The sequence below is a fragment of the Lygodium microphyllum genome, chromosome 27 (assembly GCF_053477565.2).
Source record: "Lygodium microphyllum isolate KBCC chromosome 27, Lygodium_microphyllum_v1.1.10, whole genome shotgun sequence".
Classification (NCBI taxonomy): domain Eukaryota; kingdom Viridiplantae; phylum Streptophyta; class Polypodiopsida; order Schizaeales; family Lygodiaceae; genus Lygodium; species Lygodium microphyllum.
This window is the reverse complement of record NC_141161.1, coordinates 84847714-84919802: the sequence shown is the minus strand read 5'-3', so window position 1 is coordinate 84919802 and position 72089 is coordinate 84847714. Positions and strand designations below refer to the sequence as shown.

At 38.8% G+C, this 72089-nt stretch overlaps 1 protein-coding gene across 1 annotated transcript; it reads left to right on the top strand.

Moving 5' to 3' along the window:
• The first annotated feature begins 44672 nt into the window (after nt 1-44672).
• LOC148012550 (root phototropism protein 3-like) lies at nt 44673-48041 on the top strand. The gene is made up of 4 exons (XM_087669637.1): nt 44673-45323; nt 45446-45515; nt 45742-46989; nt 47103-48041. Exons 1-4 carry the CDS (start codon nt 45205-45207, stop codon nt 47673-47675), a joined length of 2010 nt encoding a protein of 669 aa, XP_087525763.1. The 5' UTR covers nt 44673-45204; the 3' UTR covers nt 47676-48041.
• Nucleotides 48042-72089: the final 24048 nt, after the last annotated feature.

Genomic DNA, 72089 nt, shown 5'->3' with positions numbered 1-72089 from the left:
AATGCAATGACACCATGCTCCTATACCAAAACTGCTCCCAAACCTCTACCACTGGCATATGCATAAATGGTAAAAGTCTTGGAGAAGTCAGGGCAAACTAGTATGGGTGCTGAAACAAGCAATTGCTTCAGCTCATTAAAGCTCTTGTCAGCTATCTCATCCCAAAAGAAGGCCTCCTTTTTCAGCCGATCGGTAAGAGGAGCTGCAACATGAGCATAGTTCTTCATAAACCGTCGGTAAAAGGATGACAAACCAAGGAAACCTCTTAATGAAGTGGCATTGGTTGGTGTAGGCCATTCTTTGACGCACTGAACCTTCTTAGAGATCCACTTTGATTCCATCTTCTCCCACTATATGACCCAAGTACTCAACTTCCTTTGTCATAAAAGAGCATTTAGTGGCCTTGGCAAACAGTTTGTGTATCCTCAATATGTCAAAGACCTCTTTTACATGCTGCAAATGGTCTTCTTTATTCTTGCTATAGATCAAAATGTCATCAAAGAATACCAAAACTGTTTTAAAGAGCAATGGCTGAAGTATCTTATTCATGAGAGACTGGAATGTGGCTGGAGCATTTGATAACCCAAAAGGCATAACCATAAACTGATAAAGACCCCTCTCCGTCCTGAAGGCTGTTTTGAATTCATCCCCTTCCTTCATGCGTATTTGATGATATCCCGATCTCAAGTCAATTTTGGAGAACACCTTGGCATCTTTCAATTCATCTAAGAGATCATCTATTCTAGGTATTGGATACCTATTCTTGATAGTGACCTTGTTGAGATCGCGGTAATCAATGCACATTCGAAAGGAGCCATCTTTCTTCTTCACAAGAAGGACTGGAGAAGCAAAAGGTGATTGGCTTGCCTTAATGAGACCCATTTCCAAAAGCTCTTTGACTTGGCGTTCTACCTCTTCTCTTTCCACTTTAGAGAGGCGATATGGTGGTTTGTTGATGGGCTTTGTATTGGGCAGCAAGTCAATGGGATGATCCACTTCTCTTTTGGGAGGAAGAGAGGTAGGTGGTTGAAAAATATCATCATATTCTTTCAGCAATTTACAAAGACATGGGTCCATATTGTTGGTAGGAGAAGAGGGCTGATCCTCTTCAATCTTGGAAAGAAGAATGGTGAACATACATGCCTTTGCATTTATCTCTTTCTTAACCTTCTTGGGGCTGATCATCTCCATTCTTTTCTTTTCAGCTCCATGTAGTGTTACTTGTTGTCCACACCATTTAAACTCCATTTCCATGTTGTTGAGATCCATGGTAAATCTGCCCAAAGATTTCAGCCAGTTGCAGCCAAGTATTATATCAATGGGACCCATTTCTAATGCAATTAGGCTCACCGATGTAGTGCACAATGGTACATTTGGACAGCATTGATTGCTCTTCTCAAAATTTCCATTTGCCACTTGGATTTTGAGTGATGTAGGCATTTCATGCGTATTCAATTTCAGCCCATTGAGTGACTTAGCATTAATGAAGCTATGTGTACTTCCCATATCTATGAGTATATGAGCGGTCCTTCCCTTGATTTGTCCTTAAAGGCGTAGGGTATTATCCCCTCTTGAACCACTCCATGCATCACTTGATATGGCACATAGCGATGGATGTAAATCAGTCCATGAATCATCCAAATAATGACCGCCCGGGTCGAAAGGAAACCCATCCATCGGATCATAGAACTCATCATGGACATTCTCTTCATTTTCATGCACCTCTTCTTGAGTTGTTGTGACATCAAGCTGAGCCAAGCTTCCTTCAATAGATTCAACATCGGAATCATCCTTGATGATCATGCTAATCTTCATATTTTTGGCCTTGCATTTGGACTTATGATCGGGTGACCATTTCTCTCCACATTTGTAGCATAGTCCTTTAGCATACATATCTTTGAGCTTGTCATTCGATACATGTTTGCCTTGAGTTGGGGCTGAAGTTTTGGCACTTATATCAGTTCTCTTTCCATCAAATCTATTTTCAGCATTAGGTCTGAAATTAGTGCTTTGTCTTGACCCAAAAACAGTAGGAAAAGTGGGTATCTTGCTGTAGGTATTGCTAAAAGTATTTGATGGCTTCCCAATATGCTGAAAATCAGTTTTAGCATGCCCATAATGGCCTGATGTCCTTGGGAACTACGTAGGCTGAAAAGAATGCCCTGTTTTTGGCTGAAAACCCTTGTATTTCTGTCCATAACGTTCAGCCAATTGAATGGCAGCTTGTAGGGATGTAGGATTCATGGCTCCAACTTCAAAAGAAAGAATAGGTTCCAAACCAAATATGTATTTATTCAACTTGGCACTATCGGAGACCCCATGAACATACATCGAGAGGTTCAAAAACTGATTTGAGTACTCTCTAACCGAGAGACCACGTTGCTCAAGTGCATACCACTTTTTCTCTAACCGCTCTTTTTCAATAGGGGAAACAAAGACTTCAATCATAGCATTTTTCAATGCATCCCAAGACAATAAGTCATGTCCCATCCTTGCCATATATCTCCACCAAGTGTGAGCATAGCCTTCTAGATGAAGGGCTGCAAATTTTACTTTGGCATTCTCGGGCCTTGGGTAAAGGGAAAAATACATCTCTAACTTGTCAAACCACTCCTCCAACTCCGTGGGTGAAGGGTTCTCTCCCTTGAAGTTTGAGATAATTATTTTCTCCTTGTACTCTCTCTCGTATTGAGGAGGTTGTCCATTAGGGTGCTGCTGCCCACTATGGTGTTGTGGCCCAAAAGAATTGCCAAAAGGTCCTTGCCTAGGATATTCATTATTTCCATGCCCTTGTGCATAAGGAGTTTGCTGTCCATAATGCATACCATGACTTTGTGGCTAGAAACAATGTCCTTGAGGCTGAAAGTATGTGTTGCTCACATTGGGAGGTTGTCCATGCATAGGTGAGTTGAAAGGTGGTTGCTGCCCATTATTTTGCTGATTCCAACCATGATTTAACATGGGACTTGGCCTATTGGGCTGCACTTGAGTAGAGAAATTATGTTGTGGCTGTCCAAAAGCATTTGGGGCTGAATTCACATGTCCATGTGGCTGCCCATAAGAGTTTGGGGCTGAATTAACATGCCCTTGCTCATAGCCACCAACATTTGCTTGAGGGTGAAATTGCTTGTAGAAAGAGTTGCACCCATGGATGTCTTCATCATGCTTTGAGTTTGTTTGCACTCTTTCTTGAAGATCCTGCCCATGTGGCTGAAAGTGACCCTTTTGTTGATGGAATTGTGGCTGAAGTGAAGTGGGATGAACAAAATCCTTAGCTTTAGATGACTCTCCAACTTCAAATTGACCTACCACCTTAGGAGTAGGTGGTTTAGGTGGTTCTTCAGCCCTATGAGGATGTGGGACATTAAAACCAGCTGTAGGCAACATTTTCTCACCAAGAAGAGCTACAAGCTTGTCAATACCCAACCTCATACCCTCGAAACCTGATTTCATATCCTTTATGTCATTTGACAATTGTTGAAAACTGTTTGAATTCATTGAGATATGAGATGTCTCTATGGGTTGATTGGTAGGGGAGTCGGTGGAACTTGCATCGACCTCTTCGTTCTCATAATGCATTCGGTAAATGGCATCTTGAGAAGTGTCATGTTCACCCCTTTCCTGTTGATGTTCATCCCTTTCCTGTTGATATTCCTTCAATTCTTCATTGATAGTATCCAAAACAGGGTCTCTCTTCTTATTCCTAGCCATGGGTTGATTTCTGTCCTGAATTTCCTGCAATAGAAAAACTTGATTATCTTCACTTCTAGAGCTCCAAATTACGAGGTCTTTGGCTCTGTTCAAAGCTTGAAGAGCCCTCTATCCAACGATCTATCAAGTGCAGAAAATGGATGAGTACAGAAATTTCTGTAAGGGATTTTCTATTGCTGTCTGAAAATTCCCGCAGGCAGTGAATACCCTGTTCTAGTCAATTAATGGCTTGTACCATCAATACCAAGCATGTACCAACTTCATATCCCTGTAGGAGAGTCTCATACGTCTGCCCATACTGAAAATGACCTCTGTAACCAGTAAAATGGCTGTCTAACTCAATGTAGACTGCAATCTTTAATGAGGGTATGTATACATACTCTGTCCCAAACTTTAATGCTGAACCATAGTGTCTTTACCATAGGATGCATACATTTTACTGTAGCCCTATGCCTTTATGCATTTGCCATACATTCATGAGTACCATACATTTGCCAATATCTCAAGAACTCACTGCCCATAAACTCATGATGTAGGCTGATTTCAAGTACCTTTGAGATTTGTACCTGCACCTAAATTTGAAAATGCGTGGGATCCGAGACCCGAGGGGTTTGCAAAGTTCCCTCTCGAGCCGGGTTGTGCTCCCCTTCAGGGTCCTCGTCGGTAGGGGAGGGTCACCTCTCTTTTGTCCTACCGACTTGCTCGGCATCCACTTTTCCTCGTGGGCATGTACATGGCAAGTGAATTCTAGCTCTAAAAATCAGTATGATACGCATGGAATAGGAAAGAAATGCAATTACCTTTCATTTGCCCTTTCATGGTATGCAAGATTGGAATTGAAAAGGCTGAAATGTAAATGAGAAATGGAGAGGTATTTACCTCAGCAGTGACTCACTGCTTACAAAGCTTTTCTCACTTACCAATTGGGTAATGATTTTCTTATGATCAAGAGGCAAAATAGGCAATCAATTTCATGTCAGGGTTAGGCAATAAAGATTGAGTAATGAAGCTCAAGAAATTACTGATTTCAGTGAATGAAAGTAGATGGGTAATGCTCATTCATTATGGAAGAGTTTGAGACATTTAGAGATGGCCATTTCAGTAAATTGAAGAGGTTTAGTAAAGACAATGCCTGACATAACCTATAGGCTTCATGTAATGCATTAGGCTATGAATGAAAGCTTCATTAATCCTCTTATTTCTCTTCAACAATTGGAAATGAGATCAGCAATTGGATGTAAAGAGAAATTAAGAGTGATTAGAGTACCTCATTTGATTGATTGGAGAAGAGCATTGATGATGGAATGACCTTCAATCCATAATGCTTGACATAGGTGAGTTGAGCTTGATAATCCTACTAAAATCAGTCCAAGAGATCTTCAATCTTCAAGAATAATCCCTTCCTTGAAAAGCTTCAGCTTCATTAATCCCATGAAAGCTCCATGACTCCATGAATGCTCCAAATGAGGGTTGATGAAGACCGATTACCTTCTCTACTTGAAGTAAGTTGCAATAGGTAATAGAGAGGGCTTCAATGTGTCCAAGAGATCCCGAAATTTGAGAGGGAATGCCAAAATTTAATGGCATAAAAGCTTCATGCTGTCCATTGAATACCTAGACCTCCATTGGCTTCAATCTCCTTCAATGTCGGTCCAATGTTGATGGATTCTTGAGGGGAAATGGTTGAGGAAGCTTCAGAGATGCTTTGCCCACAAAAGCCCCATGATTTGCTTTAAAAATTTTAGGAATCTTTGATGCTGTCCCAAACTGTTATGCATAGGGTTTGCAATCTCCATATCCATGCTCCATCAAAGCTTCAAGCTTCAAGATCAATCAATGTTGGTACTAGGATGTATGTAGAAGCCTCAGGGGGTATAATAGAGCAAAAACCCTTTGATCTTGATGAAGAAATTTGAGAAATTTTAGTGCTGTCCAAAACTGTCATAAAGCTCCATACCTAGGGTTTGAGAAAGCTCCCATCTTTCAAAAGAGTGAAAGATCAAGTAGAAGATGATGTATACTCCATAGTTGCACTCCATTTGATCATCCCATGAAGAGTATAACCTCTGATTGCCTCACGTTTTGTTGATCAAGAGGGGGGGGGCTGTAAAAACAGCGCAAACTACTGCAGGACGTCTTCTTACAGCACGTGATGAAAACGTGGTGGCTATGAAGCATATGGGTATTCAATGAGTAGCTCAAGACTCATACAACATTCTTACATAAGCCATTTGAGCACTAGAGGTCATGGGAAGAAGATCTGAGAAGAAATGTCCATGGCAGTTTGTAGGGAAGCTTGAAGGAATGAGGAAAGAGAAGAAGAAACCTTTCCTTCTCAAAAGTAACCACAGTTAAAGTGTCCTGTAACCATTAGTTTGTCCACTTACCCCAATTTTTGGCTCAAATCTTGATCACGTCCTACTATTTTGGCTGGAGCCCTCCATTTCTTCCATTATTAATGCCAAGAATCACCATCTTCATCCCTGTTTGTAGCAGACTTTCACATGTAACTCCAGTTTGAAGCCTTCATGTCCTGTCAAGTCCTGTCACTCAAATTCCTAACTATGGTTTGCTCTCTCTAGCCTAGGAAACTGAATCTAGTACTTGAAAATGACTTCTGCAAGGATCTAAGCTACAGCTCTGATACCAATGTAAGAAAGCAATCAACCATGGAATGAAATCTAACTGAAATTGAAAATTAACTAAGCTACAACAAAGAATTAACAAATCTATTGCACCAAGACATCCTCATCATGTATTAATGGTTGGGAGTTCAAGAATACATGACGGCCATGGCTGAGTGCTTCAAAGGCTAAGAAGAAGCTAACTCCAAGAAATGGTAAAGCCAAGATTATTGAATGATCCAGAGATGTCTTGCCTTTGGCCTCTAGTCCCTTTTTATTCTAACCCTCTTCCAAACTTAAGGGTTGTTCACACATGTACACATAGGCTAGGGCTAAATTTACAAAGGTTGGAATTAATCCAAGGTGCAAATATTAATGTTTTATTTTTCCTTCATGACAATTGTAGTCTGCAGACTATCACTCACTGTCTCTCTCACACAAGCTCTCTCTCTCTCTCAATCTCCCTGAGTGCAAATGAGCTCTCTCTCCCCCTTATTCCACCTTTTGTGTTCTCTCTTTCTCCCCTTACCTCTGTTTTTTTTCTTTCTTGATATGCAAAATCTAATTCCTTTCTTCCTCCATTTCCCTAATTTCTAGTTATCCAAAGAGTTATCTTTTCCTCATTTTTCCTTATTTCCCAAACCTAGTGTCTCAAATCTATTGGGGGTAAAGGTGCCTCTGCCTAGCCGCCCATGTATTACTACACTGATAGTCACTGCCACTGCACACTGCAGGTGGCGGGCGCCCATCACCGTCACTTTATTCTTTATTCTTTTAGTGTTAGTTTGAATAAAGGAAGGCCCGGTCACACATTGTGACTGTTGGAGTTCCCATTTCTAGTCTCTCCCTTTCTTGCTCTTGCTCTCCTGCCATAGCTCTTGAGTCCACCCATCGATCCGTCGCTCCCTTTCAACTGGTATCAGAGCTTTGCTTTCTGACTCTTGATCTTGGTTCATGGCATTCTCAGCATCCCATCGACTCCCTTCTTGCATTGGGTCTCCTTTCTGGTAGCCATATCCGACTCCTTCGAGCTCCTGTCACTCCTCGGCTTCCCAAGCACCTTCTCGGCATTGTTGGACACCTTTAGGGCATTACATGAGAGGTATTTGATCATTTTCTTCAGGGTTTACTTTAGTTCTTAGGTCTCACATGCTGTAAACAAGTTGTAGGCAGCCATAGCTCACACCTCTTGGAGCTTTCTTCACCTGGATCTTGCTTCCAGCCTTGGTGAGGCTTGCTGAGGCTTGGTCTAGGCCTTCTTTGGCCCTCATTTGTGTCCCCTTTGGGCCCCATTGTTGACACATGGGATAGTAGACCCCCCAGCCAGCTCATGTTTTTTTTTTTGCGCCTGTTTCAAAATCTGGCCCAAAAATCGCTCTTTTTGTCATATCTCGGGCATTCGGAACCCGATTCAGGCAAGGTAAGAGTCTAAGTTGGGGTTTTGGCATTGCTCCGGACGCGATGGTGATGTCAGATTTGCCAAATTCTAATGACAGAATCTTCTGCAACAGATTTCAGGTCTGAGACAGCATGTATTTGTACGCCTATGCTTGTTTGGGCATGACTACATAACCGGTTTGATGCCTATTGCATCCCAATTGATTGGGGGATTGAAGCTACATGTAATGCTATGATTTTTGCCTGATTTTGGGGCTGGAAATACACAATTTATAACAATAAATGCATGCTGAATACTCTTGGGCTGAAGCTATCTTTCATGCTTTGACATATGCCTATTGGTTCCGGATGTATGTCTTGGGTTATGCTATGATGTATTGATCATCGAGGGATGACTTTGAGCTTGTCATTGAATCCAGATGCTTTTGGAAACTTGAGCTTATTTCAGCCCGCACTTATTGACATTGGTATATGCTTTGACAGTGATGCTTCTTGGGTTTATGCATACCCATTGCCTACGGCTTGATGCTCATGTCAAGATTGATTACCCTATGCATATGTTGAGCTTGAGTGCTCATTGAAGCTCCACCTTGGATGCATTTTGGATTCTCTAGAGTAGTCTTGGATGTTACTTGGCTTGTCAGAGTTTGGACTAAGATGTATTTGATGTCTTACATGCTTACGGATGCTACATACGATTGCTCTACCACCTACATGTTCGAGATATGCTATTGATATATTGTCTTGGACTTATGTCATTGGCACTGTGTCTTGCCTTGGCTTGAGCTCTTGAGCTCGTACATACAACTTTTGTGCCAATGGGAGCATTCTTGAATGCTTATCAGACATTGAGCAGGCGGTACTTTTATGCATTGAGCCGTTACATGCTATTGAGCAGTTACAGACACTTGAGACTTTGGGACTTCTTACCTTTTGGGATGATATATCATATGTCTTGGTTCACTGTATGCTTATGAGCTAAGTCTCAGTTTTGGATCCGTATCTTTGTGAACTGACACCTACTTGTATCAAGTTTTGGTAGTGGCAAGAACACTTTGCTCCGTTGACTGGGGATGTGCCTACTCACTGGCAGATGTTTGTATGACATACTTGGGTGTTGGATTCATGCTTATCGACCGTCATATGCTTATGCTATGCCTGCATGATGCCGGCTTTGGTCTTGGCAATATCTGATTGCCTTGGGATTCGATTTTGGCACTGTTAGCTCTCTTTTACTGAAATCTGAAATTTATTATAGCAAGCATATATGTATGGACTAACATGGATTTTTCATACTGAAACACTCTAAAATCATGTACTTTCACTAGTACTTGGTGGGCAGCAACTTTGGTTCCACTTTCCTTGCCATTTTCCCTCAATTTTGGTGATTTTTTAGTCATTTTCTACAGTAAACAGCAAGCAGTTTTGAACTGTCTACAGTCTTCCAGCCTGCATTATGGCGAGTTCATCCACTGATCATGCTATTTTCAACATCACTAAGCTTGATGGTACAAATTACTCTTATTAGAAGAGCCAGATTTGGCAGGTGTTGGTGCAGAAATCGCAGATCAAACCTTTGAGGTTAAGCGGGCATCCGCCTGCAACTATGCCAAATGAGGAATGGCTTGAGCTTGATGAGTTATGCAAGTCCACTATTGTATTGTCTCTCACAGAACAGGTTCACTACAATGTATTTGAGGAAGAATAGAGTGCATGGCAGTTGTGGGATAAAATCAAGAATCTCTATGACAAGAAAAGTCCAGCGAGTCAAATGTATTGGCTGAAGCAGCTTATGGATCTGCGCATGAAGGAGAATGTGACTATGTCTGCTCACTTGAGCCAATTCCATGCTATACTCAAGAACTTGACCTCGCAGGACATTACTTTTGCAGAGGATGTCACTCCTCTTTTCTTGATTAGTACTCTTAATAAGCCATGGGATGTATTCCGCACTGCATTATATGCCTCTACTGCTACCTCAAAATTATCTGATGTTGAGAGTGCTCTTCTGCAAGAAGAGGTTAATCGTAAGAATTTGGATGCCTCTCGTGTGTCGCATGCTATGACAGTTAGAGGCAGGAATGATGGCTATGGCTTAAGCATGGCAGTGGCAGTGGCAGTGGCCGTGGACGGGATTCTCAAAAATCTCGGTTCAAGTCTCGTGGGAAGTCACGTAGAAAATCTCGTGGCAGGAATGCAGATGTTACTTATCACCATTGTGAGAAAAAGAGCCATATTAGGCCACAATGACATGAATTGCGCAATGAAAGGCGCAAAGATAAGGGGAAAGACAAAGTGCAGGATAAGTCTTCTGATCGCAGCATAGTACCTGCAAAGTCCAATGTTAAAATTGAAGAGATCAATGTTATGCAGCCTGAGAATGTTGATGATGATGATTATATCCTAGCAGCTTCTTCTAGTGCTTTGCAGATGACAGAGATACACTCTATGTATGCACAGTGTTGGCTCTTGGACTCAGGTGCGTCCTTTCATGTAACACCTTGCCGAGAGTGGTTTCATTCATACTGTACTGTTTCAGGTTCTGTGTGCTTGGGTGATGACAGCTCTCGTGATATTGTGGGCATTGGTGATGTTAGGCTGCAATTTCCTTCTGGCAGGCAGTTTTGTTATGCAAGATGTACATCATGTACCTGCTTTGACACACAGTCTTATGTCAGCTAGATAGCTTGATGATGCAGGTTATCATGTATCTTTTGGAGACTCTGCATGGAAGATCACTCGTGGCAAACTTGTGATTGCCAGAGGTGCCAAGGCTGGCAGTCTCTACCCCTTGATTGTATCAGCTTCTTCCCTTGATCATGTTTTGTCTGTGGATTCTATCCCACATGTATCTCTTTGGCATGCCCATTTGGGCCATATGTCTTTGAAGAGAATGAAAATGCTTTCTGGTTTGCAGTACTTACCGCCCCTTGATTATGCATGTTTTGATTCATGTGAGCATTGTCTTTATGGCAGGCAGACTAGGTCTATGCATAAGAAGTCTGGTAGGCCACGCATGAGTGAGCCCTTGGCATTAGTACATTCGGATGTCTGTGGGCCCATGCCTTGTCAGTCTATGGGTGGTGCAAAGTATTTTGTTACGTTCATAGATGATTTTTCACGAAAAGTTTAGGCTTATCCCATTAAGCTAAAATCCGATGTCTTGGCTGTGTTTCAGAGATGGCTTGCATTGGTTGAGAACCAATCTGGGTATAGGCTAAAATGCCTAAGGACAAATAATGGGGGTGAGTATGTCTCATGTGCTTTTGAGTAGTTATGTGATGAGAGGGGTATTAAGCATCAGTTGACCACCCCCTACACCCCCTAGAATGGTTTGGCTGAGCAGATGAATAGAACCATCCAGGAGCGTGTACGCAATATGCTTAGTCATGCAGGCCTACCACAGAGCTTTTGGGCTGAGGCAGTTAGTACAGATGTGCATGTCATAAACAGATCACCTTCTAGTGGTTTGGATTTCTAGGTTGCAGAGGAGGTATGGACTGGAAAACCCCCCTCTTATGCGCATCTCCATGTCTTTGGATGTGAGGCATTTTGCCATGTGCCCAGGGACAAGAGAAGTAAGCTGGATCCCAAGAGTATCAAATGCATTTTCCTTCGTTATGGGGATGCAGGCGAGATGGGTTACCGTCTCTGGGATCCGCACGCGCGGAAAGTCATCCGCAGTCATGATGTAGTCTTCCATGAAGACTAGATGCATAGGCAGCCTGAGAGAGTTGTTGAGATCCGCACGGTCATATTTCAAGAGGATTCGAGAGCTCCCGCATAGCCAGTTGGACATCCTACAACTGCAGTAGATGCTCATGGTCAGGGCATTGGACAGGCAGCTAGGCAGGCAGCAGAGCCTGCCATGAGATGGTCTACTAGAGACAGACATCCACCAGATAGATTTCAACCCCCGATGTATTATGTATTGGTTACAAATGCAGAAGAGCCTTTCACTTATGATGAGGCTATGCGCAGGGGTGATAGTCACTCCTGGGAGAGGGCTATGCAGTCTGAGATAGATTCCCTGCATAAGAATGAAACTTGGGATTTGGTTTCCTTGCCTACGGGCAAGAAGGTTTTGCCATGCAAGTGGTTATACAAGCTAAAAAGTACCCCTAGACACCCCAAGCCGGCATACAAGGCTAGATTGGTAACAAAGGGTTTTAAGCATGAGCATGGTGTGGACTTTGATGAGGTCTTTTCTCCTGTGGTTAAGATGACCACCCTGCGCTTAGTCTTGGCTTTGGTTGCTCAGCTTGACTTGGATTTATACCAGATGGATGTCAAGACGGCTTTCTTACATGGGGACTTGCATGATGAGATTTATATGGAGCAGCCTAAGGGCTTTGCAGAACCTAGCAGGCAGCACCTAGTGTGCAAATTGAAGAAAAGTCTTTATGGCTTGAAACAGGCACCTAGGGAGTGGTATCATAAGTTTGATGCCTTTATACAGTCACACGGCTATAGTAGGAGTGCTATGGATCCGTGTCTTTACACAAAGAAAGCCCGTGATGGTTCTTTATTGATTTTGGTACTCTATGTGGATGATATGCTGATAGCAGGGAAAGCTCATGATGAGCTAGATGCTCTTAAGGCTCAGCTCAAGAAGAGCTTTGAGATGAAAGATCTAGGACATACCGCTCACATACTTGGTATGCGCATTAGACGCAACAGGCATCAGGGACTCCTCTACTTGTCACAAAGGGAGTACATTCATAAAGTCCTTGAGCGCTTCCACATGCAGGACGTAAGCCTATTGGCTGTCCATTTCCTTCTTATGTAAAGGTATCATAGGCTGATTGTCTACAGATAGAAGAGCAGAAGGCCGAGATGGCAAAGATTCCATATGCATGTCTTATATATGCCATGATAGCCACTCGTCTAGATATTGCCTTTGCAGTTGGTGTTGTGGCACGCTATATGGCTACACCTGGCAAGAAGCATTGGGATGCTGTGACGGGTATCATGAGGTACCCGAAGGGCACTGCATATATGTGCATATGCTATGGCAGCCACGATACAGGAGTCGTGGGGTACACTGACTCTGATTATGCATGACATGCAGATAGTAGGAAGTCCACTTCTGGCTACGTATTCACCTATGCTGGAGGTGCTGTTTCTTGGATGTCCAGGGTGCAGAAATGCACGGCCCTTTCTACTACAGAGGTCGAGTATGTTGCAGCCACTGAGGCTTGCAAGGAGGCCATTTGGTTGGGTCGTTTAGTTGCTGACCTTGGTATTGATGCTATCCCTACACTGCATTCGGATTCTTTGAGTGCTATTTAGTTAGCCAAGAATCCGACCAAGAATCCAGTCTTCCATGCGAAGACGAAACACATTGAGGTGAGGTATCACTTCATACGTGGGGTCATTGAGGACAAGTCTATTGATCTTGTCAAGATCTCGATTGATGAGAATCCTACAAATCTGCTCACGAAAAGCCTCTCTACAGAGCAGCTTTGCCTTCCTCAGGAGGTTGATGGGCGTGGGATGAGATGACGTCTTTCCTCATCCTATCGTACATGTGTACATGTTGTACTATCTTTTTTTTTTCTTCTTTTCACTCCTCACTGGGGCAGATTCGCCTTTAAGTGGGAGGTTGTTGGGGGTAAAGGTGCCTCTACCTAGCCGCTCGTGTATTACTACACTGACAGTCACCGCCACTGCACACTGCAGGTGGCGAGCGCCCATCATCGTCACTTTATTCTTTATTCTTTTAGTGACAGTTTGAATAAATGAAGGCCTGGTCACACATTGTGACTGTTGGAGTTCCCATTTCTAGTCTCCCCCTTTCTTGCTCTTGCTCTCCCGCCATAGCTCTCGAGTCCAACCTTCGATCCGTCGCTCCCTTTCAAAATCTGATACAGAATACACAACTCCTATTCTAACCAATGTACATAAAGCTTCCTACACCTAAACTAATCCGCAAAAGAGATCTAATAGTCTCTGACTTCCTTGCTTCCTACCTAAAACCAAGTGTCATTTCAGAGTTGAACTCCTACCTTGTAGCTTGATTGGAAGCATGCAAGCACTCAAAGCTTAAATTCATTGGTCTCACCAATGAAACCAAAATGTGGGAGTCTCTCGCTTGACTACCAAGTCCCACCGATTGCTTATTGTTTTAAGCATTTCAAGCCAAGTGCAATGGCTACCTCTCACATACTCATGTGCGCTCTCACACCTACGAGTGTAGTGAGCTTGCCTCCATGCTCAATTGAGTTGCCTCCTCCCTCTAGCACTTCGGTAGCTCCATGATCCAAGTGCAAAGCTCAAGCAAGCTTGGTCCTCAAGATCCAAGCTCTATGCTCCATTGCCGTGTGTGGGACAAGAGAAGAGAAGAGAATATAATAAGAGAAGAACAGAGGAGAAGATAGAGAGCTTCTCCACCATAGTTCCTCACCCACACACACTCACTCTCTCAAGCACAAGCTCAAGCAAGCAAGAATAAGAAGAAGAAGAGAAGAGAAAGTTTTGGCCACACATAAGAATGATATTCTCCATTCCCTTTTTGCCTTTTTATACATACCCTCCTCGTCTTTGGATATCCATCCCTTTTTACATGACTGTCTGTTTTAGCCAAGGACTTGTTTTCTTATTTCTTCTCTCTTTTCACGTTCCTTCGCTCGTGCCCATCTATATTTACAAATTGCATAGGAGGGATCTTGGCACTCTTTTACAAAATGAATTACAATGCACCCAACACTTTTTTTGCTAGAATATTCAGTGCCTTTTGCATTAAGGCTTTTCCTACATTTTTCTGAGCTTGCCTTTCTTTTCCTCTTTTCTCGCCTTGGGTTGTCTTCCATTTCTGACTTTTTGGGGCCTTTCTATCTTGGGCTTTCTTTTGGGCTCTAGCATTCCTTGGGCTTGCTTCCTTTTGGGTTGTAACAGCTGCCACACACTAGTTTAAACTTGTGTAGACCCTACAATCTACTACCTCAGAAATGCACGGGAGTAGATGGTTAAAAAAGCATTTGCAAAATGAAAGGGAGAGTGAGAGATGGCTATAGAGTTGCCGCATGGTAGAACTTACCAAAGTTGAGCTAGTAGCTCTATATTTAGTGATGCTAGCTTTGCTTGGTGGAGTCACGTTTTTCCAAGAGCACAAGTCAAGCACCTTAGCCACACACCTTGTAACTAGACTCCAAGGACATGTACAAGTCAAATGGACCTAGGTGTGGCCTAGGCCTAAGGCAAGTTTCACATTTGTTTGAATAACTTTGGTATACAATATCATATGTTGAGGTGTCGCAGAGGGAGTTATGGAAAAAGCTATTTGAGAGACACTACAAGGGAATGGGGCAATAGCGACGCCGATTAGCGACGGCGGATATCGGCGTCGCTATATGCGTCGCAATTGGCGTCGCTATATGCGTCGCTATTTGTGTCGCATTTGCGACGCAAATAGCGACGCATATAACGACGCCAATTGCGACGCCGCAGGGAAAAAAAGCGCGGCCGAAACCAGAGCGCCGTTTTCATTTTGTTTTCTTCGCCTTTTGAGAGCGAGAGCGAGGGAGAGAGCCAAGGCTTTGTGAGAGAAGAGGAAGAAGAGACTTGCCGCCGCCGCCGCCGCCGCCACCGTCGTTGTTCGTGAAGGAGAGGAGGAGCCCTCGTCGCAAAGAGAAGCCGCCCACGCTCGCCATATCTCATTGGTGAGTCTCCCTCTCTCTTTCTTTTACTTGTTGAAGGTTTAAATCGTTCTCTTTTGTTTGTTTAGGAGAGGAAATGAAAGAGAAGGAGAGGGAGAGGGAGAGAGAGGGAGAGAAAGAGAGGGAGAGTGCATTCTCTCTCTCTCTCCCTTTTGCTTGTTTAATGTTTAAATTGCTTTCTTCTTTGCTTGTTTAGGAGAGAAAACGAGAGAGTAAGAGAGAAAGAGAGGGAGAGGGAGAGGGAGAGGGAGAGGGAAAGAAAGAGAAAGAGAAATAGAGGGAGAGGGAGAGGGAGGGGGAGGAAATAGGAGAGGGAGAGAAAGAGAAAGAGAGGGAGAAGGAGGGAGAGTGCATTCTCTCTCTCCCTCCCTCTCCCTTTTGCTTGTTTAATGTTTGAATCACTTTATTTTTTGCTTGTTTAGGAGAGGAAATGAGAGAGAAAGAGAGTGAGAGGGAGAGGAAGGGAAAGGAAATGAGAGAGGGATAGAAAGAGAAAGAGAGGGAGAGTGCATTGTATCTCTCCCTCTCCCTTTTGCTTGGAGGATGTTTAAATCACTTTATTTTTTGCTTGTTTAGGAAATGAGAGAGAAAGAGAGATAGAGAGGGAGAGGGAGAAAAAGAGAAAGAGAGGGAGAGGGAGAGGAAGAGGGAGAGGGAGGGGGAGGGGAAGGAAATGAGAGAGGGAGAGAAAGAGGGAGGGGGAGGGAGAGGGAGAGGGAGAAAGAGGGAGGGAGAGGGAGAGGGAGGGGGAGGGAGGAAATGAGAGAGGGAGAGAAAGAGAACGAGAGGGAGAGGGAGAGGGTGAGAGAAAGAGAGGAAGAGAGGGAGAGAGAGAGAAAGAGAGGGAGAGGGAAGGAAAGGAAATTTAAGATAATATACGTATTGATAATGGTATGTAATGTGCTTTGCATACGGCCACGTACTTCATCAAAATGAACCCAAAATTATTGTTATAGAAGAAGAAACCCTTAAATTGAGTATAGGATAATTTCTCTCAGGTCTTATGACTATGAGTAGAATTGATTGAAATAAATTTTATTACTATAGTTATAAAATTTCATAGATGGCGCGCATTAATTTTAAAATGGATTACTTATACTCAAAGCCGAGATATAACAAAAAATTATCTACCAGGACAAACAAATCGTTGAGCATGATACAAGGCCGAGATATAACATCGGAAAATCTCTCGACTACTATATACAATGCAAGGTTTATGGTCAACTTGCAACTTGACGTACATCTCCATAAAGCTATCCATTTAAGCCTTGTTTGATGTAATGTAGATAAGATGGCAAACGAAGAAGGTCCTATTGTTCAAGACCGCGAGTCGTATCTTAATCAGCGTGTCCCATGTCCTTGCTCTCAATGCAAGTTGGCAATTAGACGAAAACGCCGATTGTCTATAGAACACGTACGACGATTTGGCGAGTTTCAATCTGAGATCATTGATCAGGCGATTGCAGACTTTCAGCAAACGGTAATTTGAAGTTAGCATTTTTCATGCATTGTACTCTCAAGCTAATTGAAAACCATACACAATAAGATTGGGTCTTGTTGGTAAATTTTGTATCCAGGGGGGTGATGTCTCGACCCAAGGGGGACTGCACCCTTTGCGGCCAATTAGAAGAGTTCATGGACGTGCGATGGATGGATTGCAGGAGCCAATCGACCACTCGCAAGGCCCATCTATACCGTCAATGCGACGGATGGAGTGCAACGAATATCAGCAAATTCGCGCGCATGGAGCCACATTGACTCTACCTTCCCAGGCTTTGCGCGAGAGCCAAGAAATCTTCGGCTCGATCTCGCCAAGGATGGTGTGAACCCATTCGGTCTGCGCTCGACTTCTTACAGTGTGTGGCCTATAGTGCTTGTCAACTACAACATTCCTCCATGGCTTTCTACAAAGAAAGGACATCTCATCCTTAGCTTGCTCGTCCCGGGCCGCTACAAAGTAAAAAATATGGACGTGTATCTTCGTCCATTAGTCGATGAGCTTAAGATTTTGTGGGAGGAGGGGGTCACGGTGCAAGATATGAGCAGGCGCGATGGTCGGCGGTCAGCCAACATTCGAGCCATTCTCATGTGGACGATGCATGACTTTCCGGGATTGGGAGAGTGCTCAGGTGAGCAGACCTTTGTTCTCGCCGGTAATATCTATATTTTATTTCATTCAATCAAGTATTCACTAGGTCGTGGATCGCCTTACAGGTCTCGTTACCTCAGGTTATCATGCATGTCCATTGTGTGGGCCACAGTTAGACTCCCGAAGGTCACGAACCATGAAGAAGATGGTATATCAAGGACACGCCGCTTTCTTGCCGGAGGATCATGAACTCAGGGAAGGTTTTCTTGGACGACCTCCAGCACGTATGAACGCTGCAAGCTGGTATGAGCTGAAAATGGTAAACCCGGATTCACATCCAAATGGAATGCGGCGATTCTCAGTTTTCTACGAGTTGCCATATTGGACCCACTTACAGGTCAACCACTTGTTGGATCCCATGCATATTTTCAAAAATGTGGGCAGCTTGCTATGGGACCACATCACAGGAAAGAGAGACACTATAGGGTCACGAATGGATTTAAAGGAGGTAGGTAAGATGGAGGCGCTTTGGCCGCAGTCGAGTGTTGAAGGGGGAGTACAGCTTCCTCGCGCTCCCTGGGTTTTGTCTACCAAAGAAGAGCGCATTGTGAAGCAAGTAATCAAGTCTATCCGCACTCCGACGGGTATGATGCGTTCTCTCAGGTCTGCATTTTCTAAAGATGACCAGATTTCTGGGCTAAAATCCCATGATTGGCATAAGATATGTCAGGTTTGTGAACAGAATGGATTTTAATTAGCGTGGACATTTTGAAATTTGAAAAGTGACCATTATTCTTAATGCTTTCTCATTTGTGGCAGTTTGTCCTACCGATCGCGATCGCGGGATGCCTAACTCCAGAAATTCGCCAGGCCATTTACAAGCTGTCGACTTTGGTGCAATGGATCTCACAGAAAGAGATTAAGATGTCCTCTATTGAATCCGCAAGGCGGGGAGCAGTTGAGACGGTCTGTCTCTTTGAGAAATACCTGCCCACTAGCATGCTCACGATACAAGTTCACCTTCTTGTGCATCTTTGGATGAAGTGGAGATTGATGGACCTGTCCATACGCGATGGATGTTCTTCCTGGAGCGCTTCATGAAAACCCTGAAAGGCTTTGTGCAACAACGAGATCGTCCGGAAGGTAGCATGGCGGAAGGTTGGTTGGTGTCAGAGGCGTTAGTGCATATCTCACAATGGCTACCAACGGTGGAACCAGACAATGAAATGCTATGAACGCTGAAGGACGATGACAGGCTGACTGGAGATGTGGTGGTTGGAAATGGGGTAGAAAAAAGAATGGATGCCTCAATGGAAGAGAAGGTGAATCGCTTTTGTATGTTGCACCATGCCTCCATGGAGACGTGGCTCGCCAAGTACCAGATTGCAAGGCAAGATCGAGAGGAAGCACGAGCTGAATTCCGACGCAGTACGCGTCACCGACCGATTCGATATCCCGAAGGCATGGAGGAGATGCCGCGGTTTATGTCAACATGATGGTTGCATGGAGCCTTGACCGCAGCATCCAGCGAAGGAACAGAGGTCTCAATGGAGGAGTGGGAGTTCTCGAGGGGATGTAGTCCAAAGGTAATGAGGGGTTTAGAATGTGTCGTATCTAAATTTGCTTGCTACATCTAATTTGAGTGTTTCAATGTGCAGTACAAAATATATAGTGCAGCGTGGTCGTGCAGACGGCATTTTCGGGTGGAGCGTATTGACAAAATGCGCTCCACAATGGACTGTGGTGTCATGGCAAGGTTTGAGCAAGAGAGCCGGCGACGAGCAACGGATCCGAACACGGTTGTGGATGAGATGGAGTATTTTGGGAATTTGCAAAGTATTATTACGGTGGATTACCGTAGCTTCTCCATGATAATATTCGACGTGCAGTGGTTCAAAGTGGTACTTGGAGAAGCTGGCGCAACAGTTCGATGAGGTCCATCTGGATTTCTCGAAATAGATTCCGAAAAAAAATGGATGGATTTGCACGACACCTTTGTGTTGCTGGCCCATTGTGAACAAGTGCAACTAGGCATTTGCTTGCTAATTATAATACGACATGGTTTATGTCACAATGGTTTGAAGACGATTTGTAAGTGTTTGTGAACAGGTAATCTTCTATCCAAATCCCCGACAACCTCGATGGTGGTATGTTATACATTCAACTCCTCGAGGTGCGAGAGTATACGATCAAAGCGATGTTCCAGGCATTGATGAAGAAAATATGCAAATAGAGGGATCGAAATTACAAGGGGTGGAGGCCACCGCAAGCTTGGAGCCTGCATCGGCTAACAATGATGGAAATACAGAAGTCATAGAATTTTTTGAGAACGAGACAGACTCGTTGTTTTGTGGTGACATGTCTATCGACCTTCCAGTGTATGCAGAGTTGTGTCAGGAGATTAACATGGGACCATAGAATACTTCATTCTTGGAGAATTGTATTACTCAATTCGTTGTTTAGATCTTCCATAAAGGTAGATAAGATATGCATTTTAAGAGGGATTTTTCAAAAATGATTTTATTGATGTGCTTTGTATAGTTTAAATTGATTATTCTAACATTATTTTTTATCTGTGCAGGTATCGACATTTTCAGGATGAGTCGAGGGATGAGCGATGAGGAGTTTCAGGAGATGATGGCACGTATGTCTCCAGATCAGCTCGCGAGATTCAGAGAGATAGCAGATCAGGAGCTGTCTTGTTCTTCGTCAGGGCGCTCTGCTAGATCAGCTTCGGCGCGATCAGATGCTTCAGCTTCGAGTAGACGATCTCGACGCTCGCGACTTGGGCCAGAGGGAGGGACTGCGACTGCAGGAGGATCAGGGGGGTGCTGCTGTGGAGACACGGACGCGGTGTCTCCGTCTCGTCGTTCAGCTGGAGCTCGGTCACCTCCAGGATTTGTCACACCTGTGGGGACGTCCACTCCAGTTACTCCGGCTTTTGCACAGCCGTCGGCAGATGTCATGCCTTTTGGTGGCACCCCCTCTGGTGGCACTCCTTTTGGTGGCACACCCTCTGGCGGCACCCCTTTGTGTGGCACTCCGGGAGAGGGTACCCCCGTCGGTACACCGGATGTTCAGGGGTCTCCTGGATATGCCCAGGAGCGTGGACGGAGATGGGAGAGGGCCCATACAAGGCACACTCCTAGGGATTATGGATACCTAGTGGATGGCAGGTCAGGAGCCATCATCATGAATGATGAGGGGAGGAGGGTGATGGCTCGCATGAGGGAGTTGTGCCAACAAGTTTTTCGGCACAACGTCCTGGATCATTGGAGGAACATACCGGAGGGGAGCAAGGAGTACATAGTAGCATCCTTGCACGAGGAGTTCCCGGTGCCAGCCGCAGTGGATAGATTCTCTACGGGCTGGATGATGGATTGCATGCGTGCATACATGTCACATAGACGATCCGATGCACGCAAGGCAATCAAGAGTGGGGCTCCAAAGCCCGAGTGGTTAGATGCAGACGACTGGCACCGACTGAGGGAGGAGGCTACAAATTCGCCAGGACGTTGGAGTCAGCAGCGGGAGGCGGCGAGGGCATGAATCGAGGCCGGATCGGTACATCATCTTGGGAGTGGCGGCCACAGGACATATTTGGAGGACTTTGTAAGATTCTCTTTTGTTTTGCTTATTTATTTTTTTGAGATATTCTTTGTACTGACAATCATGTTTCTAACAGTTAGCATTTTGTTTTCTTTGCAGCACTCCATTACAAATCGCGATCCGCAAGGCCTTGAGACTCGATATGCGGAGAGGCACGGTCTCAGATCATTGATCGACCGATTGTATAGACACGACGGCCCAGTAAGTCACTCATCTTTCTTGTCCGTAGTTACCATGAGATATTTGAATGCATTATTGTATGGTGGATTGATATGTTGTTTCTTTTTCTGCAGAATTCGTTTGATGCTCCTTTACAGCGGGAAGAGCTTTCGGGGGACGACGATTTGTAGCTCGCCCTTGGATCCTTAGAGCTCACATACCTTTAGTTTTTAGTCGCCCGATCTATGTAGACATTTTCTATGTATTAGTGATATTGTTTTATGATTGTACCAATCGCATTTTATGCGATATCATGTATTTATTTCATCCATCAGTTTTATGATTTTAGTATACATTCTTTTTGTTTGCAAACGCTTTGTATGAAGCAGTGCAGAAACTATTTTGTATGGCTCTCATACAGCACACAGTGCTATATGTGGCAGGGCAGCTTGCTGCCCTGCCACAAAAAAAAAAATTTCTCTGTTACCGTCGCTATTTGCGTCGCAAATTTACTGCACGCGTCGCTATTGCCGTCGCTATCAGCGTCGCAAATTCTCTGTGACCGTCGCTATATGCGACGCATATAGCGACGGTTATAGCGACGATTCTATGGCGTCGTCAATAACGACGCTTTTTGCGACGACGGGGGCAAATTTTGTTGTTTGTATTTTCGTCGCTTTAAACGTCGCTATAAGGTCTATATCTTGTAGTGAGAGAGGCAACATGATTTGTGTGTCCATGCCACCTAAGCTAAAATATGAGCTAATTCCTCGTTGATGAGTATGAACCTTGTGTACAATGTGACACGTCTGTTTCACTTCTATATCATTGTCCAATGTTTGATGCCAAATGTATAAATTCCATTCTGTTTATTCGGCCTATGTGAAAGAACAAGCTCCCGTTTGTCGAAAGCGCACCTAGTTAGTCTAGACTAGTGTGCATTGGGCCTAAAATGCAACTACTTAGAGCACCTCTCTTGTAGCCCCTTTTTCCAACAGTATGACGCATCGTGGGATCATATTCCCACCCAACAAACGATTGAAATCTGAAACGAGGAGAAAGAGTTAGGTAACTTTTACAGAACGCATGACATCTATATCTATTTATCATTTTGGCTGGAGGTTCGGTATCTCCTGAACCTCCATTTCTTTCCCCGAGCCTATTTTTGAATCCCAAGCCTATTTTTGAATCCCAAACCTGTTTTGAATTTTTGAATTGCATGCATGCAGGGTTGAGGGAGGTTAATGTGGCTTTAATACCCCATGACCTCTTTCTCTCATGATTAGTGAGAGACATCTATATCTATTTTTTTATCTCTCTTTTTGATTGCTTGGTTGTGCAGGGTGGAATTGCTTGGAGTAGAGGAGCATGCTTGGAGCAAGGGAGCACTCAACAGGGGAGCACGCTTGGAATCCCTTGGAATTTCTTGGAGCAGGGGAGCCAGCTCGCTCAGGTGCAAGTCTCCCTCCCTCTCTCTCTCTCTCTCTCTCTCTCTCTCCCTCGGATTCGCATGTGTCTTCTTGCCTCCCCTCCACTGTGATGGCATCTCTCTCTCTCTCTCTCTCTCTCTCTCTCTCTCTCTCTCTCTCTCTCTCTCTCTCTCTCTCTCTCTCTCTCTCTCTCTCTCTCTCTCTCTCTCTCTCTCTCTCTCTCTCTCTCTCTCTCTCTCTCTCTCTCTCTCTCTCTAATAGTTATTGTTAATTGTTAATGTTAATGTTAATGTTATAGTTAAAGTTAATAGTTAATAAACTTTAACATCAACTATTGTTAGTTAAAGTTAATAGTTAAAGTTAAAGTTAATGTTATAGTTATAGTTTATTGTTATAGTTAATGTTATAGTTAAGGTTAATGTTTATTGTTATTAGTTTATAGTTTATTATGGTATTTTTTTATTTTATTTAGATTAAGATAAGACTTAGATTTTGATATTATTTTATATTATTATTGTTGTCGTATTGTTTATTATTTATTATTATTATTATGTTATTATATTATTTTATTATTATTATTGTTATATAATTATATAGTTTTGTTAATGGTTGTTTATTATTATTATATTATATTATATTATATGTATTGTTAGTTTGTTATTTGTTATTTGTTGTTATTATTTTTTATTGTTATGTTAATAGTTATTAATGTTATAGTGAATAGTTAATAATTATAGTTTATTAGTAATTATGATATGATTATGATGTTATTTTATTTAGATATTGTTAGTTGTATTATTTTATTATTATGTGTTTTTTATTTAGATATTATTAGTTTATTATTGTTTAGATATTATTAATTTATATCCATCTAAATAATAATATCTAATTGGTTTATATAATAATGATGATGATGATGATGATTGCTGTTGATATTATTAGTTTATTAGTTTATTAGTTTATTGTTAGTTTATAGTTTATTTTATTGTGGTATTATTTTATTTAGATTTAGATATTATTTTAGTTATTATATTTTATTATTATGTTAATAGTTAACAGTTAATAGTTAATAGTTATAGTTTATTAGTAATTATGATATGATTATGATGTTATTTTATTTAGATATTATTAGTTTATTATTATAGTTTATTAGTAATTATGATATGATTATGATGTTATTTTATTTAGATATTGTTAGTTGTATTATTTTATTATTATGTGTTTTTTATTTAGATATTATTAGTTTATTATTATTTAGATATTTTTAGTTTATATCTATCTAAATAATAATATCTATATAATAATATCTAATTAGTTTATATAATGATGATGATGATGATGATGATGATGATGATTGCTGTTGATATTATTCGTTTATTAGTTTATTGTTAGTTTATAGTGGTTGTGGTATTATTTTATTTAGATTTAGATATTGTTTTAGTTATTATATTTTATTGTTATATTAATAGTTAATAGTTATAGTTTATTAGTAATTATGATATGATTATAATGTTATTTTATTTAGATATTATTAGTTTATTGTTATAGTTTATTAGTAATTATGATATGATTATGATGTTATTTTATTTAGATATTATTAGTTTATTGCGATATTATTCTATTTAGATATTGTTACTTGTATTATTTTATTATTATATGTTTTTTATTTAGATATTATTAGTTTATTATTGTTTAGATATTATTAGTTTATATCTATCTAAATAATAATATATATCTAATTAGTTTATATAATAATGATGATGATGCTAATGATTGCTGTTGATATTACTAGTTTATTAGTTTATTGTTAGTTCATAGTTTATTTTGTTGTGTTATTATTTTATTTAGATTTAGATATTATTATAGTTATTATATTTTATTGTTATGTTAATAGTTAATGTTATAGTTAATAGTTAATAGTGATAGTTTATTAGTAATTATGATATCATTATGATGTTATTTTATTTAGATATTATTAGTTTATTGTTATAATTTATTAGTAATTATGATATGATTATGTGTTTTTTATTTAGATATTATTAGTTTATATCTATCTAAATAATAATATCTAATTAGTTTATATAATAATGATAATGATGATAATGATGATGGTGATTGATGTTGATATCATTAGTTGTTTAGCTTATTAATAGTTCATTGTTTATTTTTTTTGTGGTATTATTTTATTTAGATTTAGATATTGTTTTAGTTATTATATTTTATTGTTATGTTAATAGTTAATAGTTATAGTTTATTAGTAATTATGATATGATTATAATGTTATTTTATTTAGATATTATTAGTTTATTGCGGTATTATTTTATTTAGATATTGTTTGTTGTATTATTTTATTATTATGTGTTTTTTATTTAGATATTATTAGTTTATATCTATCTAAATAATAATATCTAATTAGTTTATATAATGATGATCATGATCATGATCATGATTGCTGTTGATATTATTAGTTTATTAGTTTATTGTTAGTTCATAGTTTATTTTGTTATGGTATTATTTTATTTAGATTTAGATATTGTTTTAGTTATTATATTTTATTGTTATGTTAATAGTTAATGTTACAGTTAATAGTTAATAGTTATAGTTTATTAGTAATTATGATATGATTATGATGTTATTTTATTTAGATATTATTAGTTTATTGTAGTATTATTTTATTTAGATATTGTTAGTTGTATTATTTTATTATTATGTGTTTTTTATTTAGATATTATTAGTTTATTATTGTTTAGATATTTTTAGTTTATATCTATCTAAATAATAATATCTATATAATAATATCTAATTAGTTTATATAATGATGATGATGATGATTGCTGTTGATATTATTAGTTTATTTGTTTATTGTCAGTTCATAGTTTATTTTGTTGTGGTATTATTTTATTTAGATTTAGATATTGTTTTAGTTATTATATTTTATTGTTATGTTAATAGTTAATAGTTAATAGTTAATAGTGATAGTTTATTAGTAATTATGATATGATTATGATGTTATTTTATTTAGATATTATTAGTTTATTGCGATATTATTTTATTTATTATCTGTTTTTATTTAGATATTATTAGTGTATTATTGTTTAGATATTATTAGTTTTTATCCATCTAAATAATAATATCTAATTAGTTTATATAATAATGATGATGATGATGATGATGATGATGATGATTGCTGTTGTATTGCTTATTAGTTTATTGTTAGTTTATAGTTTATTGTGGTATTATTTTATTTAGATTAAGATAAGATTTAGATATTATTTTATATTATTATTGTTGTCATATTATTATTATTATTATTATTATTATTATTATATTTTTACATTCTTATTCTTATTGTATTATTTTATTATTATTATAATTTTATTAATGGTTAATATTTTAACTTTATTATTGTTTTATTATGATTATTTTTTATTTCAGTTATATAGTTTTTTTAATGGTTGTTATTTTAGCTTTGTTATTGTTAGTTATTATTATTATATTATATTATATGTATTGTTAGTTTATAGTTTATTTATTTTATTGTGGTATTATTTTATTTAGATTTAGATATTGTTTTAGTTGCTATTATTATTATAGTTGTTGTATTGTTTTATATTATTATTATTATTATTCTTATTCTTATTACTTTATTTTTGTTAGTTATTATATTATATTATTATTATTATATTGTTATGCTTACAAAGTATGGACTATTATATATATATATATAATATTTATGTATAGTAGACTAATTATAAATACAAATACAGATACAGATATTGATAATTGATCTTGATATTATAGTTACAAGTAGATGCAGATATTGATGGATATAGAGTAATAAATATAGATAATAATAATAATAATAATAGTATAATTCATAATATAGATATAGATAATAGATATAGATGTAGATATAGATATAGATAAAGATATAGTTAATAATAATATAGATATGTTTTATATTATTATTATTATTACTTTGTTATTGTTAATTATTATATTATATTATATGTATTATTAGTTTGTTAGTTCTTTGTTATTTGTTTTTGTTATTTTTATTTAGATATTTGTTAGTTGTATTTTTTTTAATTGTTGTTGTTTTTGTTATTATTGGTGTTTTTTATTTAGATATTATTAGTTTATATCTATCTAAATAATAATATCTAATTAGTTTATGTAATAATGATGATGATGATTGTTGCTGTTGTATTGTTTATTAGTTTATTGTTAGTTTGTAGTTTATTGTGGTATTATTTTATTTAGATTAAGATAAGATTTAGAGATTATTTTATATTATTATTGTTGTCGTATTGTTTTTGTTTATTATTATTATTATTATTATATTTTTATTATGTTATTACATTCTTATTCTTATTATATTATTTAATTATTATTATAGTTTTATTAATGGTTGTTATTTTAACTTTATTTTATTATTATTATTATTAATTTTAGTTATATAGTTTTGTTAATGGTTGTTATTTTAGCTTTGTTATTATTATTGTTATTAGTTTAGTTGTTATTCAATTTATTGTTATTAATATTGTTTTGTTATTTTAATTAGTTCCTTTAGTTGTTATTATTATTATTATTATTATTTTATTAGTATGTATATATATATATATATATATGATAGATATAGATATTAGTTTATTGTTATTATCTTATTTTATTATTGTTATTATCTTACTAATAAACGTTTTAGGATATGTGTTTTAAGACATGGAGTGGATAGAACTATCCTTTGTCTCACCGATTGCGATTCATGGGGCATTATTAAACTTAGAAAGTTACTTAGTGTGTGAGCTATATTTTTATTGGCATCATACAAACTTAGGTCTAATACACGTGTATTTTATGGAGTGGAAGGTTTTGTAGTAACTTTATAAGATATATATATATGTATTATATTATATCATATTACTATTTACTTATTCGTGGTCGTGACTTGCATTATTGAGAGATACAACTATCCTTCAGAACTCATTGCGATTTGTGGGGTTGGCATGGATATAATAACCCTTCATGGCATTAAAAATCAGTTATTGACATTTTTAAACTTCCGAACCTCCATTTCTTTCCCCAAGCCTATTTTGAATTTTTGAATTGCATGCAACATTAGGAGATTGTTTAGTGTGTGAAGTATAGTTTTATTGGTAGGGGTGGGGAATGTTGCATTGTCCTGGGGCATGATTTTCTAAGAAAGGATATTGTGTGGTGTGCACCATGCAACGTTAGGTACACCACTTAAAATACCAACTCACTGGTCATTGTGGCGTTGGCTTTGATCCTTGACTTTTCTCATTATGCAAGGGGGGTTTTGCATCATGAAATGGATACATCCATTGTGACAAAAAGCCTAATCTCTCAACTGGGGAGCCATGAGAATTTGCTTGAAATAATCCAAATGCATCTTGAAGACACACTTGAGTCCTATGTGTGGGATAAACAAATTGAAACCTCACTCTAGATGCTACTTACTATAGCAAATTCTATTGTAGTCAATCATATGGTCTAATGCACGTATGTTTAAATTTAATGCATTGGAAGTTAATCTAATGTCATTTAGGATTTTCCATTGTTTCTAATTTTTAAGATAAGATAAGAATAGTTGATATGCACCTTGATGTTGATGCATGTATTTTGCGCAGCATGGAGGACAAAAATGTGTCTGTAGCAAATGTTGTGCAGTGCGCTCCCAGTGTGCAAATGAATGTGTGCAAAGGAAAAGAGGTTATAAGGAAGAAGGCAGTTCGTCGTGCACTCAGGCATGTTGGAGGATATGAAAGTTCTGTTAGTTTTTTTAGAGTCATTCATCACTTGGATGGGCTTGAGAAGCAAGTAAAGACACTATTTCGATGTGAAAGGGCTTTGGTTTCTCTTGGTGAGAGCATTGATAGCCGTCTACAAAGGATTGAGAGAATTTTGGAGGAGAAATATGAAGGAAACCTTTGTGATGGGGTGAGGATACAGGATGAGTTGGAAGAAATCAAGGGTTACATAGGGGAGATATATGACCATGTCCGAAAGTATTGGCCACATATTGGATCCTTGGATGATCATGATGAGAAGATGAAAGATCTTATTGACAATGCTAGTCGTATAGAGGATAGCGTATGTGAGTTAATTGCTCACAAGAATGAAAATGTTTCCCTTGATGTGCAACTTTACTTCTTTGAAAGCTTCTCTTAATAGGTTTTCGGCAATGTTAACCCAGATGAATCACCGTGTGGGGTCATTCCCTTTCACTCGAGAGCATTGCCCTTGATGTGCAATTTGCTTCTTTCAAAGTTTATCTAGATAGGTTTTTGGCAATGTTAACTTGGATGAGTCGCCGCTGCATAAGCACATCCTTGAAAATCTCCATTTTGAAAAACATTGTCTATCTCTTCCAAATTGAAAATCGCCACATACTTGATATATATAATCTTTGCAAGACTTTTTACATGAGTTGTGTTTTATTCGATTGATGAAAATCTCCATTTTAAAAAACATTGTCTATCTCTTCCAAAGATTTTTTTATCTCATTTTAATAGTTTATATTTCCATATTTTCACCTTGGTATTCATTCATCTTTGAGTGTCGAACATCTTTGGATCTTTAACACATTCGAGCCTTTGGCAAGACCTATGTATGGATCTAGACAAATGAACATCCATTAGTAGGGCTTACACACACACACACACACACACACAGAGAGAGAGAGAGAGAGAGAGAGAGAGAGAGCGTCGGAGGAGGAGAGGAGGTGAGGCATGGCTATATATGCATTTGGTTATGCGTGTTGGGCTTAATACATGTGTATTTTTTCACTTTCAAGTCTAGGATATCATCGAGACTAACATGTCTTCAAGTTTGAGTGATGCTTGCTGGGCCTTTGGTGAGAGTCGTGTGCACATGTGGATGAATGGACATCCATTGGAGAGGGGAATCATTAATTGGCTTTTGGCGAGCACTGTGTATGTATGTGCTCATGCATGATTGTTTACACATGTGTTCGTGCATGACTATTCTTTTGTCTTTGAGTCCGAGACACTTTCGATTTAGGGTTTTCAGTTGGAAATGTGTTTGTCTTCAATGGCTTTGAGATTTCTCTATTGGGACTCTTATACTCTATTAAAAGTTTCGTGTAGTCATCATGGAACAAAGCAAAGCTATGGATGATGTTCCAGACATAGTGCATTCGACTCCATTGAATGCAATTGATTTGGTTGAATCAAAGAAAATAGCCACAACATCATCTCTTCAACGCTTGCCTGCTTGGAGCCATTCGCATGGGTATGGGAGATAGTTATTCTAATAATTGTATTTTCGCCAAGGTATTGTGTTCTTTTTGGGGAGATAGTCATTTGTGTATTTTGTTGTAGCCAAAATGTGGAGTTTAATAGAGTGAATAAAGTTAATGTGCGAAAGATGAAAGAAGTGGCAAGGCAACAGGGAGGGCATGTTAGTAAATCCACAAGGACATCAACAATCCGAAGAAACACAAAGGCTGCTTCAAGTTCTTTGGAGTTGATGGAATTGCAGACGAGTTTATCCACACGTGTCGATCATGCACTTGCTATTTACTCTGAAGAGTTGCATGAACAAGCTAAAGGTTTGTATGGTGTTGTGTGCGAGACAAAGCACACCCAGAGTGTTCTTCAATAAGTCTCGAGTGGTTTGTGTGGTGAAGTGAGGGAACTTTCAGCAATTGTCTCTGAGACAAGTAGGTTGATGAATTTGTTGTTGAATGATATGTGGGTATCATTTTGGGGGCTTAGAGATGACCACGAGCTTGTGATTTGCCAGAGGGGTTGTCGACTACCGTTTTTGCAGTTCCAAATGAATGTTAATAGGTTTAATGCCTTGCTGCAACAATTGAGTCGTCAAATGAACGGTCCCAATTGAGGAGGATTTGCTTGGTTGGGGCTTATGATCTATTATCGTCTCGCTTATATCTTACTTGAAAGTGCTTGGACAAATGTTTTTTTGACAATGATGTGTGCTTCCTTTTTATGAAGCTTATATTGGTTTTAATGCAACACTGTGATACTTTTTTCTTGAGGTTTGATCTGTATAAAGAATTATCATGTCTTGCAATGTGGATACAACTTTTTTTATTTTTGTAGTATAGTGCACGCGAGAGTAATATTCTCTAATTCTATGGTCTAATTATAATTGTAATGTTTGAATATTCACCTCTCTCTCTCTCTCTCTCTCTCTCTCTCTCTCTCTCTCTCTCTCTCTCTCTCTCTCTCTCTCTCTCTCTCTCTCTCTCTCTCTCTCGCTTCAACATTTGGATGAAGGTTATGATCTATTGTTATCTCGCTTATGAAGATATTGAAATGCTTGGGCCACTGCTTTTTTTGTGATAATGTGTGCTTTCTTTTTTTGTAATGAGACTAAATTGAGTAAACTGTATTGGGTATGTGCAGTGTGGTGTGATGTCTCTTTCTTAACGCTTGATATCATGTCAAACAATGTGGATATATAACTTTATTCATTTTTGTGGTGTAATGCATATGAGTATTATTCTCTAATTGTATGGTCTAATTGTAATATTCTCTCTCTCTCTCTCTCTCCCTCTCTCTCTCTCTCTCTCTCTCTCTCTCTCTCTCTCTCTCTCCAGTGTTTGGTTCAAGTTATTGGGGGTGATGCATTCTTCTCTCTTTTAAAGAGTTTGTAAACATTGATCGCATTTATAATTCTATGTATGTGTCCATTGTCTCTTTGTTGAGGTTTGATCTATAGTTTATTTATAGATATAATTATTATATCTTGCAATCTAGAGAGAAAACTTCATTGATTTTTGCAATGTAGTACGTATCAAAGAGTAATATTCTCTGTAAAATACTTGGATATGGACATATCTCTCTCTCTCTCTCTCTCTCTCTCTCTCTCTCTCTCTCTCTCTCTCTCTCTCTCTCTCTCTCTCTCTCTCTCTCTCTCTCTCTCTCTCTCTCTCTCTCTCTCTCTCTCTCTCTCAATATTAGTTTCAATGTCTAGGAACTTGCTATGGATTGGAATAAGATTCTGTATTCTTTCTCTTTTCAAGAGTTTGTAAATATTAAATACATTTTTTTAAAAGTATATTGCCTCTTTCTTGAGGTTTGATCTATAGAAATACTTATTATGTCTTGCAATCTACAGAGAAGAGTTCATTGATTTAAGAATCCTAATGTTTTATAGTTTATTGTGCATTCATGTTGAAGAGTGATGTTTGGGTTTGAGTTATAGGCTTTGGGGGATCACGCGCCGGTTAGATATAGTTTTTTTTCATTTGTCTTTGGGTTAGATATCTAATTGTATAGAATATATAAAAATATATGATGATTCTAATTTTGACTACTATTGTTCCTTGCACGTAGGAGGATTGTGCTAATTTAAATTGTCGTAGTATTTTGGATTATGTGATTCTAGATTGATTCTACTTTTAAGTCTTTTTGAAAATACTAATCCCAATCAAGTCTCTCCTTGAAAGAATTCATGTTTTCTCTTGATGTGCATGCTTTGTGAGAATCCAAACAATATGGGATTAAATAATCAGAGAACTAGCAGGGATTAAGTCTACACGATATAGACAACGACATATTGCTAGGCTTAGGGCTCAAATGGCAAGACATGACCGGAGGGGGTATAAAGAGATGTGTTCTACTATAGTTGAGTGTCGGAACGTTTTGCAAGGAGGGGCTCTAAATCATGATAGCTTGATTCGTGAGGGACTTCACAGTTTGATTGAGCAGCAATTTGCTAATGATTATAATTGTGATGCTGAAAATCACCAAAACCTAGGAAATGCTGTGATTAATGTGTCACGTGTCAATAATGCTCCAACCTTTAGTGCTCAAAATGGAGATTTTTGCTCCATTTTACATGCTTTGCCTGCAATGGATATTCATCCTGCAACTACAATATTGCTATTTCAAGACCCGATTGTGCATTCCATGGGGAGTCTTTCTGAGATGTGTGAGTGATGTTTGGCTAAATTGTGGAGATATGAGGCTCAAGTGCAGGGATCAGTTTTGTTTGGTAAACATTGTTGTCGAAATGGAAAAGTAATGTTGCCACAGTTGCAATATCCACCACAACTATTGCATGATTTTTTGCATGGTATGCATCCTCAAAGCAGAGTATTTAAAAATAATATACGAGCATATAATAGTGCTCTTGCATTTGTGTCACTTGGTGCCAATGTTGATAAGCTTTTGTCTGTTGTGGAAAATTCTTATACCTTTAGAGTGCATGGCTCCATTTATCATCGTATAGGCCCTTTGATTCCTAATGTGCAACGACAAGAAAGGCCAAGATTTGCACAACTTTATGTTTATGATACTGAGCATGAGTTATCTAATTGATTGGATGTTATGCCTAATTTATTGCCAAACTTGTTTGGGGAGCTTCAGTCTATGATGCATCAACACAATGCATATGCAAAAGCTTTTAGATCCGTGGGTATGCAATTGCAAAACAATCCCTTGCATGATTTTGCAGCTATCATGCCAGGACAAGGCGATGTGAATACTCTTGATTGTCGAGACATACATGTTTATAGTTGGGATGGACGATGTATTGCTATTTCAAACTTGCATAGGGCATATATGCCAATACTATACGTTCTTCTTTTTCCTATAGGTGATGATAGTTGGCATGTAAAGGTACCTTATAGTGGTGTTAATGTTCCAATTAATATACATGGATTGTCTAATAAGGATTGTGTTACTCAGATGCAATTTTATGCATTTCGACTACAAGTGCGTGAGGACACTGAGGTGTGCATGTTGCGGGGTGGCCGATTGTTGCAACAATTTATTGTTGATGCTTATTGTAGTGTAGAGCAATGTAGGTTAGCTTGGTGTTGTCAAAATCAATCAGTTTTACGCTCGAAAGTTTATAAGGGCTTAGCAGATATGGTGGGAGTGATGGATGATGGGCCGGTGGGGATTATTGGTGCCTCTATTGGTAAAAGGGTGGTTTTGCCGTCTTCTTTTACTGCTGGGCCAAGACACATGTATTAGTTGTATCAGGATGCCATGGCTATAGTACGAAGTAAGGGAAAACCTAATCTGTTTATAACGATGACATGTAATCCAAAGTGGTTAGAGATAACTAATGCTTTGTTGCCTGGACAGACCGCTTATGATCACCCTGATTTGACTGCTCGAGTATTCCATAAAAAACATGCTGATATGATGCATACATTGTTGAAAAGGAATCTGTTTGGGAATGTTGCAGGCTATGTTAGTGTGATTGAGTTTCAAAAGCGAGGGCTACCGCATTCTCATACTTTGCACTACAAGGAAATAAAGGAATAGCAACGGCGGGTAGTGACACAGAAATAGCGGCTTCGCTATTTGCATCGCAAATGCGACACTAATAGCGATGCCCCACAGAGAAAAAAAAGCAGGCCGAAACCCGAGCGCGTTTCATTTCGCGCATTCGTGAAACTGTTCGAGAGAGAGAGCGACCATTTTGCATAGAGGGTGAGAGAGGAAGAGGAAGAAGGGCTGCCGCCATCGCCGCTATTCGCGAAGGACAGGAGGAGCCGCCGTTGCGAAGAGGAGCCGCCAAACCCTCCTGCAAATCTTTAGGTGAGTCCATTCTCTCTCTCTTTTACTTGTTTAGGGTTTAATTTGTGTATATTGAGAGAGGGAGAGGAAATGAGAAAGAAAGAGAGGGAGAGGGAGAGGGAGGGAGAGGGAGGGGGAGGAAAGGTAGAGGGAGAGGGAGGGAGAGAAAGAGAAAGAGAGGGGGAGAGAAAGAGAAAGAGAGGGAGGGGGAGGGGGAGGGGGAGGGGGAGGGGGAGAAAATGAGAGAGGGAGAGGGAGGGAGAGAAAGAGAAAGAGAGGGAGAGGGAGAGGGAGAGGGAGGGGGAGGGGGAGGGGGAGGGGGAGGGGGAGGAAATGAGAGAGGGAGAGGGAGGGAGAGTGCATTCTCTCTCTGAGGGGGAGGGGGATGAAATGAGAGAACGAGAGGGAGAGAGTGTGTATTCTCTCTCTTTTTTTTTGTATAATTTGTGTATATTGAGAGAGGGAGAGGAAATGAGAGAGAAGGAGAGGGAGAGGGAGAGGGAGAGGAAGGAAATGAAAGAGGCAGAGGGAGGGAGAGAGAGAGAAAGAGAGGAAAAGAGAGGGAGAGGGAGGAAATGGAAGAGGGAGGGAGAGAGAAAGAGAGGGGGAGGGAGAGGAAATGAGAGAGGGAGAGGGAGACATTAAACATAATAGGAAAATGAGAGAGGGAGAGGGAGAGGGAGAGGGGGGGAGACAAAAACATAATAGGGAAATGAGAGAGGGAGAGGGAGGGAGAAGGAATGAGAGAGGGAGAGGAAGAGAGCAAAAGGAAATGAGAGGGATAGGAGAGAGAAAAATGAGAGAATGAGAGGAGAGAGAAAAAGAGAGAAGATGTTAAACATAATAGGAAAAGAGAGAAAGAGAGGGTGTGGGTGAGGGTGAGGGCGAGGGAGGGAGAGGAAATGAGAGGGAGAGGAAGAGAGAAAAGGAAATGAGAGAGGGAGAGGAGAGAGAAAAATAAATGAGAGAGAGAGGGAGGAGAGAGGAGAGAGAAAAATCATTAAACCTAATAGGGAAAGAGAGAAAGAGAGGGTCAGGGTGAGGGAGGGAGAGGAAATGAGAGAGGGAGAGAAAGAGAGAAAGGGAAATGAGAGAGAGAGAGAGAGAGAGGAGAGAGAAAAAGAAATGAGAGAGAGAGAGAGGAGAGAGAAAAATCAGTAAACCTAATAGGGAAAGAGAGAAAGAGAGGGTCAGGGTAAGGGAGGGAGAGGAAATGAGAGAGGGAAAGAAAGAGAGAAAAGGAAATAAGAGAGGGAGAGGAGAGAGAAAAACTCGGCCAGAAGGTAGCATGGCTGAAGGTCGATTAGTATCTGAGGCGCTAGTGCATATTTCACAATGGCTACCAACAGTGGATCCAGACAACGAAATGCTATGGTCGCTGAAGGACAATGATAGACAAACTGGAGATGTGGTAGTTGGAAATGGGGTAGAAAAAATAATGGATCCCTCAATGGAGGAGAAGGTGAATCGCTTTTGTATGTTGTACCATGCCTCTATGGAGACGTGGCTCGCCAAGTACTAGATCGCTAGGCAAGATCAAGAGGAAGCGCGAGCTGAATTCTGACGTAGTACACATCATCGACCGATTCGATATCTCGAGAGCATGGAGGAGATGCCGTGGTTCATGTCAACGCGATGGTTGCATGGAGCTTTGACCATAGCGTCTCGCGAAGGGACAAAGGTCTCAATGGAGGAGTGGGAATTCTCGAGGAGATGTAGTCCAAAGGTGATGAGGTGTTAGGATTTGTCGTATCTAAATTTTATATGCGACATCTAATTTGAGTGTTTCAATGTACAGTACAAAATATATAGTGCAGTGTGGTCACGCGGATGGCATTTTCGCGTGGAGCATATTGACAAAATGTGCTCCACAACAATGGACTGTGGTATCATGGCAAGGTTCGAGCAAGAGAGCCGGTGACGAGTAATGGATCCAAACACGGTTGTAGATGAGATGGAGTATTTTGGGAACTTGCAAAGTATTGTTACAGTGGATTACCGTAGCTTCTCCGTGATACTATTCGATGTGCAGTGGTTCAAAGTGGTACTTTGAGGAGCTGGAGCAACAGTTCGATGAGGTCCATCTGGATTTCTCGAAATAGATTCTGAAAAAAAATGGACGGATTTGTGTGACACCTTTGTGTTGCCGATCCATTGTGAACAGGTGCATGGACTCATTTGTTTGTTAATTGTATTACGACATGGTACATGTCACAATGGTTTAAACTCTCTTGTACGTGTTTATGAACAGGTAATCTTCTATCCAAACCCTCGACAACCTCAATGGTGGTATGTTATATCTTCAACTCCCCGAAGTGCGAGAGTATATGATCAAAACGATGTTTCGAGCATAGATGAAGACAATATGCAAATAGAGGGGTCGATATTGCAAGGGGTGGAGGCCACCGAAAGCTTGGAGCCAGCATTGGCTAACAATGATGGAAATACAAGAGTCCAAGAATTCTTTGAGAACGAGGTGGACTCATCCTTTTGTGGTGACATGTCTATCGACCTTCCAGTGTATACGGAGTTGTGTCAGGAGATTGATATGGAACCATAGGATACTTCATACTTGGAGCATCCACTTACTCAATTCATTGACCAATCGCTTATAAGGGTACATAAGATATGCATTTTTAAGTGAGATCTTTTTTTTAGGATTTATATTACTGTGCTTTGTATGATTTAAATTGATTATTCTAACATCATTTTTTATCTATGCAGGTGACATTTTCAGGATGAGTCGAGGGATGAGTGATGAGGAGTTACAGGATATCTTCATACGCATGTCTTCAGACCAGATTGCAAGATTCAGAGATATAGCAGACCAGGAGCTATCTCGATCTTCGTCAAGGCGCTCTACTAGATCTACTTCAGCGTGATCGGATGCTTCAACTTCGAGCAGATGAGCTCCAGACTTGGGCCAGAGGGGGGGAGTGCTTCAAGGTCAGGGGGATACTACAGAGATACAGAGGCAGTGAGCCCGCGGTCGACACGGGATACATGTGCGACTCCTGCTCTCATGGCGGTTCCAGGGAGCGTGGCTCCGGCTCAGGTGAACCGCTCTCATGGCGGTTCCAGGGAGCGTGGCTCTGGCTCAAATGGATGCTGTGGAGGCACAAACGTGGTGTCTTCGTCTCATCGTTCAGCTGGAGTTGCATCACCTCCAGGATTTGTCACACCTTTGGGGACGTCTACTCCAGTTACTCCGGCTTTTGCTAAGTCGTCAGCAGGCACCCCTATGGGTGCCACTCCGAGAGATATTACCCTGATCGGTATACCGGATGCACAGGAGTCTCCTGGATATGCCCAAGAGCGTGGATGCAAATGGGAGAGGACTCATCTTAGGCAGACCCCAGGGGGATATGCATATCTAGTCGATGATAGGTCAGGAGCCATCATCATGAATGATGAGGAGAGGAGGGTGATGGCTCGCATGAGAGAGTTGTGCCAACAAGTTTTTCGGCACAACGTCTTAGATCATTGGAAGAACATACCGGAGGGGAGTAAGGACTACATAGTAGCATCCTTGCATGATGAGGAGTTTCAAGTTCCAGCCTCAGTAGATAGATTTTCTATGGGCTGGATGATGGATTGCATGCATGCATATATGTCACACAGATGATCCGACGCACGCAAGGCAATCAAGAGTAGGGCTGCAAAGCCCGAGTGGTTAGACGCGGACGACTGGCGCCGACTGAGGGAGGAGGCTACAGATTCTCCAGGATGTTGGAGTCAGCAGCACGAGACGGTGAAGGCACGACTCGAGGCTGGAGTGGTCCATCATCTTGGGAGTGGCGGCCATAGGATATATTTGGAGGACTTTGTAAGTTTTTCTTTTGTTTTGCTTGTTTATTTTTTGCAATATCCTTTGTACTGACAATCATGTTTCTAACAGTTAGCATTTTGTTTTCTTTGCAGCACTCCATTACAAATCACGATCCGACCGGCCTTGAGACTCGATATGCAGAGAGACACAGTCTCACTTCATTGATCGACCAATTGTATAGACGCGGCGGCCCTGTAAGTCACTCATCTTTCTTGTCCGTAGTTACCATGTTTAATTAGAATGCATTATTATATGGTGAACTAATGTGTTGTTATTTCTTTTTTTGCAGAGTCCGTTCAATGCTCCTTTGCGGCGGGACGAGCTTTCGGAGGGCGAGGATATGTAGCTCGCTCTTGGATCCCTGGAGCTCACGCACCTTTATTTTTTGGTCGCCTAATCTCTGTAGACATTTTCTATGTATTAGTGATATCTTGTCATGATTGTACCAATCACTTATTATGCGATCATGTATTTATTTCATATATCAGTGTTATGATTTCAGTATACTTTGTTTTTGTTTGCAAGCGCATTGTACACAGTGCAGAAACTATTTTGTATGGCTCACAATTTTTTTTTTTCCATGTTACCATCGCTATTAGCATCACAAATTTACTGCTCACGTCGTTATTGGCATCATTATTTTCGTCGCAAACCGTCGCTCTATCAGTGTCCGTAAATGCGACGCTGATACCGATGCCAATAATGACGCTGATAGCGACGCTGATACCGACTGTTCTATGGCGTCGTCAATAACAACGCTTTTTGCGACGACAAGGACAAATTTTGTTATTTGCATTTTCGTTGCTTTTAACGTCGGTATAAGGCCCATATCTTGTAGTGTTGCTAATTTTGGAGCACCCTTTTAAACCCTCTGAAGCATGCCATTATGGTAGATTTGTTTGTGCTAAGTTTCCTCATAGAGCAAAGTTTTCAGCTTTGTTTGAAACTATCTCAAAATGCAATGTCCATGGTTCTTACGGTGTAATGAATCCTAAGAGCCCTTGCATGCGCAATGGTCGATGCACTAAAAAAATTCCCTTGGAGGTTTGTGAATGTAACAACTGTTGATAGCTCTGGCTATCCTGTTTATAGAAGACAAGATGATGGAAAGACAGTCACAATAAAGGGTAATACTATCGACGGATTGTTCCATACAATCCATACTTGAGTAAAAAATACAATGCACATATAAATGTTGAGGTATGCTCAACGATGGCAGCTGTTAAGTATTTGTATAAGTATATATACAAGGGACATGATCGTGCAACGATTAAATTTTTTGTTGGAAACTCAGGGTTAAATGGTACGACCTTTCGTGAAGTGGATGAGATTGAGAGTTATTTAGATGCATAGTATGTTTATGCTTCGGAAGCGTGTTGGCGAATATATGACTATGCATTGCACAATGAGAAGCCTGATATACAGCGATTGCAGGTGCACTTGCTTGATGAGAATTATGTGGTGTTTCAAGATACAGACAATATATCAAATGTTATGCAAAATGAAGATATCAGGAAAACTACTCTTACGGAATGGTTTGTGTGCAATCGTATTCATCTAGAGACTCGAGCTATTCGGTATCAAAGACTTCCCGGTGTATTGGGGGTGGAATGCACAACGAAAGGTATCGACGAAGAGAAAGCGTGGAAATATGTGTGGTCGAATATAGTTTGTGCCGCCCACATCTGGTGAGCGTTATTACTTGCAAATGCTCTTGACAATGTCTCGAGGATGTATGTCTTTTGATGATTTGCGTACTATTGGCAACGTGATATACAACACCTTTAAGGAATCCTGCATTGCAAAGGGCATGTTAGAGGGTGATGATGAGTGTGTTGTGTGCTTGGAAGAGGCTGCATCTATACAAATTGGTACCCAGTTGCATGCTTTGTTTGCTGCAATTTTGGTCTTCTATAAGCCTGTGCAGCCTGGTCAGCTCTGAGATAGGTTTATGTCACCAATGGTGGAGGATATTTTGTATAAGTTACACCTAGAGCATGTGCATATATCTTCTGCAGTTCTACAACAAGAGGCATCAAAGAGGGCTTTATTGCATCTTCAGGATCTTTTGCGACAGCATGGGCGAAGATTGTTTGACTTTGATGGATTGCCAGAATGTCATCGAACAGATTCTCAGTTGTGTGCTAACTCTCTTTTAGAAGATGAATATGCATATGATATACTGGAGCAACGTAGAGTTTGTGTTTGTATGGAGGCAATGTTGAATGATGGACAGAGGGTTGCATATAATGCAGTTATAGGTGCCATTGGTGGAAACTTTGGGGATGCTTTTTTTTTTTGGATGGTCCCGATGGGTCTGGAAAGACATTTCTTTACAAGTGTTTGCTTGCTAGGTTGTGCAGTGGTGATCATCATATAGCATTAGCAATGGCATCATCTGGCATTGCTGCTTTGCTTCTGCAGGGCGGTCGTATTGCTCACTCGAGGTTTAAAATTCCATTGAATCTATGTAATCGATCCACCTGTAATATTCCTGTTTAGAGCGATCTTGCTTAACTGTTCAGACAGTCGAGCCTTATTTTATGGGATGAGGCTCCCATGATGCACAGGTTTGCATTTGAAGCTGTTGATAGAGCTTTAAGAGATATTATGAGCTGTGATAAACTATTTTGCGGAAAGGTTACTTTGCTTGGGGGTGATTTTAGGCAAATCCTACCCATCGTGATGAAGGGCTCCCGTGAAGATATTGCTAATGCGGCACTATGTTAGTCTCATTTATGGCAGTATGTTAAGGTGCTAAGGTTGTCTGGGAATATGAGGATGTCAACCGCTGGTGGTGTAATGGATAATGGATTTGTTGGTTGGATTCAAGGGATAAGGGATGGAGTGGGTATTACGAAGAATTGTGATAAGTTACATATTCCATCTAGCATGGTATTGAAAGGGTGCTCTATTGAAACCTTGGTTAATAGTGTGTACGGTGAAGTGTCCACGATGAGAGACTTTCGGGCATATTTCAGTGAGCGTGCTATACTTGCAGTGCAGAATACAAAGGTGGCTTCTTTGAATCATTGTGCATTGCAATCGATGCCAGGAGAAGTTATACAGTACTATAGTGCAGATTCAATTGCAGAGACGGGTGATAGCTCATTTTTATACTCTGTAGAGTATTTAAATACACTGGACTTTGGAGATGGATTTCCTCCCCATCTATTGTTGCTAAAGATGAATGCACCTATTATTCTACTTAGAAACTTAAATCCAGCAAAAGGTTTGTGTAATGGTACACGGTTGATTTGTAAGGCATTCAATAAAAAGGTGATAGATGTTGAGATAATAATAGGAACAAATATAGGGGAACGAGTTTTTATTCCTAGGATCACTTTTATTCCTAGCACCTTGCAATTTCCGTTTGCTATGAGGCGGAGGAAATTTCCTATTCGACTGGCGTTTGCTATGACGATCAATAAGTCGCAAGGCCAGACATTGTCTGTTGTTGGTCTTCACTTAAAGACACCAGTATTTACACATGGACAGTTGTATGTTGCATTTTCAAGGGTGAAATCCTCATGCGGTGTGAGGGTGTTATTAGATAAGGGTGGAAGCACTGTGAATGTCACGACAAACATTGTGTACAAGGAGGTACTTCAGAAGATGCAATGAGGTGCATTGCTTTTTTGCAAAGATGCATACGGAGATGAATTTTTTGGAGGGTGGAAGATATGCTTGCATTTTTTCAGAGATGTATCTATTGAATTTTGATGGCTTTGTAGTCCTTGCTTGGTGTGTATGTGAAATAGCCTCAAAGCTGTATTCGGTTGGCATATACTCGATAGTAATTAAGTATATATTCCCTACACTGTATATAAGTATTTGCTTGACTTTTGCAAATGCCTACTCCAAGCTGGGGTTATTATCCAGCTTCTGAGTATCAGAAGGAAATGCAGTGTAACTTGCACGCAGTGACAACGCATGATATTATAAGAAGAACGCTTGCAAGGGTCATTGAGCATTTGTATGATGATGTCAACATAGCGATTTTACTTCCATTTTTTATTGAGGTGGTGCATTGTGGGTATACTCAGTGCTTTCGAGTGCATATGGGTGAAGCTGAGCAGGATAAGAGGTTTCGACGATCTCACACTGATAGAATACCAAGGGGATGGCCGGCGTATGAATTTAAGGACCTCAATTGTTTTGTGACGCTACATCAAGCTGTGACAATGCCTGCCAAGTGGTTTACAAGTGTTAAGCCAGGTATTGTTATTCCAATGTTAAGTGATCTTTGTCAATTGTTGAATGTGTTCATGTTTACATTGTGGGCTTTTAAAATTTTAGGCGCAAGAAAGAGAGAAAAAACTATCATGTCCCCTGTACCATCACCGGGATGAAGAGTGGCAATGGGACTTGCTTCACCTGAGCATGCTGTGTTGGAGAATGGAAATTTTCCCAGTAATTCCTCAAAGAAAAGAAAGCTTCATTTTGGTTAGGCCCCATAGAAAGTTCCAACATTTTTGTAGCATTTGGATGTAGATGTATAGGTGTAATCAAGAAGTGGTACTTTGTGGTTTGTTGATACTTGGATTTATGGTACAAAGTTTTCGGCTCTAGAGTAAGATTTGGTTTTGGGCCTTGCTTCACCTATCTGTATTTGATGCTTGGATATGCTTACACTTTGTGGTTCATTTCAGCGTAGCAATGTTATTTCTAATTGTAACATCGAATGATTATGTAGAGCTACTTCTAGCTATTGCGCATAGCAAGTATGGATGCAACTGCAATATTGGTACATGGTCATTACATGTATATATATATAAGTCTATGTACTCCTAGATGCATGTTTGGCCTTTTGTACATGCGTGTAAGAGAGAGAGAGAGAGAGAGAGAGAGAGAGAGAGAGAGAGAGAGAGAGAGAGGGGGGGGGGGGAGGGAGGGAGAGCGTGAGTAAATGAGTGTGAATAGAGGAGGGGAGAGGTGTAAAAGAGAGAGAGAGAGAGAGAGAGAGAGTGTGTGTGTGTGTGTGAAAATATAGGGAGAGATGTAAAAATTCTGTGGAAGAGGGGTCGCAAACAAAGGAGAGGCATAGACTAGGGGAGGGAGGAGTATATTGTGGATATACTTAGCGTTTTCAAGTGCATATGGGTGAAGATGAACACATTAAGAGGTTTTGACGATCTCACATTGATAGAGTACCAAGAGATTGGGCGATGTACAAATCTAAGAACCTTGATTGTTTTGTGACCTTGCATCAAGCTATGACAAAGCCTACCAAGTGGTTTGCAGATGTTAGGCCAGGTATTGTTGTTTTAATGTTAAGTTGTCTTTGTTGGTTGTTAGATGTGCTTACATTAACGTTGTGGGCTTCTAAAATTTTAGATGCAAGAAAGAGAGGAAATACTATTATGTCCCCTCTACCATCAACAAGACGAAGAGTGGTGATCGGACTTGCTTCGCCTAGCCATGCCATATTGGAGAGTGAAAAATTTCCCAGTTATTTCTCAAAGAAAAAAAGCTTCGTTTTGGTTAGACCCTATGGGAACTGTAAATTTTTTTGTAACATTTGGATGTAGATGCATAGACACAATCAAGGAGTGACACTTTGTGGTTTGTTGATACTTGAAATTGTGGTGCAAGGTTATTGGTGCAGTCTCTAGAAGAAACTTTGGTTTCAGGCTTTGCTTTACCTATGTGGGTTATTAATACTGAGAGTTTGCATGCAATGCTTGGACAAACTTAAATTTGTGGTGTGGTTCATACATCTTTCGTTTGTGGTTCGTTTCATCGTAGGAATGTTATTTCTCATTGTAGCATCCAAGGATACAAGTTGGTTCTAATTGTTGTGCAGAGCAAGTATAGATACAAGTTTATAAGTTTGGTGCATGGTCATTGCATGTATATATGAGTCTATGTACTTCTTGATGCAAATGCATATTTGGCCTTTTATACATGTGTGTAAGAGAGAGAGAGAGAGAGAGAGAGAGAGAGAGTGATTGATTGAGTGAGTGTGGATACAGAGGGGGGAGGTGTAAATGGGACGAGAGATAGAGGGGTTGTGAGTAGAGGAGAGTAAAGCATGTGATGTTTTTGTGATAGCATTACCCACTGTGCGATAGGGAAGTGAAGTTGCTGTGCAATACTTCCCTCGCACCTCGCTTCGCGACAGCAAAGCGGGATAGCGTTCCTTGCACGTTTCTAGTTGTTTATCATTGCTCTTGATGCATCTCCAGAAGGGACCGCGGGAAAGCCCCCTAAGGAGCTTTGTGCAGCAAAATTCCATTGAAAAGTTGGATGGCCGTTTCTGGGCTCACCTGGCCTTAACGTCCGTGGGAATGTCTCTAAGTAATTGAATCTTGATGTTGCTATTTTTCTCTCTCTCGGACTCTCGTATCTCGATTCTAAAAAGGATTCCCGATTCCTCAATCCTAATCCCAATCCCGGTTGCCTCGATGATGGATTCTCTCTGAGTTCCAAGTTCTTCGTAATTCCTCGCCTCTTTGTGATGGATTTATTTTACTTGGACTCCCTTGTTTGGAAAAAAGCTGGCACTGGACTCTGGAGTCTGGCAATCCGACATTTTCTTAAATCCTCTCTCTCTCTCTCTCTCTCATATTTAGTGAACTGTGAGACAGACTCTAGGCCCGCTTTGTACGGAACGACTCCCGAGTCCCGAGTCGCGAAAGGATGGAAGCCTTCAAAGTTCAAAGTTCACACACACCCTACCACCTCCATGACCCGGGAATGCCGCTCGCTAAAGCCAAGCTAGTAAAGCTTCGTTTCGCGTCAGCGGGGCGTGTGTGGCAATACGTGCCCCTTTATTGCGTGGCGCAACACAGGAAATTAGGCTCTAATGAAGCCATGGGGGCAGGCGAGCACCTCTCGTAAGTTGCGACTCTCAGGATCTCGTTACATCAAAAGCATTGAAGGCGGTGGTAAACGGGTAACACTTTGAGGCGACACTTTGTGTTGCAAGGAAATAGCAGTTGGAGTGGTCGACTGACTCGGTTCCATACTGCCTTAAGGACTCATGAGGAGGTCTCTGAAATGACATGTGTGAGTGCTGAAAGGGGGAACGCCACTGAGAAGAACTGCAGCATTTCTTAAGCTGGAATCAAAGGCGAAAGAAAGAAACCTGCAGAAATGGGGAACAGCATGTGAGAAGAACTGCAGCGTTTCTAAAGCCGGAATCAAAGATGAAAGACATCAAGAAATCTGCAGGTTCTAACAATGTCGAGCACAGAGTTGAACTGGTTTGCCCTGCCAAAGTGCAAGGACCAGGGCCCGATGGATTTGAGAGGAACGGTAAAGCATGGTAAGGTTGTCCACCTTGGTCTAGTATAACTTTGTCAAGTTTTCTTCTTCTGGTTTTGTCACTTAGTACTGTAGCTAGTAGTCCGAATGCCAGCCATTGAACATCACGGCTGTAATCCTCAGGTTTGTTGCCACGGAGCTGCAAAGCGACCTCAAGGTCGAAGTCGACTCAACACATTTTCATCTTCACAAGGTACAGTGAATGCTTAAATAGTAACAGGCGTCGCACTAATATTATTGCGCGTATTATACAAATTTCTTGCTTTACGATTTCTGGCTTTTGCATCTGATTACATGTTCGTTACAGTTGTATCATTTATTTTAACCCGTCCTTCTTCGAACACTCATATTTAGCACAAAGCATTTAGAGCTTTTAAGCGTTTGAGCTTTCTCTGAAGAAGGCTTATTTCTGTTTACAGTTTCCTCTTCTTTCAAGAAGTGGCCTGCTGAACAGACTTGTCTTCGAATCTAGCGATACCGAGAAAGATCACTTAAGATTGGTGGGATTACCCGGTGGTGCTCAGGCATTCGAGCTAGCTGCTAAGTTCTGTTACGGAGTGGCGGTGGAGCTGACCGCATGTAATGTTGCTGCCTTGCGATGTGCTGCAGAGTACTTGGAAATGACAGAGGACTTGGAGGAAGGCAATCTGGTGTCTAAGACCGAAGCGTTTTTGAGCTTTGTCGTTTTGGCATCTTGGAAAGATTCCATCTCGGTCTTGGAAAGCTGCCAGCAACTTCTACCTTGGGCTGAGAATCTACAGGTTGTGCAGAGGTGTTGTGAATCCATTGCCTGGAAGGCTTGCACGGATCCAAAAGGCATACGATGGTCTTTCACAGGTGCAGGAAGCTCTATCAAGAAGCATTGTAGTAGCCCTTCAGGTCGGACCTCCTTGACAGATGAATTAGAGATGAAGGTTCCTCAAGACTGGTGGTTTGAAGATGTTTGCTTGCTCAACACTCAGTATTTTGCTAGAACTATAAATGCCATTAAGGCGAAAGGCATGCGTGGAGACCTTGTTGGAGCTGCCATCATGCACTACACTGTCAAATGGTTACCCTGTGTAGTGAAGGACCAGGGTTCTATCCAGGATGAGAGCTGCAACGGTTTGGGGACTTCTGCTTGCAGCGAAGAAAATTATATGACTCTACAGTACCATCACCGCGTGCTGCTTGAAACAATTATCAGCATTATACCTATGCAGAAGGGTGCCGTTTCTTGCAACTTTCTTTTCAGGCTCCTCAGAGCGGCAATCTTTCTGAGAGTTGAAGGATCGTATCGCATTGAATTGGAAAGACGAGTGGGTATGCAACTGGATCAAGCGTCATTATCAGATCTGTTCATTCCATCTTTCCATGAACCTTCTGAGGGTATGCTGTTTGATGTGGATATGATCTACCGCATCGCCCAATATTTTCTGTTATACGATCAATCTGCAGATGCTGTACTGAAATCACCTAAGCTCGATTCTGAAGCTTCACCCCTGGTGCCAGCTGTGGGTCTTTCATCCAAGGCAAAAGTTTCCAGTCTTGTGGATGCATACCTTAATGAAGTGGCAACTGATCCTAAGCTATCTCTACATTGCTTTCAGACCCTTGTAAAGGCACTCCCTGAACATGCGAGATTGAATGATGACAGTCTGTACAAGGCTGTGGACAGTTTTATCAAGGTAATCTTTTGTCCTTCTTTAACTACCAGCCTCTGATTTTTATGCTGTTTTAGTGCAGAAAAGTTTCTAATGTGTTATTTAAAACTCTTAATGGCTTCCTTTTCTCTCTGCAGGCCCACACAGAACTTTCAGACGTTGAGCAAAAGAAGCTGTGTGGTTACATTGATGTTCATAAACTTTCACCAGAGGCTTGTATGCATGCTTTGGACAATGAAAGGATGCCTCTTCGTATGGTCGTGCAGGTGCTTTTCTGCGAGCAAATGAAGTTAAGAAACGCTATAACAGGGGGTCAAATGGCAGAGGAACGCACCCCTCTGAATGCACATTTGCAATTTTGTAGGGTTAGCACTTCAGATAGTGATCCTCAATCATCCAGAGAGGGCTGGTGCTTGCCGCATGCAGATATTAGGGCACTGCAGCATGAAGTGCAGCTCATGAGGGCCGAATTCTTAGGCTTGAAAGATTATTGCTCGGGACTTCAACAACAGTTGGATAAAGTATCCAAAAGCAGATGTCTTTTTTCTTGGAGCTCTGGCTGGAAGAAACTCTCCAAGTTTACGGCTTCACATCAGAGCAAGCCATGCACTGCAAGCGTACCTGTGAGCTTTGAAGCCCCTGCTTCCACTAATGCACGCAGTTTTGAAATTCGAAAAGCTAACACATCAAGAAGGAATTCTGTTTCTTGAGAAGATTGCGTACAGCAGCCAGTCAAGTTCCTTTTTCCTGCAATTGTAAATATTCTATCTTATCAAGCGTCTTTTTTTTCTTTATGACATAAGAGTTTAGGTTGCAGTTGAGTAGCTCACGTTTTTACCAATTTGAAAACTTAGGGTCACTTAAGTTACAATATGATGAAAATCTGCAATATCTGGGAAAAAACTTAAGAGACATCTATTAAGATAATAGATGATATCCACTCATAGTAGTGAGCCATTGGCCAACTCAAAAGGGCTGCTAGCTTGACCAAGTCCTTAGTCTATTGTACATACGGTCTGAATCTTCGGAAGAGAATTTGTGCTCCAAATTTCTCAAAGAGTTAAGAACTTGATAATGTTGACCACTATTAGCTTGAGTTGTCCTTGCATTTGACTTTCGCACAACATGCACAAGACCGTATTGAAGTCATCAAACATCCCCAAGCCTAGGGGAGGCATGAATCATGATACCCCTCCAAAGATTTTGTTGCAAAACGTCCATCTAGCAGGGGCCTTAGGGATTCCACCTTCAAAATCTCATAAATAATTTCTAGTCTTTAAAGTTGAAAGGTTCTCGGTTTGCTCCCATACATCTCCAGGGACACTACTAGGATGCTTATTGAATATCATATGCTCCATAGTCAATAGGTTAGAAGCCTTTTAAGCCATAACTGAGACGTTGCCCCAAGGATCCAACTTGCATGCAAGACATGACATAAGACATACACAAAACAAAAGGGATTGGACATCTCCTAGGCATAGAGGAAAATGGGCTCACTCTTGAGCTTGGGAGTTAGCAGTACTTTGGGTCATGACTATATCCCAAGGGTTTGTGTCCCATACCATTGGCTCACACTGTCTTGGTATACAGATGCCTAGATCGATGGGCTAAGAGTAGAGTAGTGATCACACGATGTGTACAATCACGATAATCTTGAAGTGTTCTTAATGGATTTGTTTGAAGTCATGTCATAACCAATGCGACCAGTGGTACTTGTGCTCATCAAGATGTCCAAGGACTTAACAAATTTTCCCTTATGAATAATTGTTGTCCTCAATAACATCCTCAAGATGAATTGAGAAAAATGACTCTTTAGGACAATAATATTCTTAGGATGAACTGAGGAAAATGACTCTTCACCAAAGATTGCCAAGTAGTTTTCACCTTTAGGCGATATTTTCACTTGACCAAATACTTGGGATAAATGGTTTGATGGGATTGCTTAGTTGTAAGATTAAGAGTCAATTTGGATTCAAGTGAAATATATGGACAGGTATCCTTGAGTTGCTAGACTTTTTCAATTGGAATAATAGCTTACCTTGTATCAATTCAATAGTTCATTAAAGAACTAATGTGGAACACAAAGTGAACTTAGATTTTCGAGGGTAAATCTATCTCATAGGATACATTGCTTATGTTCTTGGTAATTTGGAAAGAACCATTATACCTTGTTTATTTATAGCACTTGTTGGTAGTCATTGAAGTAGAGTCCTTTAGGACTTTTAAGGTAAATCCACATGTTCTTTTGGAGCTGGAGTACCACATTGGTTAGCATAAAATGTAGCATGATCTTAGGTTGTTGTAATGTTTTTCCTAGTAATTGTCAATATATCTTGTATATCGTGAAAAAAATCCACCATAGACTGAATTTTCATCCCTTCAGCTTTGTGATAATTGTTGCTTTTGATTGAGATGCATTAATGGCATATAATCAATAGCTGAATGATTAGCACTATTATAATTAAACTCAAATTAAGGAAGAGATAACACTTCCAATCATATTGCCTATAGGAGACATGTATGTAGTATATCCTCCATGGTTTGATTTGACTTTTCAATTTGTTCATCAATTTTAGGATGCTTGGAGGAAGATGTGGATATTTGACTTTTTAGCTTTTGGAAAACTATTTACCATAAATAGGCAACGAACTAAGGATTTGAATTATTGATTATTTTCTTGGGCAAACCATAAAGTCTATAAAAGTGTTGACAAAGAGACTAACCCAATTGGTGGCTCTTCACAGTTGTCTTTGTAAGCATGAATTGAGCCATTTTCGCCAATCGGTTGATCATAACCCAAATTGCATCATGATTTTGATTCTTATGGATATTTTGATTCTTATGGATATCATGACATCTAGTGCTTGGTGCATCATGATACACAAATTTTTCTTATGGATATCTTGATTGTTAGGCTTACATGCTTTGTCTTGTTTAAAAAGTAATTCATGATGAATATAATGCATTTTTGCATTCTCTCTCCATAGCTAATTTTTGAGTGTATAGAGTGCAAAAGCTTCTTGTACTACTAGATTTCTCTTAAACTTGTTACAAATCTTACCAAAATGAAGACCATTTTAGTTACGTCCTTTAAGAGAAAGATAGAAACTAGTTGAGATTTTAGAGAAGGATAAGGGATTATCTTTAGATATTTGACTAAGAGCATCAATAACTATATTAATTGTATCATATTAATGTGAATCTCAAAGTTAAATTCTTGCTTAAGCTCTGTCTATCTCACCTTGCAACCATGGAGATTGGATTGATCACGAGGAATTTTAATGAATGGTAGTTAGTCCAAATAATAAATGGGGTGTTGTAATTGTACTTTAAGCACATGGATAATTGCCAATCATTTCTTCTCTTGTATGACATAACGAATTTGAGCATCGACGAGCTTACAACTCTGAAATGCAATAGATTAGTCATCTTGATGAAGAAGAATATCTAAAGCATAATCACTTGTATCTATATGAACCTCAAAAAGGTTTTTTCGGATCGATAATTTGCAATATTAATGCAGCACTAACCAACTAATTTGTAACATCAGTATAGTGGTAATTAGTTGTTTAATATTTGAAAATATTGATCAAGCTTACAAGTCCAAACAATGGGTGGACTAACATGCTTTTTAAAACTTTTGATGCTCTTAAGTAAACATGTTAAGGGTTCAACACTATGAGCATAGTTTTTTATGTACTTTTAAAAAAATCTAGTAAAATCTAAAAAAGATTTTACTTACCTTATGGTCTTGGAAATAGTCAAATTAAGACATTTTTGGGATCAATTCCAATGCCATCAATTGAGATGTCATGAGTAAGATATAATAGCTTCGTGTATGAAAAAATTCTAATTTGGATAGTTTCATAAACAATTGTTTTCATCTTAAGATATATAAGATGACATGGAAATATTTGGTATGTTCTTTCAATGACTTATTATAAATAAGGATATCGTCGAGAAAAATGAAATACATGTGAAATAAGTCGATCATCATTTGTTGAAAAGTTGTGGGAGTATTTGTCAATCCAAAAGATAGGATAAAAAATGGATCAAAATATACTTTTTAGGATATTTTTAGAAGCTATCCAGATATATTTGATGGTAATTGCACCTAAGATTGAATTTGATGAAATATCATACACCATGAGGTCATCTATAAGGTCATTCATCCTAGATAATAGATACTTATTCTTGATAATTATCTTATTGAGACCTTTGTAATCGATAAAGACGTGTATTGTGCCATCATTCGTTTTAGCGAGGACAAGCACATCCCACGGGGATTTTACTTGGCTCAATAAAATCCTTAGCTAGTTAATCTTGAAGTTTCCTAACTATCTCAATTTTCTCTTTTGACCTAAACCTATAAGGTTGCCAAGAGATGGGATAACTACTGAGCAACGCTAAGATTTTGCGAGATGGTAAAAGTTCATCAGGTAGTTTAGATGGAAAAATATTAGTATACTCTTGTAAAATTGAATCTAAATACTCACTTACAATTGAATTTATATTATTATTATTATTAAAAAATAAATTACATTTATAAATTAGATGATTGAACTTTTTAATGAAAGAAATACATGTAATAACATTTGAATTAAAAAAATATTTAATAAATTTTAATGTTAAAATTATATGTACATTTTTTTCTATGATCTTGAAGGGTAACCAATCCTTGTATCATATGAAAATGACCATTAAGCATAAAAGAAAGTACATGAGTTTTGTAGTCAATATGTAAAGATAAATATTTATAAAAAAACCATGGCATGCCAATAATGACATCAACATGATCAAGGCTCATAAATTGAAAGTCCATAAACTAATGAGACTATTAGATTGAAATATTGAAACTCAATACTACATGATCCTAGTGATCTATAGTAGGGCCCTTCACATAACGAATAATACAGACTCAGTCAATGGGGATACCATATAGAGTTGCAAATTTTAAATCAATTGAGATTTTTTATTATTATAAAGAGTCATTACGAATAAAATGGTAATATCTTGGCCATTTATATATCTAATGATCTTTAAAAGGTCATGTTGGCCAAATATAGTTTTATTAATAGAACAATCATTGTGACTAGTCATATTAATAAAATAATCTTCGATAAAACTTGAAAATATATACTTCTAGAAATTCTCTTTGCCCTACCTACTCCAACTCAGTAGTTTCCACTGCCTATCCAAGGTTAACTCCAAGAGTATTTATTGAAGTCTTGGAAGTAAACTTTACATTAGAAAAAAATGAACTCAGAAATGGGCATTACAACCCTTCTCTCTCTCCTTTTTTTAAAACAAGGAAAAGAGATGAGAATAATAGTATAATAATTCTCTTCTCGTCACTTTTACAATATTATTTTTATTTTTATATTATCTACAAATGATTTGCTCATATTTATTCTCTCCTCATTTAAGAATCATTTTTCAATCAAATTTTATATTAAAAAAAGTTAGTTATGAGAGAGGTAATGCTTAGTTTTCAATGCAAAATGATTAGTAGATACAAAATAATTGATATTTCAATAAATAATGAGTAAAATAAAAAATTGAAAGTCCCTTTTAAGATATTTTGAAATTTTTTTATATCATAGCTTTTGGTAAAAAAACATACATGTTGGTTCAATTTTTCATTTTTTGAAGATGTTTTTGGAGGTAAAATTGACAAGAACTCTTGGATATTCCTACTCTTTGAGCCATGTTTCCTCAATTTTAAACTCTCTCATGGTTCTATTGTGACCTCTTCTTTGTGATTATGCAACTTTCATTAACATAGAGAAAGCCACTTATACCTCTCTTACTCACAATCACTTATCCATAACCACCGTATGCAATCTATGTATGTCTGTCTATCTATCTTCCCTCACTACACTAAGCTACCTCCTTCCACTTGATACCTTTTGTGCCTTTCTATGCATCTTTATTCTATCTCCTCAAACAACCAAGCTTGGCTCTCCATTTCTATTAATATCTCTATGCATTCTGTCCAATCTATCTCCATATAGACATCGAATCAACTATTTTCATTAACATCTTTATGTGTTTATCTTAGTGTCTCTACTTGCACCTCTCTAGTTTATCATTGTAAACTCAATGGCCCTATTTCTATTAACATATAAGGGTATCATTTGGCTTCTCTCCAAGCTAACTCTCTAAATACTAAACCTTATATTCTCATTAGTATATCTGTGTAATCAATTCATATACCAACAATTGGCGCACAAGCAATAATTAAAATATATACAAGAAAGGAGCTGCATATTGTAGGAGAGGTTGAATATGCTTCATTGTTTAAAAGGGATCATCGTACTAGTGCCAATCCTCAAGTTCTACAGAGTTATAAGTAGATGGGATTGAAGCACGTGGACTTGTGAGTTGATGGGGGAATCTACCCAATTTATTCCCTAACCAATAAACCTCCAAATTTTTTGAAGTATGCATGTGAGGGTAATAATAGGTTGCTCGACTACACTAAGCATTTCAATGATTATGGATTCAAAGTGTTTAATACCAAGAAATCATAAAAAATTTCATGATGTAATCACTGCACATCAACTTCATATACAATAGCTTATACGATAAGTAGCACAATTGAATGAGACTATAACACAATAATTAGATTGCACAATGCAGCAGGACATTATCCATGACATTGATATCTCACATTAGGAGGCAAAGGCACAATTGGATGACCTTAGAAAGATCAATAGTAAGCTAACGCAAGAGCATAAATGAAAGAAGAAGCCAATCAATGAGTTAATTGTGAATAGCGGCTAGCGGAAGTGACGTATTAAAGCATGCAAGGAAGCTCAAAATCAAAACCTAGGTGAGGGTGAGCTTGGATCATTTATTAGAAGATTGCTAAAGGCGAACACATTGGAAAATGCTTTGAGAAATCCAAAGCTTTAGGTTGTAAAGGAGAAGGTGATTGAGTCCACATTGAAAGATATATCAAACAAGTTTTGAGTTGTGGATGCATGATCCATTTGTAACATGGTCGATATTAGTACAACTTACTAAAAAATATTCAAGGATATGAAGGCTATGTTTGGTTGTGTGCTGAAAAGAAATAGAATCATGCTTTTTCTTAGACCTTCAAAGTTAACAGAGACCCAATGGTAACTTAAGGCAAAGATTTTGAAGCTGATAGGAGAATCCATGCATGTTCAAGGTGTGAAAATACTCAAGGTTGGGACCAAAAATGCATATGAGGTAAAGTTCACTGAACTCAATAATTATTATCTAGATATATACAAGCTATAGACAAAAATAGTAAGGTACTACAATACGTCAGTTGAAGAATGCAATGGTAAATTGCACTTTGTCATAAAATTAGATGAAAGTGAGGTTGTCAAAGGAGTAAAGCTTGAAAGCTTTACAATTTGATAAGAGAAACCCAATGAACTTTAGTGTTCAATCAGAGCGTAATGTATGATCGCTTGATGCATTTGAGGTGCTATATTTGTTCTTTCTTTATATACACAAGTATTCCAAATATAATCCATAATTAGAAACATGACAAGATGCACTTAGTTGAAGGATATGACCAATACTTGGTGGAATGGCATCTTACAGGAGACTTCAAAACTTTAAAATACATGTGTGAAATCTCCAATGGTGCAAATGCAAAGCATCCATGCCTATATTACTTGATAGAGAGGGTGGGAAAGGACAAGAAGGATAAGTGTTGCACCGACGCGTGATAAAGAAGTTTTAACTTGGAAGCCCATCTTCAAGATTCCATTGGATCATGCATATTTGTCCATTGCATGCTTTTGTCAAAAACATGAAGAAAATTGTGTATGAGTATATTTACTGTGCTTAAATGATACAAGCGAAAAAAGAAGCCATTGCAACGTGTAGGAATGTGGAGCGAGTGTTATAAAAAATTAGGCTACATAAGCATCAAGTATGATTGAGAAATATGAGAAGAGATCAAGAAAACAATGGTAACTTGCCAAAAAAGCCTTGCTTTAGAGGAGCAAAGGATAGGAATTTTCTTTTAGTACCCATCAGCAAAGAAGGAAATATCACAGTTCATAATAGGATTATGATGAGTGAAAAAAGTTGCATACTATGGTCTTTGAGATCGAAGTAATGGAGGTAAAACAAGGTAGCCAAAGCTAAGGTTTGGATTAGTCTCAATAAATTGGCTCTTTTGCTTCAAAAGATGGTGTTTGATGATGGAGATAAGCAAGAGTTTATTGATGTTGAACATAACTTCTACGAAAACATGGAGAAAGCACGGGAAAAAAGTTCTCTTACATATTACATGGTGCGTACTAAGCCAATATTTTAGAAGTGTATGAATTATATAAATTATTGGAAATATTTTTACTCATGTGTGATATGTGCCTTTGTAGTATATCCTTGAGACTCATGGACCATACTTTGCAAAAAAGAAAAGCATCAGTGTTTGGTCTAGTCAAGGAATCCTCGAACTTCAACCAAAAAAGATACTTGACACATGCGTGATAACTCTCAGAAGAAAAAACCTTAAAGAACATCTCATCTAGTGGAAAGACTACCCTGAAGAGGATGCCACTTGGATTGATCATGAGTAACTATGTAACCAATATCCCTAGTTTTATTTGAGATGAGGACATCTTGATTCCTCTCAGGGGGAGAGGATGTGATATCCCGACATTAATTTCAATCTTTCTAAATTCTTGCAAAATAGACTTGAAAAACTCTAAAATCATTAAATAGAGAAGATCTCAAGCAAAAAGACTTGAGGATTGTAGCTCGACATTTTCACGGATTGACAATGACTGTAGCCACCTGTCACGGAAGTTATCGTGTGAACGAGAGTTATGAGCCATATTAGTCATTAGTATATTATTTGAGTAGTTTTGGAGCTTATATTATTCTTGGAATAGATTTTTCTACCACAATCTAGGCATGGCATTGCAATACATCCATTGCATAGTAATTAGGATTTTGAGAATGGATATCTAGAAATCTATATTTCAGAGGAAGATCAGGTAATCCATCTTTCTTATAGTTGCGGCAACTGGAGCGCCCTACAACCATGACTCGATCAACCGGTATAACCCTTGTAATCTTCTCATAGATGTATCGGTTTAGTTTGACCTGTCACCCTCTAGTAAATATGTTTGAGTTTACTCTGGCCTCATAGAAGAGATAAATCTTGGCAACCTTAAGGGCTTCTATCCACCTTAATCTCTTTAAATTATTTTGGAGGTAAGCAAAGATAGTTTACGTCAATGTAATAATACCCTTCGCTTAACATCCATCGCCTTTCGTAATATACGGGTGAAGGATTGTATATCTAATCTAATATCCACATCACCTGGTTTCTCTAGCTGAAACTAGAGGAGTGCATTGCTAATATAAACGTAACTTGGAAAATCAAGAATTGTTTCCAAGGTTCGTTTTTCTACAAGAAATCAAGAACATATATCAACAAGAGAAGATTTCACTATTTAAGGAAATGATATTTTTTGTTGTAAATATAACTAGTTTTATTTACTTGCATCGTGTCCTACATCAATGCGTGCTGTGATACCAACTCTAATGTGCCGCCTGAGCTATTCTTTAGTGGTACATTCTTAGTAGCCCATCAAGAGATATCATAGGAAGCATCGTCCGGGATTCTGATAAAACCCTCAGAGTTTGCTAACTAGGCTTGCTTAAGTCTACCTCATAATGGAAGTTCCCACCACTCCTACGAGGATCAACTTGAGCTTTTCTGGTCAAATCTAGTACTAGTAGCTCATTAATATTACAGGATTCTAAAGTGATGTGAGTCAGTCTTTCCAGTTTCTAATGGTCCATCAAGTGTGATTTTTATTCCTTCTTAGGAAAGCTCTCAGCTTACCAAGACCACCCATCCATAAGTCTGGATCCATCGGTAGTCCATCCTTCCACTTCCCTCAAGAGAGTAGTTTTAGTTATCTATTTACCTAACACTTTAGGTTCAACATATAAAAACAGCTTCTTTGAATTATGTTCTGATACAAATTCGTTATATGCCTTTTATTCACAACACAAAAATAGAGTAAAGCAATTCCTTCTTAATAGTTTCTTTCTTAAAAATGACATTTTACAAATATTTTCTAATTTGAATGTATTATTCTCTCCAAGTTCCATTCCCTAACTAGTATTGGAGCTTCCAGACACAATCTGAAAATCGAAGGGTAGTTGGCAATTTGTAAGAGCCTAAGGAGTTTATGATCAGAGTCCCTTGGTATCCACACCTCCTCTTGCTGCCTAGAGCTCCTTAGGACAAGACCTTTCACGTCATGATTGGTCTAAACACACTCACGTAAAATGAAAAGGAAAAAGAAAAACCCATTGGAGTAGGTTTTATTCACACTAGCCTTGGTGGGGAGGTCTAGCGCCATCAAGAACACTGCCTCAGTCCGGTGATCTGTACTCAATCATTCATCTTTTAGCCTAATGATTTTAGGAAAGATCAGTACCTACCTTATAATCACAAATATCTTATTTCCAATGCATTATACATAAACTTTTAACAAGTTTATTTCTAAGACAAATCTTTTCTTTTCGAAAGTAGTAACATCGAGGCAAATTAGCATAAGTGACAAAATAACTTCGAGACAACTCAGCATAAGTGGCAATACCTTTCCAATAGTCTTCCTGGACTTCCTCTTCCTTGGGGATTAGTTTGGACTAAATTTAAGAAATAATTTCATACTTGAGGATAACTTGGAGTTTCGTGGGTCTTTGCTCACAATAAAAGAAAATCTTAGTTAGTTTAATTACAAATAGTATCATTTGAAAATTGCATCTCAAGGTCTCTTATGTATGAAGGATTAGCATTCGCAATTACCCATCAAAGATTTCATTTGATCAACAAAAAAAAATCAGAAATATTAAATCTTTTAGGAACGCAATATCTTCCTCGTACTTGCTTAGGTTCATCTTGTAAAAACCCAAGTTATCCCTTGGAATTCGCGGTTAAAAATTTCTCAAAGAAATTATATGTAAGAATCGAATAAAATCTTATTTTATGCACGCAGCTTCTATTGTCTATTCACGGATAAAGGCATGCTAGTTGTTTTTATTTAAGAAAAATAGTACCTGAAGATCAATGGTGGGTGCTTGATTGATGGTATTTGCGGATTCGTTTGTAATTCCCGTACTCGCTATTCCATTTGTAGTAATTGTATCCATAACATTATTGGCAGTATATGCCACCGCGACCTTAGTAGCTTTCTTCTTCGGGGCCATGGTCTTTAATTGCGAGATCGCAAAAAGAAAAATTTGGCGAAGGAGCTTGGGGATAATTAGATTGACGAAATTTTGATTGATGGGGAGGGGAAAAGCGATCACCAAGAATTTTGAGAAATTGAGAAGAGTTTTGATTCCATAGGGGAGAATAGAATAGAAGGGATAGAGGAATTGAATTTGAGAGCTCGCAGAGTATCCTCCTTGTCTTCTTGATGAGGAATTCACAGACTCGTGCTTCTCTTGCCCCACTCTCTCTTGCTCTATACTCCTAAGAAGGGCCTCTCCCCTCTTGCTCGGAGTGCTCTCAATGGCTCCCCATGTTTCTTATTTATAGATAAATTAGAGAATAATGGTTGTGGCTAAGAAAAAGAGCTCTTTATACAGGGGATATTGGCAAAAGCAGCAATTTGAAGCTTCTAAGATGCAATCTAATGCTCAGACCACAAATTTGACGGTTCCATTGGCTCTAAAAGGGAGGTAAAACCTTAAAACACTTGCTCAGAATTCTTCCACATCACTCCTTCTTCTCCTCGTTTAGAGTGTTGTTTGCTGCATGTAAACTGCGATTGCGACGCACACAATTTCATCAATCCTTATTTTTGCATTAAATCTCCAAAATTGATTTGTTTTTTTACATGACACCCTATTCTAGAAGTTTCCATAGCTTTTTAGGATACTTACAATAAATAATATCCAAAATATAAAAAATATGCTAGCTTTGTCCTAAAATCTAGTCTTTTTGGACCACCCATACTATAGAGGAATTTAGTTTCAAGGTATCACTTTAATCATACCATTTACATGAAATAGAATGGCAAGAGTAGTACAAGAATACTCAAAGAATATCACAAAAAGAAATTGTATTATAATGAATAGAAGTCTTGTATGACTCAATATCGATAAATAATATGATATATGAGATTCATGGATTGTAGCCAATTATAATGAATAGAAGTCTTGTATGACTCAATATCGATAAATAATATGATATATGAGATTAATGGATTGTAGCCAATTATCATGGAGATCCAAAAGGACATGTAGAATCAACAAATCAAAGGATTTTTGAACCTTGACCTCCAACAAATCCATATCATCCAATACAAGGAATCACTTACTATCACAAAGTAGATCAAGATTTTTGTGCTTCACCTAAACCTTGCACAATACCTGCATGTCAGAAAAACATAGTACTTTAACAATAATTATTCATGAGTTCTTGCAATATAAAAGAGAGAATTTTCCATAAGGTAGAATATCTACACTACTCCGTTGATTACATTAAAAAGTACATATTTGAAACTTATGAGAATCAAAACCTATTGAAATCATAGCCATGAGAAAACTGTAACTAGATTATTCAATCGATGAATCTTTTTAAACAAAAAATATCTAGATAGTTGCACGAATAAAAGTAACACAAAATTGGAAAATTTACCTATAAGATGATTTGCTAAAAATAAGATTGAATCGTTGTTGATTAAAACCTAGAGCTATAGAATATTCACTCTACCTTGTGTTAAGTGCTACAATAACAGTTGATTTGAAAGTTAAAACTAGCATCAAATCCTACTATAAAGATAAAATAAAAATAAAAAACATAGAGACGAAGAAAGAGAGTGTGTGTGAGTGAATGGGAGAGAGAAAAAAATGAGCATCTATTCAATCTTGCCCAAATTGATCTCAGCAAAAAGACAATAGTAAGAGTTAGTATTTACATAAAGATGTACTAAAAAAACAATAGAGGAGAGAGAGAGAGAGAGAGAGAGAGAGAGAGAGAGAGAGAGAGAGAGAGAGAGAGAGAGAGAGAGAGAGAGAGAGAGAGAGAGAGAGAGAGAGAGAGAGAGAGAGAGAGAGAGAGAGATGAGCACTTATGCAAACTCACCCAAAATGATATATGTAATAAAATAATAACAAGGATTAGAACTAACATTATGCTATATTGAAAAGATAACAGTAAATAAAATCCACAGAGAGAGATAGAGATTAACACCTTCACCTCTTGCTCCAAATAAACTCTACAAAAAAAGGAACAAATATCAAGGTCTATTAAAAATACAATAGAAAATAGAGAACACACACACACATAGAGATCAACATCTGTGTCTCCTATCCAAAACAACCTCTACAACAAAATGACAATAATGGTAATAAATCATATTAAACCCCATTGAAAAAACAGTAAATAAGAGAAAATAAAAAGAGAGATGGGTACTTGCATTTTTGCCTAAATTTTGGAGCTACAATAAGAAAGAAGTGGAGAGGTAAGCAAAATGCTCAAAACCCTTATTACTCTTACCAGAGAGCTTCAATGGAGATGAAAATTTACGAGAATGGAGAAGAGAGAGAAAGTAGTTTATTGCTAAACTTTTGGGTCAAACTAATTTTGCGAGAAAAAAAGTAAAATTGAAAATTGGATTAAAAAAGAAAAAATATGAGGTGAGAGAAACTCAAATTTTGTGTACTATTCATTTATCCCTTTTAAAAATCTCAAAGTGCCCCTTTTTTAATCAAAGATCCAAGATTTGGAGAGACAACATTCACCCTCCATGGATGTCAATATTTAACCTTTCTATTGGACAATCTAAAAGATCCACATATTAAACTATATTATTTTTAAGGGTCTTGTAATAAAGGAGATGTAGGAGAGAGAAGAGGGAAGGAAGAAGACTATAGAGAGGAGAGATAAAGAGGGAGAAAGAGAGAGAAGAAGGGAGAGAAAGACTAAGAGAGGAGAGAGAAATACATGAAAAGAGAGAGAAAGATAAGGAAAGCTATGAAAGCGGGAAGGAAGACAAAGAGAGACTTGATTATTGATAATTGATGCCCTCATTCAGTCTCTCAACACCTTAAATAGCTCGTCAACGTAGTCGATTATTTCCATGCTAACCCCGTGTCCCACCCACTGTTTTACATTCCATCCTGATCTTCAAGGTTTTCTTCCTTAAAAAAAAAGAGGACTTATTGGTGGATGTGGCTCATGGAGGGATATTTGTAGAGTACTACTTTGTTCAACATTTCAAAGGATAATATTAATATGTATGGGAAAGTATAATCTCATGTGAAATTGGGGTGTATAGATGTATATAGGATGTATACAACACGTGCAAGTTGAAAGAGTATGAGTTTGGCCACCAATTCTTGACAATTAGGAGTGACAAATAGTGGATTACATGCTATCTAGAACAAGTCTACTAGAAAGAAAACTAGTCATAACTTTCTATGGGAAACTTTGATCGAGGCATGTGACATGTCAAAATGAAGCTCATGAAGCTTATTTTGAGGCCATATAGGTGACACTTAATCATCATTAATACAGGGCAAAAAATGTTCTAAAATAGTATACTATCTGTAGGTTGTTTGTAGTCCAAACTAGAGCAAAGTTAGCTAATCTTCAGTTAAAATTGCACCCTTGAAGTAGGGGGCTACACAGGTAAAATGCTAATCAAGGTAGGGCTTTTCCAAACCATTCATTTCCTTGGGATCAAATGGATAACCTACATGGTAAGCATTAGGAGCATAAGGGTCATCCATACAAGCATAGGCCTCTACACTACCACCAGGGTTAAAAGGATAATTGTGATCTAATACTTCCACTGTATAATTGAAGTGATTCATGGTATCATCCTCAAGCATTGATTGTGGCACAAGATCCACAATGATTTGCACAGTAGCATGCGTTGACTCATCCATAAACTCATCAGGAACCATTGTGCATGTAGGAGTGGAGCAGATGTGAGGTTGTAGTCACCACCGCATTCATTGCATCAACCCCCTAGGCATTGCATATCCATGATTCCTGCATTTGTAGTGAGATGCTGTAGTGAGATGCTCTCATCATGTCATTGTCCGTGAGAAGTATCATGTTGCTCATAAGGATGCTCATGTTGCTCATAGTAATGATCAAGTGGCTGATGATAATAAGCACTCTATTGTTGCTGATAGTAATGTTGCTCTCCATGTACATAATCATGTGTTTGCATGATGCTGCCTATATACATAAAAGCTACCTAGATGGTTGTCCATGCCTGTGATTGTAATGCATCTCATAAGGACGTGCATAGTTATCATATGCATGCTATTGCTCATAATGTGCACAATCATCATATGCATGCTGACCATAAGTCGGCACTTGCTATTGCTTTTGCTCATTAGACCCATACCAATGATCATGGTACTCATAATTTCCATGAGAATGACCATGTTGATGTCATAATCACATTGATGATGCACCCTTTTAAGCACAACCATTTGAGCAACTTGAGTTGTAAGATATGCAAAGTTTGTCATTGGTTGCCTTGGCTTATGTTGTTGTTGTTGACTGAGATGGTTGAGATCACTCGGTCCATCTTAGACATGAATTGATTGTGTTTCTCAATTAGTTGATTGTGGTTCTCAGCCCAAATAGCTTCTTGTCACCATAGAGTAGCATTCAATGCATTCATTTTGGGGGGCCAAGAGTGAGAAAAGGAGCTAGAACTAGGAGCCATTGTTTGGGTTTATCGAGTGGTTACTCACTATTGTGCACTAATCAATGGACCTCTCAAATACTTGTAGAAAGCATGCTTGATTAACCTCTTATATACTTTGTGAAAACTTACTTAAATGTCTACATGTTCCTACTTCTTATTGTTAACTCAGATTTGACCGTACCCTCTCGAGTGAACACTATATAAGGCTTACATAAGGAAGTAATACCCATTTGCATTACTTGAATACACCAAGATATTCAAATTGAGAGTACCTATGATAGGCCTTCAAAAGTACTTGCATTTTGAAATTTAGCAATATGTCATGTGAGTTGATCGTAGATACTTGTGAGAAAGTGGACTTACAATATTCAAGAAACACAAGCATTATCACACTATTACAAGAATGCAAGCATTTTAAAACATTGTTACAAAATGTAAGCAAGTGGTTTGCACTGCTCATCTTCATTATGTGGCCTTCATCACACAACACCATCATACCTTCTAAGATTGGAACATCATTAGTAGAAATATGAACACTATATAGGCTTCCTGGAATGCTTTTGAATAGTAACATCTAAGATCCTTGGGTGCTAGTAGGAATATTGACCATACCCCCCTAGTGGATCTATGGTTTGATGGTTCAAGATCTGCCAAGTTAGACCCACATTAAGCACAAGAATCCTTAGTTCCAAATCAAATCATCTACATTAGAAGATGGTAAGGATGTCAATCCTACATCTACAAAACATGTTGCATCAAGGATAGGAGAAAGTTCCCTTAGATGGTAGATCCAATGCTCAATGTTGAGATTCAAGAGCTATGCATACACAAACAAAGAGGAAACTATTGCTAGTAGCAGTTGCTTCTACTGAGAGCTTCTTGTCACCATAGAGTAGCATTAAATGCATTCATTTTGGGGTGCCAAGAGTGAGAAAAGGAGCTAGAACTAGGAGCCATTGTCAGGGTTTATTGAGTGGTTACTCACTATTGTGCACTACTCAATGGACCTATCAAATACTGGTCGAAAGCATGCTTGATTAGCCTCTTATATACTTCATGAAAACTTGCTTAAATGCCTACATGTTCTTGCTTCTTATTGTTAACTCGGATTTGACCGTATTCTATGGAGTGAACACTGTAGAGGCTTGCTGGAATGCTTTTGAATAGTAGCAACTAAGCTCCTTGGGTGCTCCTTATACCTCCCCGGTGGATACATGGTTTGTAGGTTCAGGATCTGCTAGGTTAGATCCACATCAAGCACAAGAATCCTTAGTTCCAAATCAGATCATCTACATTAATAATCTCCCTCAGATAGTAAGGATGTCAATCCTACATCTATAGAAGATGTTGCTTCAAGGAGAGGAGAAACTTCCCTTAGATGGTAGATCCAATGCTCAATGTTGAGATTCAAGAGCTATGTATACATAGAAAAAGAGGCAACTACTATTGGCGGTTGCTTCTACTAATGCTAACCTTATCCAAGATCAAAGCTATTGCAAGGTCCAAATCAATGTAGCTGGTCCCAATGATTTTCGACTTCACCCTAGGCATCTCCTCTCTTTGATCAATCTCCATGTTGTCACATGAATAATCCACATTGTATGCTATATATGTCTTGCATGTCATGCTAAGAATCCCCACATACATGGGTTGTCATCCACTACATACAACACCCTTGATATGGCTGCGACAATCAATAGACGTCTAGATCGGGATTTCAATGGAATTTCAATCTTTCTTAGCTTCATAAATTAAAAACCTCGATCCTTTTTAAGGTTGTTAATCGAGAGCTTCAATTCTATAATCTATTATGCTAGTTGTATGGGGCAATCTCATAGATACAACCATGAAATATCATCATTGTCACATTCAAAACTAGTCCCATCAAAGACAACAACAAGTCCTTGATTTGCATAGATAATCTCATTAGTAAGAGATTTGAATTGCAAGCAATACTATTTGGAATTGCAATCCCATCACATAGGCCAATTGCACCTCTCAACACTTGAAATCTCTAAGCTTAATTACTTGTCACATCATTAATGATGAAGGTTTGGCACACCTCAAACATGGTTGTAAATCATCACAGGCACTAAATGTATGAAGATCTCAAATTTTAGAAGCCAAGCATCATGATGGATTAAATGGCAACTAGAGACAACCAATCATCCATCTCAAATAATCCTAATGGGAGGTTGATATTTAAATATTTTATCCTGATTTGTGGAGGAACAAGTGAGAGCTTTACTCGATTGAAGCACAATCTCGTTGGCCTGCAGTACGTCTAAACACAACTCCATGCATTGCATGAGCTCAAGAGGCTACATGTAGGAGCCCTTGTGGATTACATGTGGGTACACATTGGTGGTCCAAAACCCAAGCTCGTGAAGGAGAGTGGCATTGCTTTGCTCAAATTTCAAATCCAAATCACAGTAGCATACCCTAGAGATAATTTCCCAATGAAACTAGTATCAATAGCCTCCATAGGTGCAGCAAACGAGTTTGACCAGGTACTCCAACTATGGTTTGTAAATGTGGCTTAAAGATGTAGTTTGCTGATTTAAGTTTTGATTTTAATTTGCTGACCTTTGAACTAGTTAGCACAACCCCTGGAGCTTGTAAATTTTGAGTAGCTTCTTTGTTGATGCCTCTTGCTATACATAGATTTATTGACCCTAAGGAAGAGGAGAGACTTGATGATCTTCTTCCTACTTGATGACTCAAGATTACACAGAAGCAGCAGCACCACATGTTGGATTGGGTAAGTCAATTGAAGATTTACATGTTTGCAAATCCTACCCTTTCTCAGAGGCAAAGGAGATCTCTACTCACATTTGACAATATTGGTCATCCATGGCAACAATTGCCTCATGTATTGATGCCTTACACAACAAGCAATCATCTGCAACCACAAAAGTGATAATCCTCTTGATTGAGAGGAATGGACCTAGTCATATAGGTTGCAACTTGACTTGTTGACAAAAGTAGTGGAGAAGATCACCCATAATTCCTTGCTTGTAGAGCCTTAACAAAAAGAGAGAAGAGCAGAGATTGAAGTCTTGGCCTTCTTGCAAATAGTTGAGAAGTGTTGGCAGCCATAGCCTTCCTCGTAGGGGTTTGTTGAAGAGGTTAGAGAAATCTAAGAACAATGTATTGAGATACCAGATGGTTACCTAGTTTGCCTTGTAGGGAATATGATTGTAGAAGAAGTGCCACATGGCTTTGGTCGACCTAGTTGTATCCCTCTTTTAGCTACCAAAATACAATGAGGTTTCTTTAGACTCTACAAATGGAGATGTCACTACTGATGCTACACGAGTAGTTCCCTCACTTGTTGACTCAGAGCCAATGGCTGTTGAATATTTGATTGTTACTTCTAAGAAAGTGGAAGAAGTCAAGCTAGATGCCATAACCGAGGAGTCTTGTCAACCCTACATCATCAAAACTTTCCTAATATTCTACTCCACCAATAGTGGGTTTATTTGCTACAAATTTTGAGTTCTATGGTGCATCTGGAGATCAATGAAAATAGCACATGACCGGATCATGTACTCCATCTCCACATTTTGCAAGATGTAAGCAATATGGTAGTTGCCTTACTCAAGACACTCCAAAGAATCAAGCTAGGGAGGGCTTTGAATCCATAATAGAAGTGAATGAGAAGATATTTCTTGTTGATTTTTCCATGGGAGCTCTCAAGAAGGAGAGAAATCTCTTTTGAAAAGGCAACTATAGTTAAAACCCTCTCCAAGTCTTGTGAACCTTCTTCAACAAAAAATCCCTAAAAGTTTACCTTAAAGTTGGTGACAAGTTGCTAAAGTTAGCATGAGCACCTCTAACTTGTCCATGGCTTGTATGAGATCTCCAAGAAACTCTCCAAGAAAGACTGCTAACACCTTGTGGTACTCCATTAAATCTTCTTATAGCTATTGTCCTTGTTGTACATGTCTGACCGAGTTTTTTTAAAATAAATATAAGTAGATATGAGAAAAGTGAAGAATGAAGGGACCAAAGACCGAGGCTTTGATACCAATTGTAATTGAAGGAGACCAAGGAGAGAGAAGAGAGAAGGAAGAAGAATGTAGAGAGGAGAGAGAAAGAGGGAGAAAAAGAGAAGAAGGGAGTGAAAGACTAGTGGAGGAGAGAGAAAGAGAAGGGAATCCATAAAAGCTAGAAGGAAGATAATGATTATTGATAGCACTGATGCCCTCATTCAGTCTCTCAATACCTTAAATACCCCATCAATATACTCAAGTATTTATGTGCTGATTGCGTGTCCTACCATCTATCCTCACTCTTTTACAGGTCCATTTTTGAGTCCAAAATTTTTCAATTGGCTTCTTATTTTGGGGACACTCTTAGTTGTGAAAAATGTGACTTGTCCAATGGCAAGTGAAGTAATGACCCTTTGAGTAATTCTTGTTGCAAATGACCTTGCACTTACCATTTTTCTTCTTATGAAACTCTAAAGATGATAACAAGTTGTTGTTGGGATATAAGATGTCTTTGAATTAAAGATAGAGGCAACTCAATGGAACCTCGCATCAAGTGGCTACCCTTGCTTGCAACCAAACTATTATCAATATTTTTTGCATATCTATAGACATTCTTAAGCGCGTGTAATAGATTGCAGAGCACCTCATTTTGGTAGTTCGACAACAATCTAAAAAGGTATCGCATGTAGAGCAAAGGCTAGAGGATCATCCAAGGCCTTTGTTTTGTACAAAAAATCTTCAAAATCATGTGAATATGTAGCTAGCTCTTCTTTCCTATATCTAACTCAAATAATTTATATAAAATTTCAATTTGATAATTGCTTACGAAATGTTTTTGAAAAATGGATTGAAAATCAACCCATCTCTCTATCTTGGGGGGTAGCCTCGCCTATCAAGCATACACCTTTCATTGTAACATGATTTGTATGTACCTGATACATTGAGTGACATCAAATTGATAGAAATCAAAGTACACCATCCATGTGGTCAACTACGAATTAATTTTTGTCTTATTACATTCCTTCTTTTTCCCTTTAAAGGGATCATGTTGGAATTGAATAGGCAACGCTATCATGACTGTGGGCACAAACAAAAAATGGAGAGTGCATATGTTATTCAATTTCCATTGCATGTCCTTAATTTGAGCTTGGAGAATTTCCACTAGCAATGAATCTCCATTAGATTTGATGAGAGAAATTCTTTAGGATATTGCTTGTGCGAGTGTTTGGATTTGGGAGAGATGGGCATCCTCCATGTGTTGAGGTTCGATAAGAATAGATGCAGCAAAAGGAGATACATCATGAGAAGCGATGATGGTGAGAGAGAATGTATAAATCAAGATAGGATAAGAGGATTGAGAAAAAGTGAAAGAATAAGTGTTGATAAAAATTGAGAGAGAGATAAGGTTGTATGAAGAACATGACTGTAAATAGAGTGTATTTAATGAAGGTCTTCTAAAAGAAGGGGGCATCTTTGTTAATATCCAAAGGTTGGAAGAAAGGAGTTTTGGAAAATAAAATGAGAAAAATGAAAATAATATTATTGTCTTTCTTCTTTGGTTATTTCCAAAAAAGAAATATATGTGGCATCAATAGATTTTACCATGATTGGTTTAAATGTAGCCTACCTTCCATGATGGACGACAAATCACCTCCCCCCTTTCTTGAACAGTTGACACTATTTGGGAATGACCACATGGCAATTAGAGGCCAACTTGCCCTATCTCTTGGACTCTATGATGAGGATTGCAATTGTCATGTGTGCCTCTCGGGGATGACTACCATTTTGTGCACCTCATTAGACAAGTGACATCTCCTCCTCTCTCTATGAATCAATCTCTCTCCCTCCTATCTCTATTTAAATAGGGAAGCTCATCTCTTCCCCTCTCTCAATTAAGAAGGGTCACTTTATAACAAATGAAGATTGAGAGTGGACTAGTATTGCACTTGGGTTAAAGAGAGCGAGAGACAAGGGGGATTTGAGCATCAGTCTCTTTGTTGTAGTATAATTGCACTTCAGCCCTCTAAAACAACGCTAGTTGGATTCTAAGATACAATCCTAAGTAGTCAATGTGATTGGCTTTATCCTAATTCTTTACTCTTGAAGGACATATTCATGTAACTTAGGGCAGTGATATAAAAACAAGAGAAGACACTCGTTTCAAAGTAGTACATTTTTATTCAAAATCAATGTGTATATATACAAAAACATGCCTTCTCCAAGGCACATGCTCTTCTTGGGCCTTATTCACCCTAGAACTTAGGGCCTTTAGTGCACACACCAAACTTGTAAGTGCTTCCACTATATCCTAGGTCATGAATGTGATCATTGACCAAAGCTCCACTGGTTTTTGCTCACCATAGGAGTGAAGCTCGTGAATAACCTCTCATACCAAGCATCAATTAGTGTGTCAGGTGGAAATGGTTCTTGGTTAAGAGGTCAAGTGCACTCACCACATTTGATTACAGGGACATCAAATCCGTATGTCCCAAAGAATAGAATATGATAACCAACCTAAACGGAGGAAATCAACATTCTTAGAAGACAGTAATCAATCCTCTTGTTGTTTAAGGTGGAGCAACAACTAAGCAAGAAATCAATCATAGCAAAACAATTTTTGGTTTCAATTCAAGTTGTCTCTTTTTGTTGCTACTAAGTTTATATTTGGGAGTACTTGATAGATGTTTCAAGAGGCTTAGTTTATTTCAATTGAATTCATCATAGAACTACTTTTTAGACCAACTCCAAAATTTATCAAAAATTCCTTTCCAAGAGGAAGTTTTACGTTTTGCATTGGGAACTTTCTCCAATTTGCATACAAAATTGTTTGTTTAGTTTAGGTACAATTTCGAAGAAACACAATGGGCCTAGGGTCACTAGTAGCCTTAGTTTCTTATTCAAGTTACTTTCCTTTGGATTCAAGGACTTAGGGTTTCCCCCCAAATCCACTGATGGTTTCCATCCCATCTTGGGATTGTATATCTTATCTATTACTTATAATAAGACCTTAGTTACACCTGGTCCCTTGTTGTTGCTAAGATCAATAATCTTGTGTTTGGGTTTATAAGGTCTTATCTTAGTTATACTAACAAAGGCTTTCCTTTCCACAACTAGTCTCTAGACAATAAATCTTGAGAGGTTTTAATGTTAGCTAGATTTGGATGTACACACTTAACTAACCAATTTTTTGTCTATCTTATAGAGCTAATCATGAAGGAGTTTCTGTCAGAGAGAGAACCAGGGAGAGAGAAAGAGGAGAGAGAAATACTGCAAGAAGAGAGAGAATAAGAGTGACGAGGAGAGAGAAATACTAGATTTAGAGAGAGAAAGACAGGAAAGATGAAGAAGCCATGGAAGCTGAGAGCAAGAAGGGAGAGAAAGATTGTAAATGTATTGATTTGTCAAAAGATATGAAAAATTACAACTTCTCTCCTTATATACCAATGTCTGTGTGACATGGCATATTATTAACATTCTAACTATTCCCAACTTCTTACAATCCATCCCTTCCCAAAAGTTTTTGTCCTAAAAAACAAACCTAGAAAGAGCTAAAGAAGAGATTGATAGAATAGAGTACTACTCTGTTTTTGTAAGAAAGCAATCAACCATGGAATGAAATCTAACTGAAATTGAAAATTAACTAAGCTACAACAAAGAATTAACAAATCTATTGCACCAAGACATCCTCATCATGTATTAATGGTTGGGAATTCAAGAATACATGACGGCCATGGCTGAGTGCTTCAAAGGCTAAGAAGAAGCTAACTCCAAGAAAATGGTAAAGCCAAGATTATTGAATGATCAAAAGATGTCTTGCCTTTGGCCTCTAGTCCCTTTTTATTCTAACCCTCTTTCCAAACTTAAAGGGCTGTTCACACATGTACACATAGGCTAGGGCTAAATTTACAAAGGCTGGAATTAATCCAAGGTGCAAATATTAATGTTGTATTTTCCTTCATGACAAACCATCCCGTCCTGAAGATGGTTTTGTCCTCAAAACCAAGAAGTAATGGACTAAATCCAAGTCAAGGATGATAGTAATCATGCCCATTCATCTTCCAAGTGATAAGAAAGCACTGTCCATGAAAAGAAGACCTTTTTGCATGCCAAACTGTGAGAAAACTGGTTGCTGTCCAAATAGGGCTGATTCACTAAAACTGCCATAACTTTTGATATATTGGTCCAAATGAGGCGTATGAGGTGTAGAAACAAAGTATACACTCCCAAGCATCACCCCATAACATCAGAATCAAATTTTGATGAAGTCAGGACAGTTTTATTGTCTGCAGAAATTTCATACAGCAAGTTGTCTCTGCACAGTCACTGCATACTGCATCAAATATCATCCTGTAATAACCTTGCCAAGAAGACTCTTCAATGGGCAAATTCTTCCACTTAATGAGATACTCAATGAGAGTATGATTTTTGAGAACTTTCTCTCTCTTTCCAATAATGCATTCAGGTTCATATATGATCAGTCTTGCCTCATCCAATGGTGGTAACTCTTCCAATACTTGTACATCGGGCCCAACATACTTCTTCAGCTGTGAAACATGGAATACATCATGTATTCTAGTGGAAGATGGTAGCTGAAGTTTATAAGCAAGCTCTCCAATTTTGTCCAAGATCAAGTATGGCCCATAAAATCTATGAGCAAGCTTATTGTTCCCACCCTTTAATGAAGCATAATGCATCTTGGGCACTTTGAGAAATACCCAATCTCCAACCTTGAAGTCTAAATGTCTTCTTTTCTCATCTACATAGACCTTCATTACCTCTTGTGCTTTCCTTATGCTGTCCTTGCATTGCCTCATGAGCAACTCCATTCTTTCCAACTCTTCCTTTGCTTGTGGGTTGATGTCTTCATGGAATAAAACTGATGGAAGTTGGACTTTATACCCATAAAGAGCTTCAAACGGAGACATCCCAATGCTCATGTGATGCGTGTTATTATAGCAAAATTCAGCAAGGTGGATCCAACGATCCCATGAAGCTTGTGTGTCATGACAATAATGCCTAAGGTACACTTCCACCCAATGATTGACTCTCTCCGTTTGCCCATCAGTCTGAGGGTGATAGGCCGTGCTAGGAGTGAAGAAAGTACCCATAGAGGAGAATAGACTTTTCCAGAAGTTTCCCATAAACTTCGAATCACGGTCTGATACTATTCTCATAGGCATACCATGTAGTTTGAACACACCTTCCATAAATTGCTCGGCGACTTGCCTTGCTGAATATTGGACTTTAGTTGGGATAAAGTGGGCTGATTTGGTCAATCTATCAACTACCACATAGATACTGTTCCATCCATGACTGGTAGTAGGCAATCCTGTTATGAAATCCATGGAAATATCTATCCATTTACCCGTAGGTATGCTGAAGTAAGCCGGCTGGTAATAGAGTGGAATTCTTATTTTGCTGACACTCCAAG

Excerpts from the sequence above, each read along its gene's own strand:
- LOC148012550 (XM_087669637.1), top strand. The coding sequence starts at position 45,205 with ATGAAAGACATCAAGAAATCTGCAGGTTCTAACAATGTCGAGCACAGA. Across the intron at positions 45,516-45,741 it reads CACATTTTCATCTTCACAAG|TTTCCTCTTCTTTCAAGAAG; the intron begins GTACAGTGAATG and ends TTCTGTTTACAG. Across the intron at positions 46,990-47,102 it reads CTGTGGACAGTTTTATCAAG|GCCCACACAGAACTTTCAGA; the intron begins GTAATCTTTTGT and ends TTCTCTCTGCAG.